General features: G+C 43.7%; 2 pseudogenes across 2 annotated transcripts; one reads left to right on the top strand and one right to left on the bottom strand.

Moving 5' to 3' along the window:
• The first annotated feature begins 5,633 nt into the window (after positions 1-5,633).
• On the top strand, positions 5,634-24,564 carry LOC310776383 (proton-coupled folate transporter-like; annotated as a pseudogene). Its single transcript has 8 exons — positions 5,634-5,729; positions 8,967-9,077; positions 10,209-10,423; positions 12,107-12,498; positions 13,877-14,065; positions 14,921-15,210; positions 21,168-21,251; positions 24,404-24,564. The product of its transcript is annotated as a proton-coupled folate transporter-like (transcript).
• Positions 24,565-28,314: 3,750 nt separating this feature from the next.
• On the bottom strand, positions 28,315-58,010 carry LOC310776382 (annotated as a pseudogene). Its single transcript has 17 exons — positions 57,996-58,010; positions 56,190-56,311; positions 55,036-55,661; positions 54,856-54,993; positions 54,163-54,254; positions 53,825-54,057; positions 49,924-50,200; positions 44,566-44,655; positions 42,689-42,773; positions 40,894-41,202; positions 38,971-39,102; positions 32,329-32,456; positions 31,890-31,964; positions 30,338-30,970; positions 30,158-30,295; positions 28,661-28,752; positions 28,315-28,555 (listed from the first exon to the last, which is right to left on the bottom strand). The product of its transcript is annotated as an uncharacterized misc_RNA (transcript).
• Between the last annotated feature and the right edge of the window lie 8,073 nt (positions 58,011-66,083).

Here is a 66,083-nt window from a genome sequence, read left to right as displayed (position 1 = left end):
ACGCCCGGAAAAGATGTGAATCCCCAAAGTTTAGAGTGTTCTCCCGTTGAGTTACTGTTTAGAGAGGCTGATTATAGGGGCCAGCGCTACCGCAGCTGACCACTGCGAGCCTGTGCGAGGTTATTTTGGCGCTGTCACGCTTCCAAAAATAAAAAATGGCGGAGGCTGCTGGGCGCTGATGTTGCAATGGGGCAATATGGAGCTGTCATTTCTTTCCATAAAAGTTCTTTGCTCCTACTTCGGGAGAGCGTCATATTTTTTTTCGGATGATGGTGAAGGCTGGAGGCACCCTCTCTGCCTGTGATTGGCCTAGCATCAAACGTTCATCCAATCACATTCGCTTGGCTATCCTGCGTCTCTTTCTACAGTCTGTGGTCAGACAGACAGCAGTTTCGCTTGCTAGCATGCGGACGCCACTGTCTGTTTATGTTTTTGATATAGTCTGGTGGTCTCTGGTTATTAATTCTGCCGCTACTCTTGGCAGTGCACGTAGGCTATGTAGCCTACAGACAAATAAAAAAGAAAAGATAAAATATTATTGAGAATTGTCAAGGGTTATATAAAAACAGTGTCAATGCCCATTTACTCATTCTAACACATTCTAAATATTAATCAGAGCAACAATGTGATTAAATTTGGAATGGCAAGAAAAAAATACACGTCTGTGCAATAGGCTAATTAAGTAGGCCTAAATAACTCAGATATAGGGTTTGCAATTGTAACGTTCCATATAATGAAGTAGCCTATCTCATGCTTGTTGATTTAATGATTGTTTTGCACCTGCTGCTCACGTTATGAACAAATGCTTATGACCATAGCCTCAGCAACAACTAACTGCAGTCATGAATGTTAGCTGTCCAGCAAACACTAATATCTATAGGAATCATGCTTGGAAGTAGCCTACTTTTCCCCCTGCTGCATCGTGACATTGAATGAAACGGAATGATGTTTAGGCTCGTTTGAGATACTTCTGGCTCGCCTGGAAAGAAGGTGGGAGCAGGCGAGTACAGTCAGCCAATCAGAGGCAGAGAGGGGCGGGTCATGCCTTCACCTAGCCTTCGCCATCATGGGAAAGAAAATATCGCGTAGCCTACCGTAACCAAATCACTCAAATTCTCAAAATACCTGGAAACTCATTTTCGACCTTCTCTGGCCGAATTTAATATATCCATTGATGCAAAACTCTTTAAAGATAGCTTGACATTTGTCATGATTCTAGATTGAAAAATTTACTACTTTTTTGATTATTATTTTGGGCACCATTTTATACTTTAGTAGCCTATGCAACCCACACGAAGCAATCACTGCTTTACTTGGCAGTGAGCCTTTATGCCCTTTCAGTCAAGAATTCCTCTCTAAACATTGACCTTTGTGAATAGAGATAGCTGAAATGTAGACAAACCTGCTCATCCTCCTGTTGTTTTCAAGTCACCATCAATTAACAAAGAGTAGCCTAGTAGTGTAGTAGTAGTACTAGTATAGTAGTAGTAGTAGTATAGTAATAGTATTAGTAGTATAGTATAGTAGTAGTATAGTAGTAGTAGTTGTTTATGATTTGCATGTGTGTGTTTCTGCGTACCAGATGCAGGTAAATTTAAAGCAGTCAGGGAATAACAAATATTTCCATATGACTGAGGAGGGTTCAGTTTGCATTGGTGAATATTTAGTTCAGGAACATCAGAGCAGTGAACCCTGCCATTTGAAATGTATTATATTATAAAACATGAATAAGCTGATATGAACAACAGGGGGTATGAGCAAATTTTCTGAATGAAAACTGTTTTTATTGCTATATTAATTTAATTTGAGGATAAAAAAATTTGTGTGTTCGTGCGTGCGTGCGTGTTACACTATTAACCAGTGAGAACAGTTTCCAGGGTGAGGGTGTTGGTCTTTTATTGCTTGAGGCGACCTTGAGTTTTCGGCAGAAAAACATAATTATCTTAATTTAAAAATATATTGGAGGCTCCACCATAGATAGTATAAGGCTCCACTTAATTTCTACTTCTGACATACAGAGACTCAAAATACTTTTCTTATTGAAAACACTCCCACTTCATGGCAGAATGCAGATGTGCAAGGGCATGCATAAAACAAGTATTACAGAATAAGCAGCAGTTAAAGTGAAATTTTAATGTCAAGTCTACTGTATCTTTCACAGGATATTCTGGGCACTTACTGTAAAGGGCGCTTCTGTGGTTTTATCAATAGCGTTTAAAACGACGCAAGATCCTTCCATGGAAGCAAAGGAAACACTGACATCTGCACATTTTGAGGAGGGAATGTGTTGATAAACAATTCCTTACAATTTACAAAGTTACAAAACTTTGGTTTGTCTAGATTCTCATAATAACATAGGCCTATATGCTACATAGACTTCACATAGAGCAAATGAAGAGGAAGAGTCATTGTTCATATGAGGCACATGAGATGAGATGAGATGAGATGATGAGATAAACTTTATTGTCCCAGAAGGGAAATTTGTCTGGGGCAAAAAGTGCGCATAGCCACATCCAGCGTTACAAAAACACAAGAACACACAAACAGGACAGACACAGCATTGCACTAAGACACAGTGGGGAGATGCCAACTGAGACATGAAATTGCACAAGCCCTATTGCACAATTTGTTTAAATCATACAAAGGTGAAAAATAATCTAAAATCAACAATAAAACCAGCAGCGAGATATTGGATAAAAGAATAAAAGAGTAAAAGAATAAAACATTAAAATAAGATTAAATGAAAAGTAAAAGAAATAAGATAAGAAGGTAAAACATGTGGCTAAGATTACCGTTCCTACTTAAAGTGCCTCCACCTACATACTATGGGTTGCTACAGCCTGGGGGAAGAGCAGGCTGTTTGTTCAAAAGTGCAATCGAGGTAGGGAGGAAGGAGAGCTTATAGCGGTTGCTCCTGTATCTGCTGGCTCTGAATCTTCTGCCAGAAGGTAACAACTCATATTCTGAAAATAAAATGTGAGAAGGGTCGGTCAGAGCTCTATGAGCCAGGCTGATGACCTTTTTCTGATAGGCACACGGTAGGGCTGAGCCAGCAGTTGTGTGCCTCATACAACTGTCCAAACAACTTAACATGGTGAGCAGAAATGGAAATGATCTACATGCATAAAGCCCTCCTGTAAAGGATCCAAAGCAAACCGATTGCCAAACGTTATATCACCAGGTGTTGATGTCAGTGGGAGGGCTTTCGTTTTCAGCAATACACTCATTTCTGACAAACTGACCTGAGCACAGAGATTAAAGCAACATAGACAGTGGAAAGAACAAGGTTGGCCTTCACTGAATTTCACAATAAATAACAATCACACCAGTTGGCCTAATGTGATGTTTACGTCTCCTTTTTGGCTCCACAGCAATAATGCAATCTGCAGTAAATACATACCAATTAAGATTAGCCTTAGACTGTTTGAACAGAAGTGGACAAAGTATGTATTACTGCCGTGGTTCTCACGTGGGGTAAAGTGATGAATTGTTAAGTTCACCATTATTTCATTTACAACAAGAACACAATTAGAGAATGTAGAATAATGGCTGTTTTGTTATTTCTCTGCCTACAACACAGATAAGTTATGGGATTCTGGACAAAATCATATCTAACAATAGAAATATTCTCAGATTTGGGTTTAGGAGACATCATCTCAACAAATAGGGGTCTATGAACTTAATGTGGACTAAATTAGGGCTCCCTGATATGAAAAGGGTTGAGAATCACTGTATAAACAAAGGTGCAGCTCACATCCTCGTCCAGATGGGGTCGCTGTATTCACGCTGCACAACTTTATGAAATGCTTACTTTACTGCTTACCAAAGAGTACAGAAGACAAAGGGATGGAGCTTTTACGCTTTTTTGACAACCGCCCTGCCGCCATTTTGGTCTGAAAACGCATCGTTGCGCCAATGGGACAACAGCACAGAACCATGGCAGCCAATCAGATGCTGCAATGCAGCTACCCAGAGCTGTGACGCGAGGTTACCCAGAGCCCCCATAGCTACTTCTGTTCTTATCATTGTACGTTCTTTGCTTTTGCTGAAGTTGCATTCTCTCTCTATCTTCACAAGTAACGTTTGGTAAATATTGGAGTAGAATAAAAACCTCAAATGAACAGCGGCATAGCATTGCAGAAAGGCGACCATCGAATATGGAGTGTTAATAGTTTGTTTGTTACACTGTCAACAAAAGTAGAAGTCTGCTCGAAGACATGCATGAGCCGGCGGACACCGCAGCGATCCTTCCCGACGATGGGCTCACATGTACACGATTTCAGACGGACAAGCCCGTCTTTATTGTCACACGGTTACACATCAACACATGCACGGAGGGCCACAAACACACACATGCTGACGGTGGCTGGTGAAATTTGTCCTCTGCATTTAACCCATCCTGGCTTTGTCCTTTCCTCCGGGGGGCAGGCCAGGAGCAGTGGTCGCTTTCTCGTACAGCGCCCGGGGACCGACTTCGGATGTTGTCGTCACTGGTCGGATGACGATGACGATCTGATCTTCTGCATGTTTTTTTAATGGGGGGGGGGGGGGGGGGGGGGGTTATATACGGAGGAACCCCCCTGGGGGAGCACGGGGAGAACATGCAAACTCCACACAGACAGAAAGGCCCTTACGACGAGATACCCCACCAGTGTGCTGGAGTGATAAAACTAAAGAGCAAACATTCTAAACCGCAGGGGAGCCGCAGTGTATCAGACGACCCCCAAAGCGCAAAACAATCCAATTCAGCTGAAGTACAGCTGAACTCCTGTCTACGACGGAGTGAGCATATCTGTCTGGTGTCTGCTACAGCCTACATATCAGAGAGCTTCTGTGTTCAGCCCCGGTGTGGGCTGCGATCCAGGAGGAAGACTGAAACCACCTCCTAATCACGTCTTGTTCACTTGTTCGCCATCGGTAAGGCGTCTTAACCTACGGGCAATCACCACGGAAAGCAAGTCACTAAAGCACTCAGCCTCTCATCACCCTCTGCTCACCCAAACGCACAAACTTGTTCTTCCTCAAACGAGCCCCCCCCCCCCCCCCCCCCTTTTCAGCACAGGCTGACACTGACTTAAACAGTGTTTTTACATTCAATAGGATTGTTTCGTTTTACCAATTTGATTTTGATAGTAGTGTGTACTTTTAACATTTTAGTGCTATATCTAAATAGTTCTAGTCAGGATTGCCCATTTTTACAATTTTATTTTAATTAATTTTAACTTCTTATTCTAAATATGGCTTCTGGTCAATCCTTAAAACCTCTGACAACTGAACAGAGAAAAGCAGTGTGGAGCAAAGCCTTTGACAGTACTAAACCCAAGACCAAAGCTGGTCCACCTCAACAAACAAAGCAACAATCCCATTCCCGCAGTAAACCTCTGCCTTCTGTCCCTCTCACCCAACCTCAACATGTTAATCAACGTATGGAAAACACCCCAGAAGTGGAACAGCCACCAAATACCCCCAGCCAAACGTCTTGCCCTCAGAGGCTGGATGACAATAACAAATCGGAGGAGATTCTGAAAACAATATTTGAACAAATCCAAACTTTGTTCAGAGACCTTAGTTCTCACATTCAAAAAACGCCGCTCGCTTCATTTGTGCCAGAACTCCAGAACACATTAACAAGAATGAACAATGTGATGCTGAATGGAAACCCTGGCCCAGCTACAGCCAGTCATCAGACATATGCTCACGCTGTGTCTAACAACATGGACTTCACTCTGGTAACCAACCCAAAGAAGCGAATCAGACCCGGTACAAGCCCTCCATCCAACCCACCACCTCAAACTACACAGGAACAAACCACCTTACCCCCACCTATAATCATTGACAACATTAACAGGACAGTCTTCAAAAATGAGAAAGACATTGCTAAGGAAATAATGCGTTGCAAGCCACTGATCCATGTCCAAAAGCTTGTCAACCTGCAGAGAGGAGGTCTGCTGGTCTTCCCAAAAGATCCACACTCGATGAATCAACTTTTGGACCCATGGCCAGAAGATGCATTCAAAAGTACCAATCTCAGTATCAAACTTGCAACCCGACAAGGAGGATCGGAGTCTCAAAAATCAAGCAAACATGTTGTCATTAAAGGACCATCACTCAACATCACTACTGACCAAATCAAAGAAGAACTAACTAATCAAGGCATCCCAATTCAAAAGGCCCATCGCATCATTAGTAGGAAAACGGAGCAGCCCACCACCTTCATCAGGGTCCACCTGACCAACCCTGATGACTCCACCAAACTCATACGGGAAGGATTTTTCATGGATTTTTTTCACTACCGTGTTGAAGAAGCCCACTCTGCACCATCTGTAAAACAATGTTTCAACTGCCAGGGTTTTAACCACATTGCTCAACAATGCAAAAACCAAACCAAGTGTGTAAGGTGTGGAGCAGGCCATTCACACAAGTCATGTGACAAGGCCAAACATGAACCAACATGTGCCAACTGTGGTGGAAGTCACTCTGCTGCTTCCAAGCAATGTCCAACCTACATGTCCATGGCAGGTCCCTCTTCACAGCCTCTCTTTCAGCCCCACTCTGTTCAGAGGGCCTACGGACCCCAACGCACTGACCTACACAATGCCCTAAAGAGCCTGTGCCATGACCAAAAACAACATGAAGCCATCTGGAAATGCTTTGAAAAACACGTCAAATAAATCACTTGTATATAAAAAAAAAAAAAAAAAAAAAAAAAAATTGATAATCTGAATATTTTACATGTCAACATAAGAGGAATAAGAGCAAATAAAGAAGAGCTCCTCCATATTCTACATGAAAAGGATGTTCATGTAGCCTCAGTAAATGAAACGTTTCTCTCGCCAGACATCGACTTCTCACTACAAGGCTATGACATCCTAAGAAAAGACAGGCCCCAGGGGAGAGGCGGAGGAGTTGCCCTCATAATAAAACAATCCATTACCTACAATGAAACCTTCATCTCAATAACCCCAGATCAAACCCAAATAAATGAATTCATCACTGCAAAAGTCAAGCTTTCACCCACATCCAATCTGCTGCTGGCATCAGTCTACTGCCCCCCTGGTGTCATTCCCTCCCTCCACCTGTTTCAAGAGATTCTCGCCCAAGAAAAGAAAGTGATCATTATGGGAGACTTCAACGCTAAACACTCTGTATTCAACAACAAAACTACAAACCAATCAGGCACTGTTCTTAATAACATCCTGGAACAGACTGACCTAATCCCTATAAATAGCGATGAGCCAACACACTACTCTGCCATTCACAACTCTGTAGATATCTTAGACCTCTGTTTATGTACTACTGAAGTCGCTGGAAAAATAATTAAGTTCACTGTATGTGGTGATATAGGCAGCGATCACCTTCCAATTCTCGCCTCATTCAGATTTGTAGCCCAGCCTGTTAAGAAACGAATACAATTTGATTACAAAACCGCAGACTGGCAAGCGTTCAAGCTCCATACAACCAACCACAGTGCTAACCTTCTCCCATGTGGTCCTGACCCCTCTGCCATCGACCAAAGAGCTAATCTGCTTGGACATATACTCCTCACAGCAAGAGAAAGCTCTATGAGTCTGAGAGGTGACACCAAAGGCCCAAAGAACCTGCCTAATCAATTAACCCAACTTATCCAACAGAAAAGGCGACTCAGAAGAGAATTTATGAAAACCAGATCACCTGCCACCAAACAAAAGGTTAACCAACTCCAAACTCAAATACGGACAGCACTTAAAAGAGAACGAGAGAAAACATGGAACAAGTTCTATAACGACTTAAATAATGACCCTAACCCGAAGACATTCTGGCAGAAAATCAATCAACTAAATGGCAAGAAAAGCAACTCAAAAATCACAGTGCTAAAGCATAATGGCCAAATAGTTGAAGAGGATAAAGAAAAAGCCAATGTTTTCAAAGAGCATCTTGAAAATGTCCATTCATGTCCTGAGGATCCCTTATTTGATGCAGAGTGGAAGGCGATCGTAGACCGGCAGGTCCACCTACCCACACATCTACCCCTGGAGACAACATACAACCATCCATTAATCAAACCTGTCACAATAACCGAACTCCAACAGCACATTAAAAAACTCAAAGTGAAAGCCCCTGGCGAAGACACAATAGATAATCGTCTTATAAAAGAAGCACCACCTGAGTTTCTGTCTCAATTAACAGACTTGTACACCCTCTGTCTACACGTAGGCTATTTCCCAAAGCCTTGGAAATCCGCCCTTGTCACTATGGTCCCCAAACCAAACAAAGACCCCCACCTACCTGTCAATTACAGACCCATCAGTCTGCTGAGCAATCTCGGGAAGCTGCTGGAAAGAGTCCTGGCTGACAGACTACAAACCCATCTTGATGATATAGGAGCTCTGGGTGTACATCAGGCTGGGTTCAGGAAAAATAGGTGTACCACTGACAATATTTTACGTTTAGCAGAGGATGTTCAGCGGAATTTCAACAAAAAAGAAGTCACGGTCGCTGTATTTTTTGATATTGAAAAGGCATTTGATAAAATGTGGCACAAGGGATTTGTGTACAGGCTGCTAGACAGCAATCTCCGCCTGCCAAAACAAATGGTCGTTCTTCTAAACAGTTTTTTAAACCAGAGGCAGATTGCTGTGAGGGTGGGAGCCTCAACCTCCAGTACATTTTTACCAGAAGCCGGGGTGCCCCAAGGTTCAGCCCTCAGTCCATTGTTGTTTTTATTGTACATTAGTGATATTTATTACCCACCTCAAAGAGAAGGACAAGTCTCCCAATTTGCTGACGACCTCTGCTATTGGGCCTCGTCAAAAAACTTCCAACTTGCCCAAAAAAAGCTGCAGAGAAGCATCACAGAGATCGAGAATTGGGCCAACATGTGGAGAGTTAAGTTGAATCCCCTAAAAACTCAGTGTGTGCTTTTCTCTAGAACCAACAATCGAAAAGACAAAACAATTATTCTTCAACTATATGGCCAAACTCTGCAGGCTAGTCCCACCGCAAAGTTCCTGGGAGTGACCTTCCAGGAGAACATGAAGTGGACTGCTCACATCGCCCTGGTAGAGAAAGAGGCCAGGAAGAGACTGAACCACCTTAAAGTGCTGTGCAGGAGACATGGTGGAGCTAAACCCGAAATTGCTATTCGTGTTTTCCAGGCATATATCAGACCGCTGTTTGAATATGCAATGCCAGCGTGGTGCAATATAGCAAAAGTAGAAATTAAAAAACTCCAGACTGTCCAAAATATTGCAATACGAATGTCATACAGGCTTCCTAGATATACTAACACAAACTATTGCCACCAGATATCTGGCCTGATGACATTAGAGGAAAGACTTGTCATTTTAGGAAAAAAGTACTTAAACAAAGCTGAGCTGAACCCCTCGCTCCAACCAGCAATACTCCAAGAAAGAACAGGCCCCCCAAGATATATCTGCAGCACCCCCTTGTCCTTCTTAACCCAACAAATTTAATCATTTTATGATTTTATGGTTTTATTCTATTATCATTTTAATCCTCATTGTGAGTTTTATAGCCGGTTAATTATAATGTTTATAAGGTTAATTTTATGATTTTATTCTATTATGTTAACCCTCATTAAGAGTTTTATAGTCGGGCAATCCTGAAATGTAGTATAACATGTTTATAAGGTTACAGGCTATATTGTTTGTTTTGTTTGTTTTGGTGTTCTAACTCTTAATTTCTCCCCTATAGAAAAAAAAAAAAAAAAAAAAAAAAAAATGCATGTGCACACACACACACACACACACACACACACACGCGCACACGCTGGTGAGTAAGGTGATGATGCTGAGTGTAACAGCCTGCCTCCCTGATCCCCTCCGCCCTTCCATCCACTCCGAGGAACAGAGGGACTGAAGAGGACTGTCAGTCCTGAGCTGTCCCTACAAGGTACCAAGATTACTACTACTACTACCCCACCTGGGCAGTAGGCACTGAAAATATGGGGGGAACACAACCACAGCACCCACAGTGTCCCAGGCGAGAATCGAACTCAGGACCTTCTGACTGTGAGGCGACAGCTCTACCACTGAGCCACCGTGCCCCCTACCGTACCGGGGAAGACGTGCCCCTGCTTGGCCGTAAAGAGGAGAGAGACGGGACCGTCCGCTCGGTGGCCTGTTCCAGGCGCGCCGTGTCGGTGGAGCCACTGAGCCACCGTGCCCCCTACCGTACCGGGGAAGACGTGCCCCTGCTTGGCCGTAAAGAGGAGAGAGACGGGACCGTCCGCTCGGTGGCCTGTTCCAGGCGCGCCGTGTCGGTGGAGCCGGTGTTGTTCCTCTCCATGTTCTCCATAGTCCTGCAATCGTCGCTGTCCACGCAGTACCTGTGGGACCGCATCAGCCAAGACCTGGACTACAACGGTGCCAAGGCGGGCGGGGGGTGCGGGAACAGCTCAGTCCCCCATGACCTTCTTCAGAAGGTAACCAGTGTTTACTACATGGACTAACTACTTTAAGTTACTTATTAGCACTGTAGCTTATCTATAGTCTCTTTCTAACCATTAGCCTATTTATGACATGCTACAGACTGCCTACTCTGCTGATTTGGGTCACAACTGGGGATTCATGCAGTGTCTTGGCAGGGTATCTCAGTAGTTCAGAGTCATACGTGTGACATTACACTAATAACGTGACACACATAGTCTATTGAATAGTCTATTACCGCTGTAATAACGGCACACATAGTCTATTCAATAGTGTAGCGATGTGGGTTTGTCAGTAAACATGGGTTTGTCTAGTTCCTTTGGGCTTGCTCCCCTGTTGTAATTTATTCCTGTTGCAGGAACCATCCACAACCCTGTTCCCTCCCCTTCCCCCATACACACAGGTGACAGCCAGTGATTCAATCGCCCATCGAATCACCCGGGTCTGAAGAACAGGGGCTTGGGTGATTCAATCGCCCATCAAATCTACCCGATTGGACTGTTGTCACCCATAGATTCAGTCAGTTTGTCATCAGCCCCATTCCTATCGCTGATAAACCTGCTAGTAGGTTTCAATGGCTGTTATCAAACAACTTTATATTTAGGCAAATTAAACAACTTATGGTTAGGTTTAGGGTTAGGTTAAGGGTTAGGGTGAGGGTTAGGCTTAGGGTTAGAATTAAGCAACAAAAAGTGTTCAAACGTAAACCTATGACTGATAACAAATCGCTGATAACGACCTTCTGCGCATACTAGCAGGTAAGTAGGGCCCTACTGGCCCATATGAATGGGGTGATAAAACGTAGCCTGGGTAAACCCAAAAAATGTAAATGCACGACAATTGCAGTCACAAGACTGATTTCCATTGTTAGTCCCCCTGCCAGATGATACAGGCTTAGAGTCCTGATATAGGGGTAAAAAGTAGCCTGGGTAAACCCATCCCCCACGTGACCTGCTCTCAGACCTGTTCTCAGTCACTAGGTCACCTACGACTGGGAACTGAGAGAGCAGGTCACGTGGGGGCTGGGTTTACCTAGGCTAGATAAAACGCTGATGGGGTGACAACAGTCAGATTGGGTGTGGAATCACCCGGGTCTGAACAGAGCCCTGGGTGATTCAATCAAAATGGACAGCTCTAAATAGGCCTACATTACACCTGGTATTAGAATGTGACTCCACATGCGTTTTGGAGTGACCACTTGTGACCCCACTCTACATGCAAATCAACACGAGGCTACATCATTTCTATGTGGTTTAAGGGGAGATTTAGGCTATAACGATTGTAAGATCGCCCGATGTTCTTATCACCTACAGATGGTTGGTTCTTTATTTAAATGGCCAGCCATTGACTGGTAGCATACATACACATACATACAGTACTGATGTTATTTAGATATTTATGTGATCTACCTACTCCCCCCCCCCCACCCCCCAGATTGTATTGTTTGTTTTGTATTTTCTGTATGTTGCAGGGACCCCAGGAAGAATAGTCTGAATAGTCAGACTAATGGGGATCCATAATAAACAATAAACAATATTGTGTCGGTCTCAAAAATCCCATATCGGTTGGGCCTCTAGTACTACATCTGTCTCATTTTGAGCCAGGGAAAAACCCTGGTCTTGGTGCAGAGGACTAGGATTGAACAGAATGAACACAGACTAAATCTTCTCTGTTTTCAGGAGGTGGAAACCTTGACGGCCCACTGGAGCATGTACATCAACCTGGGGGGCTTCTCTATGGGCCTGTTGGTGGTGCCCCTGCTGGGCTCCTGGAGCGACATGGCAGGCCGCCGCCCGGTGCTCATGCTGGCCAGCCTGGGCCTCTCCCTGCAGGCGGCGGTTTACCTCCTGGTGATGTATCTGGAGCTGCCTGTGGTCGGCTTCCTCCTGGGCAGGCTTCTCAGCGGCTTGACGGGCGACTTTAACCTCGTCTTGGCCGGCTGCTATGCCTACGTGGCCGATACCAGCGACAGGACGTCCCGCACCTTCAGGGTGGCGGTGCTGGAGGCGTGCCTGGGTGTGGCAGGCATGCTGGCCAGCATCATCGGAGGGGAGTGGCGGCGGGCACAAGGGTATGAAATGAAGCGGTTATTGTTCTACAGTTACAGCTCCTAGAAGAACTATTCATGTACAGTATGTGCGCTTTGCACAAAATGAAAAATGACTGCGTTTACATGGACTTGAGTATCCCGGTTATGAGGCTTATCCTGGTTTTGATCATATTCGGGATATGGCGTTTACATGGAACACAGGGACAGCAACTTATTCATATTCCTGTATACATGATAAATACCAGTATCTCGGTTACTGATTACTACAGGCTGTCTGCACGTCATTCATTCACCTATTTTGGACCAAGACTGCACTGCTTTAGTCGCAACTTATTTTTATTAAAAGTTGACTGTGGCTATTGAAAATGAGGCTACTTTGGGTAACAGCAGGCTTATGTAGCACTATACCTGAGTGCCAACATCGCCTTGCAGCTTTGGCTTATCCACATTAATATCGCCAACAATGGGAGAAGAAGACGACAGGAAATATTAAACATGTCCGCCACTTTGACAGCTGTCAGGCTCTCTCTGCCACCGCGTAGAACAAGGAGGCAGTGGATGAAGATACGCAGCCGTGACTGGTTGTAGATCTGTTACGTCACGTCACTTGGCTGAAGCCGCGCCTGCGCAGGTAGTCAGCCCCGGTCAGAAACCAGGATAAGATGTATACATGCAGCGGTATCCCGGTTTCCTTCGGAGTACTCCAGCTAGCACAACCGGGTTTCCCAAAACTGGGATAAGGGCTTATCCAGGTTTCTTGAAGAAAAACTCTGTACATCTTTCAGGACAGGTGCGTCGGGCAAAGAGTGCCGCACACCTTTTTCAAACAAAAACGGTCGGTGACCGAAACGTCACATTAAAACAAATTTGATTGCAATTTAACAGTGTGCGGGACTCTTTTTTCACTTATCCAGGTTTCTGAAATCGGGATATGATGTTTACATGCGCAAACACAAAAACAGGATACTCCAAAACCCCCGACAGTAACCGGGATACTCAAGTCCATGTAAACGCAGTCAGTACAAACATCCGTTAAGACCACGGTGAAGACCCCAAGAAACCAGCATCTTTACTTCCTGGATTTGATGTATTTCCTGTTGAAACAGGATGTTGGGCCAGGACATACTGTATCACAGTGAAGGGTCATTCAATAGTGTCAACCAATGGAATATCAGTCAGGGAGAGAGACAGTTTGATTTGATGGGAGTGGCAGAGAGACAGGACTGTACAGTACAAATATCTGTGATGATTTTATTGGTTGGGTTTTTTATTTACTGGTGTGGCATGAGATCACCATTGAAGATACACTGATTTCTGGGAGTAAAAGTAATGGGAGTTAATCTCATGGAGGCTTTCATGGTTTATTGCTGTTGGCCGACCAGTTTCCTCTTGTATTTAGCTACATCAACCCTTTCTGGCTGGTCCTGGCCACCAACCTGGCTGCGGCTCTGTACACTTACCTGTTTGTCCCGGAGTCCGTCGTACCAGACCCCAGTGCCAGGCTCTTCACCACCCGCCACCACCGTGCCATCTGGCACCTCTACTCTGAAGGAGGCAGTGCCAGCGAGGGCGATGGAAAGTTTCACAGGTAGGGATGGTGATCGTTAATTTTTGATTGATATAGAGAGGCAAAGTGACCGCCTACTTCCTGCTTCAGCACTGTACCAGAGATTTTTTTTCCCATGGACATTTCGTAAAATGCGTATAAAAATAGTTTTACTTCGCCAAACCAAACGGTTCAGCTATATTTAGAATCGGGAGAGACCATAGAACATTTCACTCTGACGAAAAACTTAAAAAAACAACACAGAAAAAATATTTTCTTTAAATCCGCGAGTTTTGGTCTGAGTGAAATGTTATGTGGTCTCTCCTGTTTCTAAATATATCTGAACCATTTCGTTTGACGAAGTAAAACTATTTTTATAAGCATTTTTACTAAATGTCTATGGGAAAATAAATGGCGGATGAAAATCTCTGGTACAGTGCTGAAGCAGGAAGTGACGTTCCACTTTGGCTCTCTATAGATGCCATTTTCGAGAGTGCTTAACGATCCGAGGCTTTATCGATACTTTTCTATTATTTGTTGGAAAAGACGAGATGACAATAAATTCTTAACAGAACTGGTATTCCTTTTATTGCTTAACTGTGAGTCTGTGACTCAATAAAATTGAACACAATAAAATTTGCCTAGCCTGGTACGTGAGACAATTCAATTCTTTGTTTAGTTAAAAGGTAACTCAATTCAAAAACTTTAATTGCAATTATACTGTACGTTTGTGCACCAGTGATAAATGGTAAATGACATGACTCGTCTCTCGAGACATAACGTCGCATTATAGGACTAGCCTCGATAAGCTCGGACCTTATTGATTTTCGTATTTTGAGAAACTATCGATCGATACTTATCGATATAGGGGGTCTCGATCCCAATCTCTGTTCACAGGTGCAAGCTGCGTCTTTACACGCTGTGCTGCTTCTTCATGCTGACCGTCCACCTCGGCTGCCGAGATCTGTTTGTGTTGTACGAGCTGAGCGCGCCGCTGTGCTGGGGCCCGGTGCTGATCGGCTATGGATCGGCGGTTTTCCACCTAGCGTTTCTTAGCAGTCTACTGGGGCTGCGGCTCCTCCAGTGCTGCCTGCAGGACTCCTGGGTGGCTGTGGTGGGCATAGCCTCCAGCATCGCCGGGTTCGTGGTCATCTCTGTGGCCGACACCACCACGCTCATGTTCACAGGTGAGTTAGTGGGTACCAGAAGTGCTTTGGCCGCACCTTGCACAGATTATTAATTGACTCGCATGGTTAAAGAAATAGGTTCCGCGCATGTAAAAAGTTTTCTTCGGGGTAACATTCAGACGCAAAAATAAAAACAGGTTAATGCAACTAAGATGACTCACAAGTCTCTGATTAACACACTACTTACTGTAGCATAGAAATATATATATATATATATATTTTAAGTAGGGTGAATGGAGGTATTATGGGACATAGCGTATTATGGGACACTTAAGCTGTAGAGGCTATATTTTCTTGCCTGATGAGTGAAAATAAAAACTTTTTTTTCTGAGCCCTACCTGTGAAACTACACAATCAAAATCACATGCTCTCATTGGTGTGACATCACATATGTGGGCGGGGCAAGCTTCAAACAGGAGGTTGACCCTGCAGGGCATGAGGTGAGGAAAATGACATAAGCTTTAGCTAGTTTTCATCATAAGGTCATAAAATTCTCATAGCTAATATATTGCACAAACTTTTGATGGAACATGAATATGATGCATGTTTGCAAACAAAAACAAAACAAAAACAAAACAAAACAAAGTTTTATTTTTGGAATTAGGTTGTTTTCATTTTGTCCCATAATAAGAAACACGCTTTCGTATTATGGGACAGTATGTTTTGGTATTATGGGACAGTGCTAAAAGGCTTTGCTAATGAACAAAATTATCAACCTTGCAATAGAGAACCATTGTTTATTCTCTAGAATAGATTAGTGCAGTGGTTCCCAACCTTTTTACACCAAGTACCACCTGAGAAAGTAGTTGGCTCTCCAAGTACCACCATATGACCGACGTTAAAATACAGTCTATTCAGCCAGGCCCGTAGCCAGGATTTGAGAATTACCGAGGTCATTTTAGCGCGGCGTGGGGGGACCAGGGGGGGCTGTGCACCCCCGGATAGAAAATTTTGTCCATTTTAAAGTAAAATGCTTCAATCTGGTGCACTTTGAGAGCAAAATGAAGAGGCTAGATCTATAAAGAACTACATACATCATGTTAGATTAATATCCTCTTTACTGTGCTGTTGCTTTAAAATGATACAAAAAATAAATGTCTCCCCATATGATATAATTTATATTCTGCATACAGGTCACATGGCAGAATACTGCTCAATTAAATACAATGGCCGATCTACACAAACATCACTTACAGGGGAGTTACTTACCCATTCACTTCAATAGAACTGTCCCCAAAGTCTAGCCCCAATCTAGCCTCAATGCAAAATCGGAATGTTGTGAGTTATCTCTCTTCTATAGCACACAGAGAGGAAGCAAATTGTTGCATTTCCGATCAACTGTCACATTAAAACATCAATGACAGATTAATAGATCTGGGCACCGAGGTCATGACCTCGGTGTCCTCAATGGTAGCTACGGGCCTGTATTCAGCTATGCACAGTTCACGCAGGAGGCAAATTTATTCCAACCTGCAGCCTATGTGCAACCTGCAGCAGCTGCACTTGTGCTGGGTTGACTGCTGTCTTCACCTCCTTGTGCTTCATCGTTGCTGCTCTCCTCTACTACAGCTCTTTTACGATTCCCTCCCGTTTTGATCCACTTCATAATTTAAACATTGGGATTCCAGGGATCAAGTACCACCAGCAGGGGGGGCCGCAAGTACCACCTACCTTGAGAAACACTGCCAATAATATTAATAATTATTATTATTATTTCACTTTCACATGTTTGAAAACTACTTCTAATGACCACCATGGATTTTGCACAAAAACTTAAAAAAAAAAAAAAAAAAAAAAAAAAAAAAAAATTTTTTTTTTTTTTTTCACAGAGCCTTCCAAGTACCACCAGCAGGGGTCGCAAGTACCACCTACGGTACGCGTACCGCAGGTTGGGAACCACTGGATTAGTGGTTACCAACAAATAGACAGGCAAACAAAACTGACCACTTCAATTGGTTAATATTAATAGACTCAATGGAATCATCCTAACCCTAACCCCAACCCTAAACATAATCATCCCAGCCTGACCTTCAACTTAATCATCCTAACCTTAACCCCAACCCTCAATTTAATCATCCTAACCCTAACCCCAACCCTCAACTTAATCATCCTAACCCCAACCCTCAACTTCATCATCCTAACCCCAACCCTCAACTTCATCATCCTAACCCCAAACCTCAACTTAATCACCCCAGCCCCAACCCTCAACTTAAGCATCCTAACCCTAACCCCAACCATCAACATACTCATCCTAACCCTAACCCTCAACTTAATCATCCTAACCATAACCCCACCCCTCAACTTAATCATCCTAAACGTAACCCCAACTCTCAACTTAATCATCCTAACCCTAACCCCAACCGTCAACATACTCATCCTAACCCCAACCCTCAACTTAATCATCCTAAGCCAAACCCCACCCCTCAACTTAATCATTCTAACCCTAACCCCAACCCTCAACTTAACCATCCCAACCCAACCCCTCAACTTAATCATTCTAACCCTAACCCTCAACTTAACCATCCCAACCCAACCCCTCAACTTAATCATCCTAACCCTAACCCCACCCCTCAACTTAATCATCCTATATCTAACCCCAACCCTCAACTTAATCATCCTAACCCTAACCCTCAACTTAATCATCCTAAACCTAACCTACTGTTAACTCAACAACTAAGGGGGTTGTTGTGACAGTGAGGGCAGGCCGATTGTTGTTTGAATAGTTTACAGAGTTTTAAACATTAAATAAAACAGTTTAAATGAACATGGAGTCTTCATTTATAAAGATGAATAGGAAAAGTAAGATGTGCATGTCAGATTATATCAAAGTATGAATTAAATAGTGCAGTAAATGCTTACACTAGCCTAAATCCATCATAAGGCATCTGTCCCATAATACGAAACATTGTGTCCCATAATACGAAACATTACAGAAAAAAGGGATTTTGGGTCAGTTCACACAAAAGAGGATGCCACGCCTCCTTGGAATATAATGTAACCTTCATTCCACCTCAGAAGGTTAGGTAACATCTAGACTATTACAGAAATGTATCATGTGTTGGGCCATTTTTTTTAGGGAAAAAGAAAGCTTCCACAAGGCGAAAAGTCAAAAAGTGTCCCATAATACCTCCATTCACCCTATGTTTATTCATTTTTTAGTTATCAGAGGGGCAAACAGTCAGTGAAGAATGCGATAACAAATAATATGCCCTCCGTCCCCAGTCACCCACAACACAACACAACACAACACAACACAACACAACACAACACAACACACACAATCTCCACAAAAATAATAACATCAAAACATAAAACCAAACACACAAACAAAAACAAACGCACAGAGCATCTACAGTAGGCAGAAGGTTAACACTGTAAAAAAAGAAAGTACAGCAGGGGTATGCAGACACAATAAATAGATAAAGGCCCACCACATGTCATATGTCAGACCATGCCAGTCCGCAGAGACCACTCCGAAGGACCCGGGCCCTATCCTCTCCAATATAGTCCAGAAAGGGGATCCAGATTTGAAAAAAATTGAATGGCCTATCCTTGAGCCAAAAGCTGATAGCTTCCAGAGGGAGAAGTTCCATAACACTCCGAATCCACTGCGAAACTGTTACGGCTGAGTCTGAGATCCACTGAAGAAGAACACATCTCCTTGCACTATAGAGAAGCACTTTGAGCAGCTTCAATGAAGAGGAGACTAGGTTTAATGCTGCTGTATGTAGTCCCAGAATGCAGGAGATAGGGTCAAGTGTAATTTTTTCCCCGAATATGGTATCAACTTCTTTACACACTTTGACCCAGAAGTCATGAATAGCAGGGCAAACAAAAATACAGTGGAAATATGAACCTTCAGCGACCTTAGAAATCATTTTGTTAATTAATTAGACATTAATTAGGCTTGTGCTGACAAGCTCCTTTAAGTCAAGTCCTTTACTTCAATTGCATTTTTTTAATTACTTGCATGCATGAGGCAAGACAATAGGCAGCACTTACTAGAGATAGACCGATTAATCGATTAATCGGTGCCGATTATTGGCATTTTTAATTAATCGGCATCGGCCGCTGCCTGCGCTCACAAGGCCGATTATTACAGCAGGGTAAAAACAAGTAGCGTGACAATTTATACTCAAGACAAATTGTATCCCAAACACTGTGTTTGCGAGACTATTCGTCTCCCAAACTCTCTGTTAATAGAATAATACAGTTGAATGAGGTCTCTGACATACGTGCTCTCCCTTAAATAGCCTACGAGTCACTTCTGAAATCTACTGCATAACCCAATGTATTTTTCTATTTCATTAATAAAATAAAATAAATCTAAAGCATGTTACTGGCTAAGATAACAGATAATAGATGTATTTGTTATATTAGATTCTCAATGTTCATGAATGGATAAGGGAATTATAGCCTCCTTGTTTTTTTATCCAAATACTCTCATTCATTATTATATTTAAATCATTGTATTTTATCGAATGCAAAAAATAAAATAAAAATAATAATCGGCATTAGAAATCGGCCATCTGAAAAACCCATATCGGTCGACCTCTAAAAAATCTCACAGCATGAATAGGTGAATCAGGGGGGAAAAAACCTCAGCTGTTCTCTCCCCTCTGTATTTTCTCTATGCTCACAGCCTCAGGTAATAATTAACATTGACCACAAATTGTACTCTGCCATGTAATAAAGTTCTCAGGGATTGTAAAACATTTGCATTTACTAATGCAGTGGCAATCTGTTATTATACAAACACCCGTTTCAAAACAGGTGGTTCCTATGTTGCACAATAACATTATTGTGGTTAATCATGTTAATTATTACAAGAGGCTCCGAGCTTAGAGTGTAGAGTTTCATTCCGACATGTGAATGTGTAACGTCTACAATTACAGGATGATTAACAGCAAAACTTCAATCCAATTGTGCTACTTGTTAAATAATGTTTAGTTATAAAAGGCAAAATAACGCACACCAAAGGTTGTGGTGAGGTGCTGACAGCTGAAGATAAACTTTAAATGAAAGAAAGTGTCGCACTGACTCGCACACTCTGGCTCCATATGCATACTTTAATGATGACGTTTCGGCCCTCCGGCCTTCTTCAAAATCATATATGTATATATATATATATATATATATATATATATTGGTTTAGCTAACTTTGTAATTGTATGGTGTTTGCTGTATACTGTATATGATTGACTAGTCAGTCACTGATTGTTTGCCTCACCCCAATGATCATGTAATCACCACCAGATGTGTGAATAAGGTGTGGCCTAGCCTTTAAAACATTTCCAGTACCTGTTGTTCCAAACTGCTGTTGATTTTGAAGAAGGCCGGACGGCCGAAACGTCATCATTAAAGTATGCATATGGAGCCAGAGTGTGCGACACTTTCTTTCATTTAAAAAATAATGTTTAGTTGACAAAATGACAACACTTTTATGTATATTTTAGAGATCGAAGTACTGACTTTTCAAAAATTAGATATATATCAAACACAATTGGCCGTGTCTGTGGGTGGGAAGCCGGGTAAGGGTATGTGTCCCGGTCGCTGCACTAGTGCCTCCTCTGGTCGGTCGGGGCGCTTGTTCAGGGAGAGGGGGAACTGGGGGGAATAGCTTGATTCTCCCACACGCTACGTCCTGCCGGTGAAACGCCTCGCCCTCGCTGTCAGGTGAAAAGAAGCCGTTGGCCACTGCACATGTATCGGAGGAAGCGTGTTCCAGTCTACAACTCTCCCCAGATCGGCAGAGGGAAATTGGCCAAGCACAACTGGGAAGACAATGGGAGCAAAACCTGAAAAAACGATATAAAACCCCCCCCCAATAGAATCGAAGGGCTTCGACTCCTCTGAGCTCCACGCAGTTTGTCCAAATTAAAGTGTGTGTGTGTGTGTGTGTGTGTGTGTGTGTGTGTGTGTGTGTGTGTGTGTGTGTGTGTTTGGTCTCTCTCCAGGATACGGTGCGTTTTTCCTCTTCGTAGCTACACCTCCTGTGCTCAGGTCGAAGCTGTCCAAGTTGGTGGATCCATCAGAGCAAGGTCAGTCACACTCTGTATGACAGCCTCACTGTTCATATCATCACAAGCACATGGGTCCGCATGAATTTTACTTAATGATTTAGACAATTTAAAATAATTAAATACTGTCGCTATTTCATAAAAGATGGGAAATCTTTGATTTTGGAAAGAGCCTACAGAAACAACCCATTACAGATTTACAACAATCAAGTCTATACGGTAGCAAGTTTGACTTGACCAGGTCTGTCTTTACGCAACAGAGCGCATCTGGAAATGAGTTTGCTCTCAATGCGTTACCCTGTGTACTGGCTCAGTGCGTTACCCTGTGTACTGGCTCAGTGTGTTACCCTGTGTACTGGCTCAGTGTGTTACCACTGTGTACTGTACTGGCTGCAAGGACAGCTGAATAAAAATTGGATAATCTGGGACTAGGGTTGCACCAATCCACATTTTTTCAGTTCCGATCCGATTCCGATACCTGAATTTGGATATCTGCTGATACCGATATTATTCCGATACCAGAGCTATTTTTTCTTGAATATACAGTACAGAGAAAAATTTGGCCAATTGAATTAAAAAAGGGAAAGAAAAATACAACTTGCAAAAAGCAGACAAAATGAAGAAAATATACAAGGCCACTTGTTTGATTCTGCACTATTTAGACATTGCTCCTTTAGATAAGGGTCCTCTGCATGTACCTGGCTCCTATCAATTATCTCACTTTTCTATATAAAATATGACAGCCACAATGCCCAAAGCATTAGAGTAGCAAAGAGGGAAAGGGGACCTACTAATTAAATTATAAAATAGTAGCCTAACAACAAACATTACACAAGAATGTCCATCTGAATTTACTGAAAGGAATTATTGGAATGTGCGTTTACATACAACCGATTTTAAAGTGGCCCTTGGCTTGTCTCTCAAAATACTGTATGTGGCCCTCCACAGAGTATTCCCAGCAAGCAAAATTACGTCATGATAACGTTGTGATGACGTGTTCCAGTGACGTTCAGGACTAGGCCAGATCACATGGTGATTTGGGGATGATTTAGACGTCTACGCGGGAACGTCAAGCTGACGTCGAAATATGACCGTTACCATGAATGGGCATGTTCAGTTATTCTCCTATGTACAGTGTATATTTAGCAACTTTATACATAAAGATATAATTATGTCCAGATTAACAATTTTATGCTACATTTTCAAAAAATATAATACCACCCCGTGTGGGATTTGAACTTGGGATCTACAACTTACAGGCCGGCTACCGCTACGCTAACTGTTCGCTGAAATGTTCTGCTGTAGGTTGGAGTAATATAGCCTACTGTTTCAAAACATGGACCCCTTGTTATTTTTATACCAGTATAACATCCATGGAGTCGGGACAGTTTTATTAAAAACGATAGCTAATTTAATTCAAAACTGAATCTGGAAGAATCATTGAGGGTCCCCTCAAAATTTACAAGTGTCACCAGCCTATAACATAGAGACCAATGTTATTTGTCCGGCTCGGAGGATCGTTCATTTAGGTGAAAATGAGGTTGTAGCTCGTTGTCTACCTTACTAAGATGGGGAGGCGTCGTGTGTGCAGTACACGCTTCGTTTATGAGCTATTGATCCGGGAAGTGCGAATCTGTCAATATATTTGCAACTTTACCGAACTTTTGTGGATCGCACATCACAGCATGTAACAGTTTACAATCTGTGTAAGCAAAACCCCGAAACATGCAACTCCCAACTCAAATATTTACACCTCACAGTGTATTTTCTCTCTTTCAAAACAATCTGGCAACACGATATGCAAGTGAGACAATTGCAGGATTCCCCCGCAATTCATCTCCTCGTAGTCCCACCTCCACGAATAAACAGTTTGTTAATCAGCAGATGTCCACAACTGCTGATCACTCGGATTTTGGATAAAAAATAGCCCAGGCTGAGAAATACGTGATTGATTGCAACCTTTTACTTATCCTCATGGATATTTCAGTGGTGAGTGAAATTAGTTGGATAGTGATACTTGGGCCAGATCTGACTCGTCATGATATGACTTGAGCTGGCCCCGATTGGGCTCTCTCGATTCGTCCGGGTCCGTCCGTGCTTGCTGGGTTGGTTAATCAAGCAAGTTCACTTAGATTTTTCCCCCCATTCACCTAATGATGACGGCACTATTATACAGTTTGTAGACAAGCACCAAGTAGGCACAGCACAGGCAGAACTCATGTGAGTACAATTGTACCGTATGGGATTTTTTTTAGGCAATTTCGAAATGCAGGATGGCAGGGGCAGAGGGCTGAAATTTGGCATGGAGGTCGAGTGTGTGTGTGTGTGTGTGTGTGTGTGTGTGAGTGTGTGTGTGTGTGTGTGTGTGTGTGTGTGTGTGTGTGTGTGTGTGTGTGTGTGTGTGTGTGTGTGTGAAGGTGTGTGTGTGAAGGTGTGTGTAGTGACTATCTGTTCAATTAAAATTGTTCCAGTCACATGCATAGGTTAGAAAGAAGCGGTCTTGACACGTATCCAATGTCCATAAAAAACAGGTTATTGATTGATTGTCCAAACAGTTGAATATCTTTGGGTGAAGGTTCCCATTTATTGCAGGTTTTGATGGTTTACAGAAAAAGAGAGATGTTGGGTTAGTTTACCTTGGTGAAAATACAAAAGTGATTTTCTTTTGCTTATGTGTACGGTAAGAACCGTATAGCTCCCGCCACCTATGCTCCAAACAAACATTATGAATGAATCACCTGTGCTCATTAAAAACACCACCTGACTGACATCATGTGACCACCAGTGTTGCGTCATATATTACCATAAATATGCTACCATCTAGTGGCCAAATAATATGATAACATCTATAAAAATATAAACGGAATTAGATGGAAAATACTGTAATATAATTGAACCATAAATACAAAATATAACAATACAACTAAACATGCTAAATGGCTCCTACAGTGTGTGTGTACAGTATGTGTGAAGGTGTGTGTTTGTGTTCATGCCAATTGACTAAAAGGGGTGTTGGTGCACACATTTCAAAATGCAGGGTGGCAGAGGTAGAGTAGGGTGGGCTGCTCAGGACCCCTGCCATCCTGCATTTTGGAAATGTGCATAATGTGGTCGCAGCGATTGCGGATTCGCACTTGTTTACATACTCGTGTGTGTGTGTGGTTTTGTTCCAGGTGTCCTGTTTGCCGCTGTGGCCTGTCTGGAGGGCCTGTGCAGTCTGGTGGGCAGTAGCCTCTTCAACTCCCTCTACCCAGCCACTCTGAGCTTCATGAAGGGCTTCCCCTTCCTCTTGGGTGCCATCCTCCTCTTCCTCCCTGCTGGAATCATCGGGTGAGTCCGCCGCCCGTGGCCTTCGGCACCGCTCCGTGGCCTCGGCACCGCTCCGTGACCTCGGCACCGCTCCGTGGCCTCGGCACCGCTCCGTGGCCTCGGCACCGCTCCGTGGCCTTCGGCACCGCTCCGTGGCCTCGGCCTGTCGTGTTGTTTGATGCAACAGTGTGTTTCCAGACAGAAAAGCCACACGTGTTCAAGAGCTCAGACAGTAGTTCCCTTCAAGTCTACAAATGAGTAAGACAGGAATTTACAATGGAAATTGTGAAGACCCCAAAACATAATAAAAGTAGAAGTGCACTTGGACAGTGCAGACCTCCGCCAAAGGCAGATACTCCAGTCTGCTACGATATCAAATTTTGTGAATGGGATCAGAACCCTGACCCTGTTGAACCTGTGTCATCATAATAGCATTTTGGCCCATGATGTAACTTCTCACTTTACTGACCATTTTACATGATCATCATAGATGATCTCCAAGTGCCTCAATGCACGTTACAAGAAGTCTTCCTTTAACAGCACCAGAGAGTGTCACTGAAAACAGCAAAGTATCACAAGCTATACTGGGAATTATGGAGCCGACCCCAAAGCACCAACAATTCTACACCAAAAAGAACAACATAGTTCAAATACAACACAATTAAAATACATTTTAATTGATGTTATTTAATATGTTAATACTGGCCGATGTTACTATATTATTTAGCAAAAATATTGTTATCACGCCTGTAAGATAATGCAGTAGCAATAACGTAAGAAGTTATTGTGTTATGGGTTGACGATTTTATTACCGTACTTACGTTATTGGATTTATTACATTTGATTTGATTACATCATGGTCAATTATTACATTTTCGGCCTTTACAGAGATTGCTTACCATGAGACTTTTTCAGTCATAGCTGAAAGGCCACATAAAAGCTGTTTACATACTGTGAGTGGATGGCCAGCTCTCTCCTGCTGCCACTCTGCCTGTTTACTCCTCAATTCTATGGCTCGTCGCTCAGCCATCTTTACAGCTGTGACAAACACTTTTTCCTCAGCCGGTCAGGACAAGTGAAGGACATTCTCAGTAATGTTGTTAAACAACAAGTACTAAACTGGAAAATGCCCTTGGCACCAGAACGCCAGGGTCCATAATACTCTTCTATGAACACACAACAATGTTTTGACATGTTTGTCTGTCTAGGTTCCTGGAATGTGAAGACCAGAAGAGAGCGAAAAGACTCAACAGCGCCCTGATCTGAGCCGAGGAAGAGAGCCGCATCTTATCAGAGGGTCAAGGTTCACCCTGCAGTCAGACTATGAGGTTAGCGCCTCTCAAAGACAGACAGCCATTCTGTCTCTGTCTGTGATGACAAACTTGTCATCTAAATGCAGTCATGGGGCAGCTGACTGCTGTCAGCCAGCACAGGGACTCTTCCACCACTCCCATCAGGGATCAAGACCAAAGGACCAAGTATCAAACCCATGACTGACATTACTGAACAGCTTCCTCTGTCGCACGAGGAGGCTTTGCTGGTATTAAAAAAAAACATAACTTAAGCCATAGCTATATTACAGATATTTCATTGTGACATTTCTACACAAATGTAGCTGATTTCATGAAGATAATGTGCATCGTCGGAAGCTCTCTATGCTATCAATTATTACCAATTTTATTACTTAAAGGTATATAAACATTACTCAAACATGGCATGGGCCATCTGAGTAAATTGAAATGAATGTGTTCAAACCATTAGGACTTTGAACCCTCAAAGTCCTGATGCTGCTGTGTTTTTGTTGACGAGCAAGCAGAAAAATAAGCTTACTCAGCGAATAATATGCAAGTCAGCACCTAAGAATTATAATATGACACTGTAAGCAGATAGATCAGCCTTTCACACACGTGTCCAGACCCAACCATCAGTAATCGCCCTGCAGACAGAGCGAAAGCCAAGAATTTGAAGCCGCAGCCCGGGATTACAGTTACACCTCTACCACCCCCTACTCAATATAGCAGAAAGATTAGTAACACCAGCTCAGTGGCCTTGTGGTTTGAGTGTCCGCCCTGAGACTGGGAGGTTGTGAGTTGGATCCCCGGCCGAGTCATACCAAAGACTATAAAAATGGGACCTGTTTGCCTCCCTGCTTGGCACTCAGCATCAAAGGGTTGGAATTGGGGGGTTAGACCACCATATGATTCCAGAGCGCGTCACTGCTGCCGCTCACCGCTCCCCCAGGGGATGGGTCAAATTCGGAGAACAAATTTCGCACACTCAGGTGTGTGACAATCAGTGGGACTTTACCTTTACCTTAGTTACACCTCTACCACCCCCTACTCAATATAACAGACAGTGAAGTCCACACTCCCTGAAGAATCCCTCCTGCACGAATGAACAACACTGGATAGTCCTGGATAGTCCCGGAGCTCGAGGCCACGGCCAGCAGACATGCAGAGGTCAGGTCAGTCGTTCAGTGAGGGAACAAGAGCTGCCATGAAGGCACAAGGGAAGATCACAGGTTAAGTGAAGTATTAAACTCAGCTACTGCAAATGTATCCGCGTTAGGAGTATTTCTGACCCGTCGTTTGACACTGGGTCGAATCATAAGTTTAAAGCCATTCTTCAGCTGTGCAATCTTGTAATTTATGTAATATTTTGTCATGATAAATAGCATAATTGTTGTATTTATAAGTTGGAGTCAATTCATTTCCTGGAGAAAAAAACTGCAGGGTCGGTTTGTATTCTTTGTTTTGGGGACTGTAAAATTCAGTCTTATTGACACGATAAGCTTAATTCAAATGAAGTTTAAATGAAAGTTTTCACTTTCTAATTTTTGTACAACACTCTTATTGTTTTCTTGTTTTTTTAAGGGACTGAAATATTTATGTCTGACTGAGAAAATGTTTCATAAAATCACAAATGAAATCCTAAGTACTTGAATAAAAAGAAATGTAGCCTAACCAAGACGCACATTTAAATACGGTCCTTTTCTAAGAGGGGAGCAACACAGGCCAACAGTGTGTGCCTTATAGATATAATGCTGCAGAACAAAGGTGTCATTCAAGCTGTAATGTCATTTTATTGAACAATAAATATTCATATGAATCTTTCGATCTCGACGACTTCCAGTGTCAGTTTGCAACACCTGACAATTGTGCGATCATCACATATTGATCTCAGCAATGAAGCAGGATGTTGTTTTTCTTTTTCTGCCGGCTTTTCACAGTTGTGGAATACACACATAAGCAGCCGAAGAATTATTCAACACAAGTCACAAGTCACCAGTGTTAAAGATAACTGTCAGTTTCAAATAATATATTACCGCATGTTGCAACGACAAGGCATTCTGAGAAACAGATGAAATCCTTTTCAAGGAGCTTAAAATACAGATTTAAATGGATACTATAAGAGAAATTGCATCTTTTTGGAACCGAAAATATATCATTTCCTTTATCCACTTTAACATCAGAAACCTTTGATACTGCACAGGTATTGTTGACTGCCTGAAGCACACTGAGGTCTGGTTAGATTTGGGAGAAGGGTTATGTTCAGCTCACAGCTCACAATGTCCTGTACATCATGTCCTGTACATCATAATGTCCTGTACAATAGGTCATCCCTTGACCTTGGATTCATTAAACCCACTGCTGTTGCACTCATCAGGAACAAATCACTGCATCCACTGAACATAAATCCATTTCTATCACAACCAAAACATAACAAAAAAAAAACATTGAAAAACATTCCATTTAAACATAAGAAAGACAGACTGCTAATAACAGTTTAGGATCAGGATCTTGGCCCGGTGGACCCCGTTCTCAACGCGGCAGTCGCACTGGAGCTGCTGGTCGGTCAGGCTCTGGACATTATTGCGATCCACTCCTGACTGGACTAGGCCGTAGGCGTACTGGCGGAAACGAGGGTCCACCTCGGCGAGCCAGTCAGCCATATTGGTGGGGTCGCACGTGGAGTGGTTGGCGTAGGTCTTCAGCACACGCAGGTCTCTTAGGAACCTGGAGGACCAGGCAAAGTGGAGCCAAAGCGGAGGGAATGTTTAACACAATGAATTAACTGGGTTTTACTTTGAACCGTCGTCTTGACAGATCTTTATAACTTACCTCTTGCGGGTGAGGCCTGTAGTCATGCCCAGGTCAGTGCTCAGATCCTGGTCTGTGATGTTCAGCAGCAGGTCTCCATCCACCTGGAGCTCCTACATTATAAGACGATTCGAATCATCACTGATGATGTGTCCAAGCCACACCATCTAGATCAGACCTGGGCAAAAGGCGGCCCGCGGGCCACATGCGGCCCGCGAGCGCCCCCTGTGTGGCCCGCGCTGGAATTGAAAAAAAAAAAAAAAAATTTTTTTTACAGTGCACCTGAATGCAACATGCAAGGTACCCGCTGAATAAGTGTCCAAATGTTCATGTCATTCTGGCCAATACTCCACTTCTGTTATAACATTTCAGTCTGGTATGGAATATCTTTCAATAATCTTTATGACTAAAAGGCTAAAAGTAAGTAAAAATGGAAATAATTAACTTGTTGGTTTTGGATTTATTTAGCTTCAAGAGGGCATTTTTGTTCGTGTGACCCTCAACACAGGCTTTGAGAATCCCGGGCCACTTACTGATACTTATGCTTAAATTAACACACTCATATTCTGGTTTATTTAAAGAAAAACATTTTGGCTAGTGGAAATTCTAATTGGCTGGTAACTTTAAAATATAGCAGCCATATTGGCAGGTGGTCAAAAAAGTTAATGACATAGGAGTGAGTGAGAAATGATCAAATATTGGTGTTTAAGACTGAATAATGACATCACAACTGTTAATTTAAAATGAGGTATTCCTCTCAAATTCAAATTCAAATGCCCCCAAAAAATTTGCGCCGGCGCCGTTCGGCCCCCAACGCTCAGCAAAATCTGGCGCTCTGGTAGCGAGGACATTTTTTTGTGGTCCTCTCTATCATCAAAGTTCCTGGGTTACGGCAGGACAATATTTGTTCGGCCCCCAGCAACAATCTGGGTTTCTCATGTGGCCCCCCATGAAAAATAATTGCCCACCCCTGATCTAGATGCAGACGGTGTTTCTACTAACGAATATATATGGTAATATATATCAGGGGGTTCTCATCAAGGACTCCTAAATATAACAGATGCAGACCCCCATTTGATAGGATTTTCTAAGACCCATCTCAGATTTTTGTTTGATTAGATTTTTAGTACAGAATTATGAAACATATGGGTGCAACCTGCGTTGTGTTGACAGTCTGCACAGTGATCCAAGTTAAGGGTTTGCCAGCTTGCAAAGTGCACACACTAACCGCAATGCCAACTGGCTAATTCCTTTGGCGGAGCGGGTTAACGGGGCTTTATACTGGGGAGTGAGTTTAACCAACAACTTGTTACTACCACTCAAGACACAACTCTGATTCACTTGGTTACATGGGCATCATCCTTATTCATTCAATTGATCTATACCTATACAGTATTTGCAACCAGCATAATTTATGAGTGAAATAATTGTGAAACAATTTAAACAATTCCTCATTTTGCTGGGGACCCCATTTGAACTGCTGGTGGGTTACTGTGTAAGATCTTTGATGTTGCACACCTGGAAACGGTCACAATAGGCACTAAAGCCAATCTGCTGGAGCCAAGTCCGGACCTCACAGTTCTTCCAGTTGGGCACACAAGACAGGATCCGTCTAGGCACCTCCCCCTCACCCATCATGCCCAGCGCCCGCTTGGGCTTAGTTCATTTCTAACCCAGGAGACCTTCAGGCTAAGTCACAATAAAACCAGCAGTTATTTGACCTGAAAACATGAGTGATATGTCAAGTGGACAGTGGCAGTACCTTGGTGTTGCGCTGGGGGGGACTTGATGCTGGTCTCAACACAGAGGTAGAAGGCAGCGATGCACTTCCCTTCCACTCTTGTTCCATCCAGCAGTGGCAGCAGGTGCTGGAGGTCAGCTGCTGTCCTGCCCTGCATGCAGTCCGCACTGTCCAATAAGCTCCGGGCAAAGTCATCCGGGTCCAGAGATGCTATGAACGGCTCCACCAAATCCAACGTGCCAGATTTCACCACCTCCTTTTCGATTTCGCGGTTTGCCGCTAAGACGGCGACAGCCGGTCATGCGTAGAAGCGGATGAGTTCGTCCTCTTTGGAGAAGGCCAGCGGGAAGAGCCATTTTGCTGCCTGTTTCTCTATCATGAAGCGCTGGCAGCGGTGGCCTCCATACATGGCACAGTTGGCCAGGGCCACAGCGCAGTGGCGCAGCACAGTCTGTCCCTCGGCACCAGAAGAGCAGGGCATCCAGGGCGCCGTGGGAGATGAGCTGGACTGACGTCTCCTCGGTGTGTTTGAACATGTGCTCCAGGATCCCAGACTGGATCCCAGCGTGCCAGCTGGGCGTCTTCCTGCTCTGGGATCAGGTTGAGGACAGGCCCGCGGGAAGTAGGGGTGCAGCACCCCCTAGATTTTTTCCAAAAAAACAAACAAAAAAAAAAACATTTTTTTTTTTTTTTTTACAAATGTAATTTTGCAGTGCACTATGTTCCTTTCTTGTTTAAGAATGTTTCTGGAAATGAAAATGTAGCCTATTTAAATAGAATTATCAACAATAACAATCAAGGAAGTTACATGCTTGTAGGCTAGAGAAGAAGAAGAAGCGCGCATGTACGCACATGTTGTGTTGAACCAACCAACAACCAATACGAATTGTTTAAAGAAATGTGAACTTGACATGCTATTGTAACGTGGGGGTTCGTTAGATGGTCGGATAAATCACTCTTGGTTAATAGTAAACAACCAGACGGAGACGGATAATTCAGGTCGGCAGCTTTACTTAACTTCACACTTCACATGTTACAACACACCGTCACTTCCGTGTTTCCACCAAAACATCTCTGCCCGGAACCAATCAGAATCAAGTAGACCTTCTAGTCACGTAAATGTGAGTTAATCCCAAAGAGGTAGATTCAGCAATGCACATAAACATACATAGGGAAATATAACTAAACATAAATATCTCTTTTACTAAATGAACTCAAACATTGTAATTAGCTTATTGTCTTATTAATTAACGTATGATTTATTTATTTATGCATTAAATTATTTAGCTTATGAATCTTACATTTCCTCCCTCTCTCACAAAAGAAACGTCCTCGTTTCACATAACATAAGGAGAAAACAAGCAACTGCCAACAACAACAACAAAGCAACATGCAACATTCTCACTCCCGAACATAGTCCATCAGGTATAGGGGTTCCCTAACTTGACGTCTACCGGGGCGCAGCAAAGAATCAGAGCCCACAGCAGGAGCGGCAGAGGGGACAGTCACAAAGGGGACAGTGTCAGAGGGGGCAGCGTCAGACTGGCGTACCACCACTCGGCCAGAGGGGGGGGCAGGTACACACTGAGGAGCAGGCGACGGGGGAGAGGGGGATCGGGGCAAGGGCTGAGGAGGGGGCAAGGGCTGAGGCGGGGGCAAGGGCGGCCTAAAGGGCAAAGCACCTGACAATGCAGTCAAGCGAGGGAGTTGAGGCTGCATCGCTGAGTCACTTGCAGGTGTCACATGTCCACGATCCGGCACAGGAGCATTGTAAGGCCTGAGACGGTTGTAATGGACAATCTGGGACTTTCCAGACTGATCCAGGAGGTAACGAATCCTATACGTCACTCCAGGAGAATCCACATCAGATCCTAGGCACTCCAATATTTCAAAGGGGCCTTTCCAGTGAGGGGCGAGTTTTTGTTTTGATGTAGTGGGGTCATTTAACCACACGAGGTCTCCAGAAACATAGGGAGTGTGCTTGACACGTTTATCATACTGTTGTTTCTGCTGGTTGTGAGCACAGTCTCTGTTCCATGCAGCAGAACCGAAAGCTGACTGGAGTTTCTGGGTCAACTGTGTAACATAGTCAGCGGGAGAACCTGGAGTAGCTGAAGATGGCGTGTTGTTAGGTAACAGCACATTGGCAGGCATCCTAGCTTCGTGACCGTGTGTGAGAAAGAATGGAGTGAAGCCTGTCGTCGAGTGAGGGCTGGTGTTGTAAGCCAGAGCAACTTGGTTGAGGCAGTCATCCCATTCACCAGGCTGCTGGAGAAGTGACTTGGCTAACTGATCAATAAGTGTTCTGTTGAATCTTTCAATCATGCCATCACACTGAGGATGATATGGGCTGGTTCGTGTCTTTTGGATGCCCAGCAGTTGACACAGGTGTTTGACTAGATCAGACTCAAATTGACGTCCCTGATCTGTGTGCAACATTTCTGGAATGCCATGTTCACAGATGAAGTTTTCAAACAGACATTTTGCAACTGTTGTGGAGCGCTGGTCAGAAATGGCATACAGATTGACATACTTGGAGAAATAATCCTGAACAACAAGCACATATCTGTTGCCACGGCTTGTGATGGGGAGCTCAAGAATGTCCGCCGCAACCTTTTGGAAGGGCTCAGTAGCAACAATTGTTTTCATTGGAGCTCTCTGATGAGGTATGGGACTCCGTCTCGCATCACAAGGAACACATTGCTTGCACCACATCTTGATGTCACGTGCCATGAATGGCCAGTAACACAGTTGCTGAGCACGTTTCAGGACCTTATCTGCTGACATATGACCAGTTACTGGATTCCCATGCAGCAGCTGTAGGACAGTGTCTTTCAAGGCATGGGGGACAACAACTTGATGCAGCACTGACTTAGTGGAGGGGTTGAAAACTTTACGACAGAGTAAACCATTATGAAAGGTGAGTCTGTGGTACTCTTGCCAAAGTGCTTTCTCAGCAGTTGTGCGCTTTTTCATGTGCCAGTATGGCGGTTTCTGACCTTTAGCTTTCCAGCTAACGACCTCTGACAGCATAGAATCTTGTTGTTGTTCCCTTTTAAGATCTTGTTCAGGGAGTTGAAGCATGAATGTGGATGATACAGACTGCGTAGCACACTGTAACTCTGGACCAAGAGGCTGTGGTGTATCTCTATCACACAAAACTGCGTTTGGATCAGTACTGCAGGAGCTGTGACGTACAGAACTGACAAGACAAGATGGACTTACAGGATTTGAGTGTCTCTCATCAGGATGTGGACTGGCAGGAGCAGTGCAGGAGGTGCTCTGCTCTGCTGGTCTGTCTGCAGGGCGACGCGACATTGCATCTGCATTAAGGTGACGGTGGCCATCTTTGTAAACTACTGTCCACTCAAAAGGATCAAGTTCAAGAGCCCAGCGTGCACGACGGCCAGTTCTGTCATTGTCAATAGGTATTTTCCTGAGACCCAAGAGAGGTTTGTGATCTGTTACAATAACAAAGGGCTGTTTGTAGAGATAGTGGTGGAAATGTCGTACTGCCCAGACTATAGCATAGAGTTCTCTATCGTAAGTTGACCATTGCCTTTCTGGTTTCGTGAGAACATGGCTAGCATAGGCGACGACTTTCTCATGATGTCCCTGTCTCTGAGCTAGCACAGCACCGACAGCAGAGCCTGAAGCATCTGTGTAGAGGGAGAATGGCAATGTGAAATCAGGGAATGCAACCACAGGAGGATTTGCGAGTGCATGTTTCAAGTACGTGAATGCATCCTGACATTGAGAAGTCCATTTGAAGGGTGCATTTTTCTCATAGAGGGCATGTAGGGGGACACTGTGATGTGCAAAACTCCTAATGAACTTGCGATAATATGAACAAAGCCCTACAAATGCTCTCACTTCTGTTGTTGAGCATGGAGTAGGCCAGTCTTGTACACTTTTCACATTTCGTGGGTCTGGCTGGATGCCGTTTTTAGATACAACATGTCCCAGAAATTGTACCTGATCTCTGGCAAAACAGCATTTTGATGGATTCAGCTTGAGGCCACTCGACTGAAATCTGGAGAGGATTTCTTCCAGGTGCTGGAGATGTTCATTGAAAGAGCGGCTGTAAATGAGTACATCATCCAAATACACCAGGCACGTTTTCCATGGGAGGCCACGGAGAACCATCTCCATCAAGCGTTGGCATGTGGCTGGAGCATTTGTGAGTCCCATTGGCATAACTTTAAAATGATAAAGTCCACTGCCTGTCGTGAATGCTGTTTTTTCACGGTCTTCCTCTTCCAGCTCAACTTGCCAGTAGCCATGTTGAAGATCCACTGTGGAGAACCAGGCAGAGCCTGCCAGAGCATCTAGTGCGTCGTCGACTCTGGGTAGAGGATGAGAATCTTTGATTGTCACCACATTGAGTTTTCTATAGTCCAGGCAGAAGCGCCATGTGCCATTTTTCTTGCGCACTAACACAACAGGTGCGGCCCAGGGACTATAGCTCTCCTCAATAACATCCGCTTTTAACAGGTTTTCAACTTGAGTCTGTATTTCAGCTCTCTGTTCTGGTGTCACTCTGTAGGCTCTCTGTTTGACGGGCGTGGCATCACCAGTGCGAATGTGATGCTTGATTATGCCTGTGCGACCTCTATCTTCTGAATGTGCACTGAATACTGCTGAGTATTTTTGAAGCAGTGATTTCAAAGACTGAATTTGGGGAGGTGACAGGTCTGTTTCATTTATCTGCACAGGTGGAGCTAAATCACATACAGGTGAGGTTGCACAACATACCTCTTCAGCTGCTATGCTGCCAACAGATGCAGGTGAGGTTGCATAGCATCTCTCTTCTTCAGCTGGCATGATTTCAACAGATGAAGCAGAATGAAACTCACCGAGGTGTTGACCAGAATGTAGCTCAATGTCATCATTTGAGGGATTTAACACTCGAACCACAGTTGTGCCATTTTGAACTTCACTTAGCGAGTGTGCCACGATGATGTCACAGGCTGGGTTGGGCATGACAACACCATAGTAGTCCGTTGGCATAGGTGAAGCAGGTGTAGCTGCTGAGACACAGGCTGTGATTAGGGTTTCACTCATAGCTGGAATCCTAGTGGATGCTAGCACAGACACATTACAGCAGGCTGCCATCTCATATCGTTTGGGCAGTAGAGGAATTTTCATGTCCCAAAGTTGCAATACTTTGTTTCTGATATCGAGGAGGGCATGGTGTTTCTCCAGAAAGTCCCAACCTAGTATGACTGGTTGGTACGCACCTCTGAGAACTTCAAATTCCTGCTGCCATAGCTGTTTTCCAAGTCTGATCCCAATGGTCAACTTGCCTAGAATGTCAAGGCGCTGTCCATTGACTGAGCGAGCTGGCACAGAGGAAGCTGTCATGGGGCGTCTTTTCAAAGCTGGATGAGAGTTTCGAAAATCTTCACTCACAATCGAGACAAAAGAGCCAGAGTCAATTAAAGCGCACACTTCAATTCCTTCAACAATAGCAAGGATGTTAGAAGAAACTGAGCCATCAGGCTGTGAGTCATTGTTATCAGGTATTAACTGTGTTGTATCGCTCTGGGGCCGTGATACCGTAGCTGATGTTTGCCCCTCAACAGCAGCTAATGAAAGTTTCCCTGTCGGTTGTAGCTAGAGCGTGCAGGCCTCTCAGGAGACTGGAAACGAACACTGCCCCTAGTGTGTGGACTTGCATCCCTATCCCTCCGTGGAGCTGGACTAGGACTGCGTCCATGTCTGTTAGTGTCAGTGTCATTGTCATGGCGACCATACCTGGAGTACTGGTATGTTGGGCGCGACGGAGAGTGGTGCCGGTCACGTCTGTCATTGTTATCCCACTCATGGAATCTCTGCTGAGCTGGGGGAGGAGGACAACGTTCGTAGCGGTTCTCTGGCTCACGACCATAATACCGCTCAGGTGAGTAATAGTCTCTGGGGTGTTGTCTGTCTTGGTAACGCGAAGGAGATGCACGGCGTGCACCGTATCGAGCGTCGTAGGAGGAGGATCTGTCAGGCCTGGAATCCAAACGTTGAGCCAGGTAACTGTTTTTCTCCCGTAACTCCTGTACTTCAGATTTCAAGCCGGATACAGTCAGAGTTAGCTGTTCCACTGCCTCACGGAGTTTCTCATCACTATGCGTAGGACGAATCATAGCCACCTGTTCTAAAGGTGGTGTGTATGGGGATCCTGTTGAAGTCAGTTGCAGCGCTGCGCGTGCTCTCTCGCAGCGGCTGGCAACGAGCACGGCGTCTGCAAGGTTCTCTGCGCCCATTTCATGAATTTTTGACTGCAAAGTCGGGTCCAAGCCAGCAACAAAACGGCGGAATTTCTCACCTTCTATTGCATTGCGGTCATAGTCAGGAAAAGCTTCCAGCACTAGACGAGTGATGTCTGCACTGTACACATCCAAACTTTCACCTGGTTTACGAGGGCGGGCATTCACATGTGTCTGGAAGAATGGCAGGAAGTATTTTGGGCCGAAAACTTCTCTGAGCTTTTCTTTCACTGAATTATATTCCTTCTTGGTTAATGTTGGCAGGCTGTCCCAGTACAGAAACGCAGCATCAGCCAGGCGAGTAGGAAGGATGGAGGCCATTACTGTAGTCGAATCTGCGTCAGGTGAGACCATAGCCTGCACTGCCACTTCAAAGCGTCGAGACCAACTTGTGAAAGATTCAGTCCCATCTCCTTTAAAAGCAGGTGGAAGATCAATCTTTAAGGCATGTGGCGCCACCGACCTCTGTTGTGGTGACGTGGAAGACTCAGGTGGCCCGTCGTTCCCATTCTCATTATGCATGGTGGGAAAATGTCCAGTGGGGAAAATCACCAAAAAGCACGAAAATGTGGAGAAAACACTGCAAAAATCCTTGATATCTCCAAAAACTGATAGCTTTAACTATTAGAGTTCATCAGCTGTTACTAAAGAGTGAGAGAAAAAATATCCGGGTAGCACAAAAAAAATGTGAAAATATCCACAATTAGGCGGAATAAAACTCACCAAAATGCGCAAAACCACCGAAAATAACACCACGCTGCCACCAAATGTAACGTGGGGGTTCGTTAGATGGTCGGATAAATCACTCTTGGTTAATAGTAAACAACCAGACGGAGACGGATAATTCAGGTCGGCAGCTTTACTTAACTTCACACTTCACATGTTACAACACACCGTCACTTCCGTGTTTCCACCAAAACATCTCTGCCCGGAACCAATCAGAATCAAGTAGACCTTCTAGTCACGTAAATGTGAGTTAATCCCAAAGAGGTAGATTCAGCAATGCACATAAACATACATAGGGAAATATAACTAAACATAAATATCTCTTTTACTAAATGAACTCAAACATTGTAATTAGCTTATTGTCTTATTAATTAACGTATGATTTATTTATTTATGCATTAAATTATTTAGCTTATGAATCTTACACTATTTTTATAGCCTACTCAAAAATGCACCTCCCACTATACAGCAAAGAGAGGAGTCAATGTTTCTTGATATATGCCATTCAGATCAGAATAATTAGTCTAGTCATTAAGTTTGCTGATAATATTTCTATCATGTTAAGTCTGTGTCATGTTAACTGGTGTATTCAGAGCAAATAGGGAGATATAGAGCATTATCATCATGCTATATATCTCCCTCTTTGCTCTGAATGAGTGAGAAAAGGAGAAAATACTGAATAATTATATCACAACAGTATCCTAATGTTAATTTAAAATGAGATATTCCTCTAAATATGGCAAAAAAATGTAAAAACGTGGGGTAAAGTGATGAATTGTTAAGTTCACCATTATTTCATTTACAACAAGAACACAATTAGAGAATGTAGAATAATGGCTGTTTTGTTATTTCTCTGCCTACAACACAGATAAGTTATGGGATTCTGGACAAAATCATATCTAACAATAGAAATATTCTCAGATTTGGGTTTAGGAGACATCATCTCAACAAATAGGGGTCTATGAACTTAATGTGGACTAAATTAGGGCTCCCTGATATGAAAAGGGTTGAGAATCACTGTATAAACAGCAGCTCACATCCTCGTCCAGATGGGGTCGCTGTATTCACGCTGCACAACTTTATGAAATGCTTACTTTACTGCTTACCAAAGAGTACAGAAGACAAAGGGATGGAGCTTTTACGCTTTTTTGACAACCGCCCTGCCGCCATTTTGGTCTGAAAACGCATCGTTGCGCCAATGGGACAACAGCACAGAACCATGGCAGCCAATCAGATGCTGCAATGCAGCTACCCAGAGCTGTGACGCGAGGTTACCCAGAGCCCCCATAGCTACTTCTGTTCTTATCATTGTACGTTCTTTGCTTTTGCTGAAGTTGCATTCTCTCTCTATCTTCACAAGTAACGTTTGGTAAATATTGGAGTAGAATAAAAACCTCAAATGAACAGCGGCATAGCATTGCAGAAAGGCGACCATCGAATATGGAGTGTTAATAGTTTGTTTGTTACACTGTCAACAAAAGTAGAAGTTTGCTCGAAGACATGCATGAGCCGGCGGACACCGCAGCGATCCTTCCCGACGATGGGCTCACATGTACCGGGGAAGACGTGCCCCTGCTTGGCCGTAAAGAGGAGAGAGACGGGACCGTCCGCTCGGTGGCCTGTTCCAGGCGCGCCGTGTCGGTGGAGCCGGTGTTGTTCCTCTCCATGTTCTCCATAGTCCTGCAATCGTCGCTGTCCACGCAGTACCTGTGGGACCGCATCAGCCAAGACCTGGACTACAACGGTGCCAAGGCGGGCGGGGGGTGCGGGAACAGCTCAGTCCCCCATGACCCTCTTCAGAAGGTAACCAGTGTTTACTACATGGACTAACTACTTTAAGTTACTTATTAGTACTGTAGCTTATCTATAGTCTCTTTCTAACCATTAGCCTATTTATGACATGCTACAGACTGCCTACTCTGCTGATTTGGGTCACAACTGGGGATTCATGCAGTGTCTTGGCAGGGTATCTCAGTAGTTCAGAGTCATACGTGTGACATTACACTAATAACGTGACACACATAGTCTATTGAATAGTCTATTACCGCTGTAATAACGGCACACATAGTCTATTCAATAGTGTAGCGATGTGGGTTTGTCAGTAAACATGGGTTTGTCTAGTTCCTTTGGGCTTGCTCCCCTGTTGTAATTTATTCCTGTTGCAGGAACCATCCACAACCCTGTTCCCTCCCCTTCCCCCATACACACAGGTGACAGCCAGTGATTCAATCGCCCATCGAATCACCCGGGTCTGAAGAACAGGGGCTTGGGTGATTCAATCACCCATCAAATCTACCCGATTGGACTGTTGTCACCCATAGATTCAGTCAGTTTGTCATCAGCCCCATTCCTATCGCTGATAAACCTGCTAGTAGGTTTCAATGGCTGTTATCAAACAACTTTATATTTAGGCAAATGAAACAACTTATGGTTAGGTTTAGGGTTAGGTTAAGGGTTAGGGTGAGGGTTAGGCTTAGGGTTAGAATTAAGCAACAAAAAGTGTTCAAATGTAAACCTATGACTGATAACAAATCGCTGATAACGACCTTCTGCGCATACTAGCAGGTAAGTAGGGCCCTACTGGCCCATATGAATGGGGTGATAAAACGTAGCCTGGGTAAACCCAAAAAATGTAAATGCACGACAATTGCAGTCACAAGACTGATTTCCATTGTTAGTCCCCCTGCCAGATGATACAGGCTTAGAGTCCTGATATAGGGGTAAAAAGTAGCCTGGGTAAACCCATCCCCCACGTGACCTGCTCTCAGACCTGTTCTCAGTCACTAGCAGGTCACCTAGTGACTGGGAACTGAGAGAGCAGGTCACGTGGGGGCTGGGTTTACCTAGGCTAGATAAAACGCTGATGGGGTGACAACAGTCAGATTGGGTGTGGAATCACCCGGGTCTGAACAGAGCCCTGGGTGATTCAATCAAAATGGACAGCTCTCAATAGGCCTACATTACACCTGGTATTAGAATGTGACGTTTTGGAGTGACCACTTGTGACCCCACTCTACATGCAAATCAACACGAGGCTACATCATTTCTATGTGGTTTAAGGGGAGATTTAGGCTATAACGATTGTAAGATCGCCCGATGTTCTTATCACCTACAGATGGTTGGTTCTTTATTTAAATGGCCAGCCATTGACTGGTAGCATACATACACATACATACAGTACTGATGTTATTTAGATATTTATGTGATCTACCTACTCCCCCCCCACCCCCCAGATTGTATAGTTTGTTTTGTATTTTCTGTATGTTGCAGGGACCCCAGGAAGAATAGTCTGAATAGTCAGACTAATGGGGATCCATAATAAACAATAAACAATATTGTGTCGGTCTCAAAAATCCCATATCGGTTGGGCCTCTGCCCTCTAGTACTACATCTGTCTCATTTTGAGCCAGGGAAAAACCCTGGTCTTGGTGCAGAGGACTAGGATTGAACAGAATGAACACAGACTAAATCTTCTCTGTTTTCAGGAGGTGGAAACCTTGACGGCCCACTGGAGCATGTACATCAACCTGGGGGGCTTCTCCATGGGCCTGTTGGTGGTGCCCCTGCTGGGCTCCTGGAGCGACATGGCAGGCCGCCGCCCGGTGCTCATGCTGGCCAGCCTGGGCCTCTCCCTGCAGGCGGCGGTTTACCTCCTGGTGATGTATCTGGAGCTGCCTGTGGTCGGCTTCCTCCTGGGCAGGCTTCTCAGCGGCTTGACGGGCGACTTTAACCTCGTCTTGGCCGGCTGCTTTGCCTACGTGGCCGATACCAGCGACAGGACGTCCCGCACCTTCAGGGTGGCGGTGCTGGAGGCGTGCCTGGGCGTGGCAGGCATGCTGGCCAGCATCATCGGAGGGGAGTGGCGGCGGGCACAAGGGTATGAAATGAAGCGGTTATTGTTCTACAGTTACAGCTCCTAGAATAACTATTCATGTACAGTATGTGCGCTTTGCACAAAATGAAAAATGACTGCGTTTCCATGGACTTGAGTATCCCGGTTATGAGGCTTATCCTGGTTTTGATCATATTCGGGATATGGCGTTTACATGGAACACAGAGAAAGCATCTTATTCATATTCCTGTATACATGATAAATACCAGTATCTCGGTTACTGATTACTACAGGCTATCTGCACGTCATTCATTCACCTATTTTGGACCAAGATTGCATTGCGCTGCTTTACTCACAACTTCTTTGTGTTAAAAGTTGACTGTGGCTGTTGAAAATGAGGCTACTTTGGGTAACAGCGGGCTTATGTAGCACTATACCTGAGTGCCAACATCGCCTTGCAGCTTTGGCTTATCCACCTTAATATCGGCAACAATGGGAGAAGAAGACGACAGGAAATATTAAACATGTCCGCCACTTTGACAGCTGTCAGACTCTCTCTGCCACCACGTAGGACAAGGAGGCAGTGGATGAAGATACGCAGCCGTGACTGGTTGTAGATCTGTTACGTCACGTCACTTGGCTGAAGCCGCGCCTGTGCAGGTAGTCAGCCCCCGTCAGAAACCAGGATAAGATGTATACATGCAGCGGTATCCCGGTTTCTTTCGGAGTACTCCAGCTAGCACAACCGGGTTTCCCAAAACCGGGATAAGGGCTTATCCATGTTTCTTGAAGAAAAACGGCGCACATCTTTCAGGACAGGTGCGTCGGGGCAAAGAGTCCCGCACACCTTTTTCAAACAAAAACGGTCGGTGACCGAAACGTCACATTAAAACAAATTTGATTGCAATTTAACAGTGTGCGGGACTCTTTTTTCACTTATCCAGGTTTCTGAAATCGGGATATGATGTTTACATGCGCAAACACAAAAACAGGATACTCCAAAACCCCCGACAGTAACCGGGATACTCAAGTCCATGTAAACGCAGTCAGTACAAACATCCGTTAAGACCACGGTGAAGACCCCAAGAAACCAGCATCTTTACTTCCTGGATTTGATGTATTTCCTGTTGAAACAGGATGTTGGGCCAGGACATACTGTATCACAGTGAAGGCTCGTTCAAAAGTGTAAACCAATGGAATATCAGTCAGGGAGAGAGACAGTTTGATTTGATGGGAGTGGCAGAGAGACAGGACTGTACAGTACAAATATCTGTGATGATTTTATTGGTTGGGTTTTTTATTTACTGGTGTGGCATGAGATCACCATTGAAGATACACTGATTTCCGGGAGTAAAAGTAATGGGAGTTAATCTCATGGAGGCTTTCATGGTTTATTGCTGTTGGCCGACCAGTTTCCTCTTGTATTTAGCTACATCAACCCTTTCTGGCTGGTCCTGGCCACCAACCTGGCTGCGGCTCTGTACACTTACCTGTTTGTCCCGGAGTCCGTCGTACCAGACCCCAGTGCCAGGCTCTTCACCACCCGCCACCACCGTGCCATCTGGCACCTCTACTCTGAAGGAGGCAGTGCCAGCGAGGGCGATGGAAAGTTTCACAGGTAGGGATGGTGATCGTTAATTTTTGATTGATATAGAGACAGGCAAAGTGACCGCCTACTTCCTGCTTCAGCACTGTACCAGAGATTTTCATCCGCTATTTATTTTCCCATGGACATTTCGTAAAAATGTGTATAAAAATACGTTTTACTTCGCCAAACCAAACGGTTCAGCTATATTTAGAATCGGGAGAGACCATAGAACATTTCACTCTGACGAAAAACTTAAAAAAACAACACAGAAAAAATATTTTCTTTAAATCCGCGAGTTTTGGTCCGAGTGAAATGTTATGTGGTCTCTCCTGTTTCTAAATATATCTGAACCATTTCGTTTGACGAAGTAAAACTATTTTTATAAGCATTTTTACTAAATGTCTATGGGAAAATAAATGGCGGATGAAAATCTCTGGTACAGTGCTGAAGCAGGAAGTGACGTTCCACTTTGGCTCTCTATAGATGCCATTTTCGAGAGTGCTTAACGATCCGAGGCTTTATCGATACTTTTCTATTATTTGTTGGAAAAGACGAGATGACAATAAATTCTTAACAGAACTGGTATTGCTTTTATTGCTTAACTGTGAGTCTGTGACTCAATAAAATTTGCCTAGCCTGGTGAGACAATTCAATTCTTTGTTTAGTTAAAGGAACACTCCGCCAATTTTCAACCAGCTTTGTATCATTAGAACATCAGTAGTATATCAGAAAACTGTAAACGGTTTTTAAGTCTGTCATTTAATTTGACAGTTATTTAACAAATTTAACACGAGAGGAAGGGGGTTGTGGGCACATTTACCACTGGTACAGGGTTGTGGCACGAGGCGAAGCCGAGTGCTATAAACCCTGTACCAGTGGTAAATGTGCCCACAACCCCCGACCTCGAGTGTTAAATTTGTTTTCTACAACAGCTACCAAATAATATAAAAAATACACAATTGTAACATCCAATTCATTTATTTATAATCATTACTGGTTTCAGAATACATTTATCCTTCCGCCACAGAATATAGTTCCATACACAAGATCAATGATTGCACTAAACATTTAGTTGCCTTTGAGCCAAAAAACAACTAACCTATTCCTTAACGGGATTCACAGTTATTGATACATTGCCTGTAAAAGTACAGTTATTTAAACAGTTATCTAAAGCAGCCCGTTTTGGTGGTGGTGTGTTGATATCTGGTGACGGCAGAGGGCGTTTGTTTGTTTGACAGTCCCAGATTGATGTCACTGGTCCACACTTTAACACTCAATAACTGTCAAATTAAATGACTGACTTCAAAACCGTTTACAGTTTTCTGATATACTACTGATGTTCTAATGATACAAAGCTGGTTGAAAATGGGCAGAGTGTTCCTTTAAAAGGTAACTCAATTCAAAAACTTTAATCGCAATTATACTGTACGTTTGTGCACCAGTGATAAATGGTAAATGACATGACTCGTCTCTCGAGACATAACGTCGCATTATAGGACTAGCCTCGATAACAGCATCGATAAGCTCGGACCTTATTGATTTTCGTATTTTGAGAAACTATCGATCGATACTTATCGCTATACCGGGTCTCGATCCCAATCTCTGTTCACAGGTGCAAGCTGCGTCTTTACACGCTGTGCTTCTTCTTGATGCTGACCGTCCACGTCGGCTGCCGAGATCTGTTTGTGTTGTACGAGCTGAGCGCGCCGCTGTGCTGGGGCCCGGCGCTGATCGGCTATGGATCGGCGGTTTTCCACCTAGCGTTTCTTAGCAGTCTACTGGGGCTGCGGCTCCTCCAGTGCTGCCTGCAGGACTCCTGGGTGGCTGTGGTGGGCATAGCCTCCAGCATCGCTGGGCTGGTGGTCATCTCTGTGGCCGACACCACCACGCTCATGTTCACAGGTGAGTTAGTGGGTACCAGAAGTGCTTTGGCCGCACCTTGCACAGATTATTAATTGACTCGCATGGTTAAAGAAATAGGTTCCGCGCATGTAAAAAGTTTTCTTCGGGGTAACATTCAGACGCAAAAATAAAAACAGGTTAATGCAACTAAGATGACTCACAAGTCTCTGATTACCACACTACTTACTGTAGCATAGAAATATATATATATATATATTTTTTAAGTATGTTTATTCATTTTTTAGTTATCAGAGGGGCAAACAGTCAGTGAAGAATGCGATAACAAATAATATGCCCTCCGTCCCCAGTCACCCACAACACAACACAACACAACACACACAATCTCCACAAAAATAATAACATCAAAACATAAAACCAAACACACAAACAAAAACAAACGCACAGAGCATCTACAGTAGGCAGAAGGTTAACACTGTAAAAAAAGAAAGTACAGCAGGGGTATGCAGACACAATAAATAGATAAAGGCCCACCACATGTCATATGTCAGACCATGCCAGTCCGCAGAGACCACTCCGAAGGACCCGGGCCCTATCCTCTCCAATATAGTCCAGAAAGGGGATCCAGATTTGAAAAAATTTGAATGGCCTATCCTTGAGCCAAAAGCTGATAGCTTCCAGAGGGAGAAGTTCCATAACACTCCGAATCCACTGCAAAACTGTTGGGGCTGAGTCTGAGATCCACTGAAGAAGAACACATCTCCTTGCACTATAGACCAAATCAGCGGGATGTTTACATTTACTTCCGGGTAGCCCTGAGGTCCACACATTATAATGGCGGTGGACGGCACAAACTGACGTGTTGAAGACAAAAACAGACAAAGAAGACAAAAATGGTTCGTCCGTGTTGTGTTGTTGTTTAATATCATTCATAACAACACTTTCACTAACGTTAGTGGAGACCAGACTAGCTAATTTACCTGTTGGACCAGACCAGAGTAGACTTGACGCTAAATTAAATTAACGTGGCGTCAGTAGCTCTGTTTGTAACGTTAACGTAACCTCGCGTCACCAGGCTCTTCTACGTTAACGAGTCTGCAAAACAGCGAGTTTGACAGACAAATAAACGTTATTAGCTAGCTAACACTACATAAAACAAACACAGAAGAAAGGCTAGATACGTCGGACAAGCATGTTTACCAACCGTTTAACCATTTAAATTGAAAGTAGTCGGCCGAAAACAACGAGAGGGTTTGACAGCATTTATTTGACAACACGCACATTTAAACCTGCCGCCTTCCCCAAGCGGTACCCGGAAGTAAATTTGTTTACATGGTGACGTCACGGTGATTTGGTCTATAGAGAAGCACTTTGAGCAGCTTCAATGAAGAGGAGACTAGGTTTAATGCTGCTGTATGTAGTCCCAGAATGCAGGAGATAGGGTCAAGTGTAATTTTTTTCCCGAATATGGTATCAACTTCTTTACACACTTTGACCCAGAAGTCATGAATAGCAGGGCAAACAAAAATACAGTGGAAATATGAACCTTCAGCGACCTTAGAAATAATTTTGTTAATTAATTAGACATTAATTAGGCTTGTGCTGACAAGCTCCTTTAAGTCAAGTCCTTTACTTCAATTGCATTTTTTTAAATTACTTGCATGCATGAGGCAAGACAATAGGCAGCACTTACTAGAGATAGACCGATTAATCGATTAATCGGTGCCGATTATTGGCATTTTAATTAATCGGCATCGGCCGCTGCCTGCGCTCACAAGGCCGATTATTACAGCAGGGTAAAAACAAGTAGCGTGACAATTTATACTCGAGACAAATTGTCTCCCAAACACTGTGTTTGCGAGACTATTCGTCTCCCAAACTCTCTGTTAATAGAATAATACAGTTGAATGAGGTCTCTGACATACGTGCTCTCCCTTAAATAGCCTACGAGTCACTTCTGAAATCTACTGCATAACCCAATGTATTTTTCTATTTCATTAATAAAATAAAATAAATCTAAAGCATGTTACTGGCTAAGATAACAGATAATAGATGTATTTGTTATATTAGATTCTCAATGTTCATGAATGGATAATGGAATTATAGCCTCCTTGTTTTTTTATCCAAATACTCTCATTCATTATTATATTTAAATCATTGTATTTTATCGAATGCAAAACATAAAATAAAAATAATAATCGGCATTAGAAATCGGCCATCTGAAAAACCCATATCGGTCGACCTCTAAAAAATCTCACAGCATGAATAGGTGAATCAGGGGGGAAAAAACCTCAGCTGTTCTCTCCCCTCTGTATTTTCTCTATGCTCACAGCCTCAGGTAATAATTAACATTGACCACAAATTGTACTCTGCCATGTAGTAGTAAAGTTCTCAGGGATTGTAAAACATTTGCATTTACTAATGCAGTTGCAATCTGTTATTATACAAACACCCGTTTCAAAACAGGTGGTTCCTATGTTGCACAATAACATTATTGTGGTTAATCATGTTAATTATTACAAGAGGCTCCGAGCTTAGAGTGTAGAGTTTCATTCCGACATGTGCATGTGTGACGTCTACAATTACAGGATGATTAACAGCAAAACTTCAATCAAATTGTGCTACTTGTTAAATAATGTTTAGTTGACAAAATGACAACACTTTTATGTATATTTTAGAGATTGAAGTACTGACTTTTCAAAAATGAGATATATATCAAACACAATTGGCCGTGTCTGTGGGTGGGAAGCCGGGTAAGGGTACGTGTCCCGGTCGCTGCACTAGTGCCTCCTCTGGTCGGTCGGGGCGCTTGTTCAGGGAGAGGGGGAACTGGGGGGAATAGCTTGATTCTCGCTACGTCCTGCCGGTGAAAAGCCTCGCCCTCGCTGTCAGGTGAAAAGAAGCCGTTGGCCACTGCACATGTATCAGAGGAAGCGTGTTCCAGTCTACAACTCTCCCCAGATCGGCAGAGGGAAATTGGCCAAGCACAATTGGGAAGACAATGGGAACAAAAAAAACCTGAAAAAACAGTGTGTGTGTGTGTGTGTGTGTGTGTGTGTGTGTGTGTGTGTGTGTGTGTGTGTGTGTGTGTGTGTGTGTGTGTGTGTGTGTTTGGTCTCTCTCCAGGATACGGTGCGTTTTTCCTCTTCGTAGCTACAACTCCTGTGCTCAGGTCGAAGCTGTCCAAGTTGGTGGATCCATCAGAGCAAGGTCAGTCACACTCTGTATGACAGCCTCACTGTTCATATCATCACAAGCACATGGGTCCGCATGAATTTTACTTAATGATTTAGACAATTTAAAATAATTAAATACTGTCGCTATTTCATAAAAGATGGGAAATCTTTGATTTTGGAAAGAGCCTACAGAAACAACCCATTACAGATTTACAACAATCAAGTCTATACGGTAGCAAGTTTGACTTGACCAGGTCTGTCTTTACGCAACAGAGCGCATCTGGAAATGAGTTTGCTCTCAATGCGTTACCCTGTGTACTGGCTCAGTGTGTTACCCTGTGTACTGGCTCAGTGTGTTACCCTGTGTACTGGCTCAGTGTGTTACCACTGTGTACTGTACTGGCTGCAAGGACAGCTGAATAAAAATTGGATAATCTGGGACTAGGGTTGCACCAATCCACATTTTTTCAGTTCCGATCCGATTCCGATACCTGAATTTGGATATCTGCCGATACCAATATTATTCCGATACCAGAGCTATTTTTTCTTGAATATACAGTACAGAGAAAAATTTGGCCAATTGAATTAAAAAAGGGAAAGAAAAATACAACTTGCAAAAAGCAGACAAAATGAAGAAAATATACAAGGCAAAGAAGGATAGTCCACTTGTTTGATTCTGCACTATTTAGACATTGCTGCTTTAGATAAGGGTCCTCTGCATGTACCTGGCTCCTATCAATTATCTCCCTTTTCTATATAAAATATGACAGGCACAATGCCCAAAGCATTAGAGTAGCAAAGAGGGAAAGGGGACCTACTAATTAAATTATAAAATAGTAGCCTAACAACAAACATTACACAAGAATGTTCATCTGAATTTACTGAAAGGAATTATTGGAATGTGCGTTTACATACAACCGATTTTAAAGTGGCCCTTGGCTTGTCTCTCAAAATACTGTATGTGGCCCTCCACAGAGTATTGGTTAATCAAGCAAGTTCACTTAGATTTTTCCCCCCATTCACCTAACGATGACGGCACTATTATACAGTTTGTAGACAAGCACCAAGTAGGCACAGCACAGGCAGAACTCATGTGAGTACAATTGTACCGTATGGGATTTTTTTTAGGCAATTTCGAAATGCAGGATGGCAGGGGCAGAGGGCTGAAATTTGGCATGGAGGTCAAGTGTGTGTGTGTGTGTGTGTGTGTGTGTGTGTGTGTGTGTGTGTGTGTGTGTGTGTGTGTGTGTGTGTGTAGGTGTGTGTGTGTGTGTGTGAAGGTGTGTGTAGTGACTATCTGTTCAATTAAAATTGTTCCAGTCACATGCATAGGTTAGAAAGAAGCGGTCTTGACGCGTATCCAATGTCCATAAAAAACAGGTTATTGATTGATTGTCCAAACAGTTGAATATCTTTGGGTGAAGGTTCCCATTTATTGCAGGTTTTGATGGTTTACAGAAAAAAGAGATGTTGGGGTAGTTTACCTTGGTGAAAATACAAAAGTGATTTTCTTTTGCTTATGTGTACGGTAAGAACCGTATAGCTCCCGCCACCTATATATGCTCCAAACAAACATTATGAATGAATCACCTGTGCTCATTAAAAACACCACCTGACTGACATCATGTGACCACCAGTGTTGCGTCATATATTACCATAAATATGCTACCATCTAGTGGCCAAATAATATGATAACATCTATAAAAATATAAACGGAATTAGATGGAAAATACTGTAATATAATTGAACCATAAATACAAAATATAACAATACAACTAAACATGCTAAATGGCTCCTACAGTGTGTGTGTACAGTATGTGTGAAGGTGTGTGTTTGTGTTCATGCCAATTGACTAAAAGGGGGCGTTGGTGCACACATTTCAAAATGCAGGGTGGCAGAGGCAGAGTAGGGTGGGCTGCTCAGGGCCCCTGCCATCCTGCATTTTGGAAATGTGCATAATGTGGTCGCAGCGATTGCGGATTCGCACTCGTTTACATACTCGTGTGTGTGTGGTTTTGTTCCAGGTGTCCTGTTTGCCGCTGTGGCCTGTGTGGAGGGCCTGTGCAGTCTGGTGGGCAGTAGCCTCTTCAACTCCCTCTACCCAGCCACTCTGAGCTTCATGAAGGGCTTCCCCTTCCTCTTGGGTGCCATCCTCCTCTTCCTCCCTGCTGGAATCATCGGGTGAGTCCGCCGCCCGTGGCCTTGGCACCGCTCCGTGGCCTCGGCACCGCTCCGTGGCCTCGGCACCGCTCCGTGACCTCGGCACCGCTCCGTGGCCTCGGCACCGCTCCGTGACCTCGGCACCGCTCCGTGGCCTCGGCACCGCTCCGTGGCCTCGGCACCGCTCCGTGGCCTCGGCACCGCTCCGTGGCATCGGCCTGTCGTGTTGTTTGATGCAACAGTGTGTTTCCAGACAGAAAAGCCACACGTGTTCAAGAGCTCAGACAGTAGTTCCCTTCAAGTCTACAAATGAGTAAGACAGGAATTTACAATGGAAATTGTGAAGACCCCAAAACATAATAAAAGTAGAAGTGCACTTGGACAGTGCAGACCTCCGCCAAAGGCCGATACTCCAGTCTGCTACGATATCAAATTTTGTGAATGGGATCAGAACCCTGACCCTGTTGAACCTGTGTCATCATAATAGCATTTTGGCCCATGATGTAACTTCTCACTTTACTGACCATTTTACATGATCATCATAGATGATCTCCAAGTGCCTCAATGCACGTTACAAGAAGTCTTCCTTTAATAGCACCACAGAGTGTCAATGAAAACAGCAAAGTATCACAAGCTATACTGGGAATTATGGAGCTGACCCCAAAGCACCAACAATTCTACACCAAAAAGAACAACATAGTTCAAATACAACACAATTAAAATACATTTTAATTTATGTTATTTAATATGTTAATACTGGCTGATGTTACTATATTATTTAGCAAAAATATTGTTATCACGCCTGTAAGATAATGCAGTAGCAATAACGTAAGAAGTTATTGTGTTATGGGTTGACGATTTTATTACCGTACTTACGTTATTGGATTTATTACATTTTATTTGATTACATCATGGTCAATTTTTACATTTTCGGCCTTTACAGAGATTGCTTACCATGAGAATTTTTCAGTCATAGCTGAAAGGCCACATAAAAGCTGTTTACATACTGTGAGTGGATGGCCAGCTCTCTCCTGCTGCCACTCTGCCTGTTTACTCCTCAATTCTATGGCTCGTCGCTCAGCCATCTTTACAGCTGTGACAAACACTTTTTCCTCAGCCGGTCAGGACAAGTGAAGGACATTCTCAGTAATGTTGTTAAACAACAAGTACTAAACTGGAAAATGCCCTTGGCACCAGAACGCCAGGCTCCATAATACTCTTCTATGAACACACAACAATGTTTTGACATGTTTGTCTGTCTAGGTTCCTGGAATGTGAAGACCAGAAGAGAGCGAAAAGACTCAACAGCGCCCTGATCTGAGCCGAGGAAGAGAGCCGCATCTTATCAGAGGGTCAAGGTTCACCCTGCAGTCAGACTATGAGGTTAGCGCCTCTCAAAGACAGACAGCCATTCTGTCTCTGTCTGTGATGACAAACTTGTCATCTAAATGCAGTCATGGGGCAGCTGACTGCTGTCAGCCAGCACAGGGACTCTTCCACCACTCCCATTAGGGATCAAGACCAAAGGACCAAGTATCAAACCCATGACTGACATTACTGAACAGCTTCCTCTGTCGCACGAGGAGGCTTTGCTGGTATTAAAAAAAAACATAACTTAAGCCATAGCTATATTACAGATATTTCATTGTGACATTTCTACACAAATGTAGCTGATTTCATGAAGATAATGTGCATCGTCGGAAGCTCTCTATGCTATCAATTATTACCAATTTTATTACTTAAAGGTATATAAACATTACTCAAACATGGCATGGGCCATCTGAGTAAATTGAAATGAATGTGTTCAAACCATTAGGACTTTGAACCCTCAAAGTCCTGATGCTGCTGTGTTTTTGTTGACGAGCAAGCAGAAAAATAAGCTTACTCAGCGAATAATATGCAAGTCAGCACCTAAGAATCACAGTATGACACTGTAAGCAGATAGATCAGCCTTTCACACGTGTCCAGACCCAACCATCAGTAATCGCCCAGCAGACAGAGCGAAAGCCAAGAATTTGAAGCCGCAGCCCGGGATTACAGTTACACCTCTACCACCCCTACTCAATATAGCAGAAAGATTAGTAACACCAGCTCAGTGGCCTTGTGGTTTGAGTGTCCGCCCTGAGATTGGGAGGTTGTGAGTTCGATCCCCGGCCGAGTCATACCAAAGACTATAAAAATGGGACCCGTTTGCCTCCCTGCTTGGCACTCAGCATCAAAGGGTTGGAATTGGGGGGTTAGATCACCATATGAGTCCCGAGCGCGGCGCTGCTGCCGCTCACCGCTCCCCCAGGGGATGGGTCAAATTCAGAGAACAAATTTCGCACACTCAGGTGTGTGACTATCAGTGGGACTTTACCTTTACCTTAGTTACACCTCTACCACCCCCTACTCAATATAACAGACAGTGAAGTCCACACTCCCTGAAGAATCCCTCCTCCACGAACGAACAACACTGGATAGTCCTGGATAGTCCCGGAGCTCGAGGCCGCGGCCAGCAGACATGCAGAGGTCAGGTCAGTCGTTCAGTGAGGGAACAAGAGCTGCCATGAAGGCACAAGGGAAGATCACAGGTTAAGTGAAGTATTAAACTCAGCTACTGCAAATGTATCCACGTTAGGAGTATTTCTGGCCCATCGTTTGACACTGGGCTCCAGATGAGTCGAATCATAAGTTTAAAGCCATTCTTCAGCTATGCAATCTTGTAATTTATGTAATATTTTGTCATGATAAATAGCATAATTGTTGTATTTATAAGTCGGAGTCAATTCATTTCCTGGAGAAAAAAACTGCAGGGTCGGTTTGTATTCTTTGTTTTGGGGACTGTAAAATTCAGTCTTATTGACACGATAAGCTTAATTCAAGTGAAGTTTAAATGAAAGTTTTCACTTTCTAATTTTTGTACAACACTCTTATTGTTTTTTTAAGGGACTGAAATATTTATGTCTGACTGAGAAAATGTTTCATAAAATCACAAATGAAATCCTAAGTACTTGAATAAAAAGAAATGTAGCCTAACCAAGACGCACATTTAAATACGGTCCTTTTCTAAGAGGGGAGCAACACAGGCCAACTGTGTGTGTGCCTTATAGATATAATGCTGCAGAACAAGCGTGTCATTCAAGCTGTAATGTCATTTTATTGAACAATAAATATTCATATGAATCTTTCGATCTCGACGACTTCCAGTGTCAGTTTGCAACACCTGACAATTGTGCGATCATCACATATTGATCTCAGCAATGAAGCAGGATGTTGTTTTTCTTTTTTCTGCCGGCTTTTCACAGTTGTGGAATACACACATAAGCAGCCGAAGAATTATTCAACACAAGTCACAAGTCACCAGTGTTAAAGATAACTGTCAGTTTCAAATAATATATTACCGCATGTTGCAACGACAAGGCATTCTGAGAAACAGATGAAATCATTTTCAAGGAGCTTAAAATACAGATTTAAATGGATACTATAAGTGAAATTGCATCTTTTTGGAACCGAAAATATATAATTTCCTTTATCCACTTTAACATCAGAAACCTTTGATACTGCACAGGTATTGTTGACTGCCTGAAGCATACTGAGGTCTGGTTAGATTTGGGAGAAGGGTTATGTTCAGCTCACAGCTCACAATGTCCTGTACATCATGTCCTGTACATCATAATGTCCTGTACAATAGGTCATCCCTTGACCTTGGATTCATTAAACCCACTGCTGTTGCACTCATCAGGAACAAATCACTGCATCCACTGAACATAAATCCATTTCTATCACAACCAAAACATAACAAAAAAAAAAACATTGAAAAACATTCCATTTAAACATAAGAAAGACAGACTGCTAATAACAGTTTAGGATCAGGATCTTGGCCCGGTGGACCCCGTTCTCAACGCGGCAGTCGCACTGGAGCTGCTGGTCGGTCAGGCTCTGGACATTATTGCGATCCACTCCTGACTGGACTAGGCCGTAGGCGTACTGGCGGAAACGAGGGTCCACCTCGGCGAGCCAGTCAGCCATATTGGTGGGGTCGCACGTGGAGTGGTTGGCGTAGGTCTTCAGCACACGCAGGTCTCTTAGGAACCTGGAGGACCAGGCAAAGTCGAGGCAAAGCGGAGGCGATGTTTAACACAATGAATTAACTGGGTTTTACTTTGAACCGTCGTCTTGACAGATCTTTATAACTTACCTCTTGTGGGTGAGGCCTGTAGTCATGCCCAGGTCAGTGCTCAGATCCTGGTCTGTGATGTTCAGCAGCAGGTCTCCATCCACCTGGAGCTCCTACATTATAAGACGATTCGAATCATCACTGATGATGTGTCCAAGCCACACCATCTAGATGCAGACGGTGTTTCTACTAACGAATATATATGGTAATATATATCAGGGGGTTCTCATCAAGGACTCCTAAATATAACAGATGCAGACCCCCATTTGATAGGATTTTCTAAGACCCATCTCAGATTTTTGTTTGATTAGATTTTTAGTACAGAATTATGAAACCTATGGGTGCAACCTGCGTTGTGTTGACAGTCTGCACAGTGACCCAAGTTAAGGGTTTGCCAGCTTGCAAAGTGCACACACTAACCGCAATGCCAACTGGCTAACTCCTTTGGCGGAGCGGGTTAACGGGGCTTTATACTGGGGAGTGAGTTTAACCAACAACTTGTTACTACCACTCAAGACACAACTCTGATTCACTTGGTTACATGGGCATCATCCTTATTCATTCAATTGATCTATACCTATACAGTATTTGCAACCAGCATAATTTATGAGTGAAATAATTGTGAAACAATTTAAACAATTCCTCATTTTGCTGGGGACCCCATTTGAACTGCTGGTGGGTTACTGTGTAAGTCAGATCTTTGATGTTGCACACCTGGAAACGGTCACAATAGGCACTAAAGCCAATCTGCTGGAGCCAAGTCCGGACCTCACAGTTCTTCCAGTTGGGCACACAAGACAGGATCCGTCTAGGCACCTCCCCCTCACCCATCATGCCCAGCGCCCGCTTGGGCTTAGTTCATTTCTAACCCAGGAGACCTTCAGGCTAAGTCACAATAAAACCAGCAGTTATTTGACCTGAAAACATGAGTGATATGTCAAGTGGACAGTGGCAGTACCTTGGTGTTGCGCTGGGGGGACTTGATGCTGGTCTCAACACAGAGGTAGAAGGCAGCGATGCACTTCCCTTCCACTCTTGTTCCATCCAGCAGTGGCAGCAGGTGCTGGAGGTCAGCTGCTGTCCTGCCCTGCATGCAGTCCGCACTGTCCAATAAGCTCCGGGCAAAGTCATCCGGGTCCAGAGATGCTATGAACGGCTCCACCAAATCCAACGTGCCAGATTTCACCACCTCCTTTTCGATTTCGCGGTTTGCCGCTAAGGAAGAGCCATTTTGCTGCCTGTTTCTCTATCATGAAGCGCTGGCAGCGGTGGCCTCCATACATGGCACAGTTGGCCAGGGCCACAGCGCAGTGGCGCAGCACAGTGGGAGTCTGTCCCTCGGCACCAGAAGAGCAGGGCATCCAGGGCGCCGTGGGAGATGAGCTGGACTGACGTCTCCTCGGTGTGTTTGAACATGTGCTCCAGGATCCCAGACTGGATCCCAGCGTGCCAGCTGGGCGTCTTCCTGCTCTGGGATCAGGTTGAGGATGACCCCCAGCCCCATGCGTGCCACATAATCTCTGTCAATAGAAGTACAAGTACATGTTATGGTCTCTCCTGAGTCTAAATGGAGTGGCTATCAATTTGTCATTTGCTTTTATCCAAAGCGACGTACATAATGAGATTTGTATATTAGATATGAGAAGTGTGTAGAAAATGGAGTTCATTTGCAAAAACAGACTAATACCATTCATAAAATTTATAAACAACACCTGTTTGATACTCCCTGGAGAAAATATTTGGTGATTTAGCCTCACTTCCGGGACAAAAATTTCAACAGAGAACATTGCCCACTTGCTCCCTTTTATAAAGAATATGCTAAAATATTATACAGGTAGCCTAATATAAATACATAAATATATAGTAGAAAATGATAAAATACTTATGGAGATATCTGTTTTTGCAAATGAACTCTTCGGTAAAACTAAAGCCTAATCTATTGGCTAGCTAGACAGTGACAGAGGTTATTATCAATCATGGGGGCATAAATAATATAGCCTATGTGTCTTGATAACACCAAAGTTGTAAATGGGTGTAGGCCTACATACCTGTTCTCAGACACCATCTGCTCCAGTAGCTTTGCAGTCATATAGGTGATCTCCACAGCAGGTATCTCCAGCAGCTGCAGCAGCATCTCCAGGCCCAACAAACCCAGTCGGGTTTGTTGAAGCTATGCCATAGAGACAGTCCGCATGTCGCCCACAAAATGTTAAACGGCAGGCGCGCGAGTGGGGTAAAACCGCCGATATATCTCATGGGCTGACTCACCAAAAGACGGTGCTGCGGCTCTAAACTACAGGTTTGGGGGTTCTAGAGCAGAACACAAGACGTCTGCTCAGATGTGCGTTTACTGCGGTGGTTAAATCCCCGATCGTTTCTGCATGGGCTGGGCTATCAGCTAATTCTAACTTTGCTGAATGGATAGAACGGGGGTTTTTACCCCACCCTGACCACGCCCCCAGCCAGGCTGAGCCGGCTAACCAGCGTCTATTGTGGGCGTTCCTAGAGCCTGTATGGGCGTTCCCAGAAATGCGGACTGTCTCTATTGAGATATAATATGGTTGTAGCCGGCAGTGAATGTCCCTCCTGGGCTACCGTACAGTAGGGCTAGACCATGGGGGCTAGACCTATGGGCTAGACGCACCGTCTATTTCCTGGTTGAATTTGGTGGGATTGGGACTGGAATGAAGCGTGGGAAAGTAACGAGTAACGTTAGCAGTAGCGTATTATTTCCTGCTTATATCCTTTCATAAGTTTAATTTACAAACAGAAGACTCGTATGTGTGGATGATATTATCACGAATATGTATAACCGGGGCTCCGTTAACTCAGAGGAAGAAGAAGCTCCTCTTATGGACTCGAATGGTTTAGCTGTGAAGCTAACGTTAGCTGTGAAGCTATTGGAGCTTTGAAGGATAAAGTTGGTCAGTAAAGTCACTGTGTGAAAATGAAAATGTCTAAAGTGAAGTCCAGAAGCTGAGGGCGGTGGTGAAGCAGCGCCTAACTGCGGCTGTTGAAGAGATATTTGGGCTGTTTGATAGAACGAAAGCAGAGTACGAGGAGGGAGCTACTCGTTCACAAGAGGAGATCGACAGACAGGGAAAACTGCTGCACAGAGAAGCCTTGCCTCCAGACTCCAGCAGCTGTTGGTCATTAAAGAAGAAGTTGTTCCCGCTGAGCAGCAGGAGTGGAGCCCCTCTGCACCAGGAGGACCTCGAACCCCCAGACATGAAAGAGGAACAGGAGGAACTCTGTGCCAGTCAGGAGGGAGAGCAGCTTCAGGAGGACCTAGAGCTCCCACACATTAAAGAGGAACAGGAGGAACTCTGGACCAGTCAGGAGGGAGAGCAGCTTCAGGAGGACCCAGAGCTCCCACACATTGAAGAGGAACAGGAGGAACTCCGGACCAGTAGGGAGGGAGAGCAGCTGCAAGGGTTGGATGAGGCTGATATTATTGGGAAGAAACACTTCAGCTGCTCAGTTTGTGGTAAAAGATTTGGTAATGAAAAACACTTGAAGACACACATGATAGTCCACACAGGAGATAAACAATTTCATTGCTCAGTCTGTGGTAAAGCTTTTGGTCACAAATCATCCTTGAAGAAACACATGATAGTCCACACAGGAGATAAACAATTTAATTGCTCAGTCTGTGGTAAAGGTTTTGGTCGAAAAGATACCTTGAAGATACACATGATAGTCCACACAGGAGATAAACAATTTAATTGCTCAGTCTGTGGTAAAGGTTTTGGTCGTAAAGGAGAATTGAAGAGACATAATATAGTCCACACAGGAGAGAGTGAGACACAATTTAACTGCTCAGTCTGTGGTAAAGCTTTTGGTCAAAAAGCTACCTTGAAGACACACATGATAGTCCACACAGGAGATAAACAACGTAATTGCTCAGTCTGTGGTAAAGCTTTTGGTCAAAATGGAGACTTGAAGAGACACCTGATAGTCCACACAGGAGATAAACAATTTATTTGCTCAGTCTGTGGTAAAGGTTTTGGTCAAAAAGGAGCCTTGAAGAGACACATGATAGTCCACACGGGAGATAAACAATTTAATTGCTCAGTCTGTGGTAAAGGTTTTGGTCGTAAAGGAGAATTGAAGAGACATAATATAGTCCACACAGGAGATAAACAATTTAATTGCTCAGTCTGTGGTAAAGGTTTTGGTCAAAAAGGATACTTGAAGACACACATGATAGTCCACACAGGAGCTAAACAATTTAATTGCTCAGTCTGTGGTAAAGGTTTTGGTCAAAAAGGAGCCTTGAAGAGACACATGATAGTCCACACAGGAGATAAACAATTTAATTGCTCAGTCTGTGGTAAAGGTTTTGGTCAAAAAGGATCCTTGAAGACACACATGATAGTCCACACAGGAGCTAAACAATTTAATTGCTCAGTCTGTGGTAAAGGTTTTGGTCATAAAGGAAACTTGAAGACACACATGATACTCCACACAGGAGAGTAAACATTAATTCATGGTTCCCAGTTCCCACTGCTATGGATAACCTGGAAAAGTCATGGAATTAGTAAAATCCTTGGAAGTTTAGGAAAAGTCATGAAATTGTGTTAATAATACAATACAAATAATACAATAATACAAATAAGTAATCTTCATGTGGATAACCTTCCACGTAATGTAACATAACAGCAAATTTATTATCTGTAGCTGTTGACATAATGTAGCTCTAATATGTGTTGATTTTAGTGCTTCTTGTGTTTTATATATTTATTTTTTTTGAAAATTCCTGTTTTAGTTCAATAGCTAAGCTTCTATGATGCAGTGACACTAAAGCACTAAAAAACCCATATAAAGAGCAGCTGTGTCCTATTTGTCCTAGGTCATCATTTCTAGTATTGATTCAGAGTCACCGCCTCACATTACATGGAAATTCTATTATTGATCCATGTTGAAAAGTCATGGAAAAGTTTTGAAATTGTATCCATGAACATGGTTCAAGGTTCTCTTTTTTATACCCGAGGGGCAATTTGTGGTACATCCAGCAGTAACAACCAGGGCTCAACAGTGCGATCATTTTGATCGCATTTGCTACTAAAAATAGAACAGTGCGAATTGTAAAACGCAATAAGGGGCACGTGTGCGAATACAGAAATCAACCGTTCAATTCATATTTAATGCCACGCTCAGTTTCAATGTTGTTGCAGTGTGTAGTGTGTGTAGTGAAGGCAGCACTGCGCAGAACCAATGGTGTCAGTTGAAAAAGCATGTGATCTCGCATGTGACTCGTCACCCGGAAGGGCCCTGGCTCGGCTCAGTGATGTGTTCCGATCGGCTAGTAGTTCCCTGCGAAGTGGACTGCACAGGGTATTCATCCATATTACTTCACATGGCTGAATACCCTGTGTAGTCCACTTCGAAGGGGAACTACTAGCAGATTGGAACACAGTCCTATTACAGAGTCGTCTGCAAACTTGATAAAATGGCGCTTGGCATAATGGCCTCCACAGAAATGAGTGTATAAAATCAATAAAAGAACAGAGAGGATGCACCCCTGTGTGATGTGAACCATATTTAAAAGTGTGCCCATGTGTGGGAATTCTGTGGTCCTCACTGCCAACGGCCACGGCCCATTTGTGTTATTCAGCACTGTTTTAATGTTGTAAATCATATTGCAGAGTATAGTTTCATGGATATTTTTACAGTTCGTAACAGATTAGAATAATCGTGTTGTTTTTCATGTGTTCTACTACCTTGAAGAGAGCCAATAAATATTGTAATCTTGGGGGAATCCTTGTCTCTGCATCATTTATGGTCACATGTGTCATGAGGCTCTGTGCACTTTTATCTGGTTTTGAGTGTTAAAGGGACAGTTTACCGTAAACAGTTTAAGGTGAATTCTGGCCTTGCCACGGCCTGGCCACACTTAGATTAAATCCTCCCTACTAGCTCTTACCAAACCTTTGAGATGTGTAGTGTAGTCAATCCAGACTGTCACTATTCTGCAGCATAAAATAACTGTCACTTGATAAAAAAAATAATAATAATGAAACAGGCATACAAATGTTGTTACATTTGTCTATTTAGTTACATAGTCTATTTCTATTATTTATTACATAAATAATAGATTTATTACATAGTCTATTTTGTTAGTATATTCAATCAAAAGTACTTGAATGCACCAACAAACAGGTTGTTTCACACATAACTTTTGACCTCGGACGAGTTAACAGGAGGCCATGAAGGCAGCATGTCTTTTGACGGCTGTGGCTGAGCCAGTAGATGGCCAGTGAGGCTGGGAAATATGAATGGTTGAATCTGGCCACATAACAGCAAGCTCGCTTTTCCACAACTGTGTCAAGCCAGTCAGAGAAAACCAAAGCAACACCGGAAGTTTGATGCTTTTGTCTTCAAAATAAAAACTCTTGAAAATGTATCCAGCTGTGCTGTAGTTTTGGGCCTTAATTTTTCCACGGACAGTTGAATGGATTAGCTTTTGTATAGGCCGGGAGCGGCTTTGCAGGAAATCAATTGAGTTTTTTTTATCCCCCAGTAGGCCTAGTGCTAATTTGAATGTATTTATCCTGGTTGCTGCTCCACCCTCTGTCGATCTGGGGAGAGCCGAAACTGGCTCCATGCTTCCTCCGACTCAAGACATGGCCAGTAGCCAGCCGCTTCTTTTCACGTGACAGGGGAAGCTTCACCGGTAGGACATAGCACGTGGGAGGATCGCGCTATTCCAAAGAGTTCCCCTCCCTCCGAACAGGCACCCCGAACGACCAGAGGAGGCACCACTTCAGCGACCAGGATATTGCATGTTTTGGTGAGGCGTTCCTATATGAAGGAAAGCCCCAGGGGGCACAGGGAGAACATGCAAACTCCACACAGAAAGGCCCTTTTGACGACCCCACCCGGGCGATGGGCACTCGAGACATGCGGACGAGCACTTACCTGGCTGGCTAACTAAGAGCACATTGGTAGGCTACATGCTGCATTGTGCTGCTGGTAACTGAGCCACATTCTCAGCCTGTTTGGCTCACAGCTCTGACTGCAGCTGAATGGAGTAAACCATGTTAGCTGACAGTAGGGTGACACTGATTAGTGGCAGAGGGCTGCAGGACTGCAGGGACACTGTCTGCCACTGAAGGTGCTGTTCACCTACACACCCCTTAACTCATTCTGCTATTACTATGGCTTTAATACTAGTCTTTTCTGGAAACCCACATTGTCAAAATCATTTTTCTTGTCATTGTTAAGCTACACTATAGGCAACTTTGGGGACATTGAAGGCAGCATGGGACACTCTTTCTATTGCAGCCTGCTGTGCTTTAGGTATATTAATACTGACCTTGTATATAATAGCATAGCTTACTTTACACTGCATTTAGACTCTGAGCATGCTAACCTAACCCACAGAACTCCTATCCTATCCCACCCTACACTGCAGGACCTTGGGATGGCTTTACCAGCCTGATGCAGCCACTGGATTCCAGAACCAGAAGAATTCCCAATTTTCATGAAACACATATGTCCCAATCCAACTTGGATTAACAATTCACACTTTCATGATTAGGCGCATTCCTCTCTCTATCCTCCTCCTTATCAACAACCCTCACTTGTATGAGTGCTGGTTCATACATTTGTGACGTAAAAGAAACTGCATAAACAAATGCATAAACACTATCCTGGAGGTCAAAAGAATATGTCTACTTCTTTCTTTCTTTCTTGCCTACTCGGTGCTTAAACCCAAATACCACTGGCACTACACTAACATCCCCCCACCCCCACACTGCCAGCACAAAAATAGTTTCCAAAATAAATATTTTGGGCTGATGTTATTCTAATTCCATAGACTCCATAACTTCTAGATTGCAAAATGAGAGGAAAGTGTTCTTGTCTTCCAGCCTGGTATCCAGCCCATATGAATCACAGTCGTTGGGGCTGGAGTAGTCTCGCTAGCCAGCCTCTCTTCCCTTCTGACGGAAGGGAAGAGAGGCTGGCTAGCGAGACTAGGGCTGGAGTGGTTATACCAGGGTAGGCCTACTTGTCTTCCCCATCTTCACCAAAATGTGACTGTTGACTTCACTTCCTCATTTACATTATTTTCCTCTTCATTCAATTCTGACTCAACAGCACACTCAACTGCCTCCTTTATGTTATTATACGAGGGATCCACCGAGCAGCATTTTGGTAAACAAACCGCGTTTCCGGGGGGAAACGGCAATGGGACCGTATGGACTCCATACTATGGAGTCAGCTTTGAGTGCTCACTCTAGCCCCAGCTGTGCGGTGTACGATTTAAAAACTGCGACAGTTCACACAACTTTCAAGGTCAAGTTCAAGGTCAGTTTTATTGTCAATTCCACTGTATATACATGACATACAAGGATTGAAATTGCATTGCTCGTCATATCCACGGTGCAAGAAAAGATAGCCTACATTAAAATAGCCTACATAAAATACATAAAACCCCCCTATAGCCTACACAAAATTAAAAAGCAATGACATAATCATCATCTCTAATATAAGTATAAAATGTGGACAATAAAAAAAGTGCAAAACTGCCGCAGTGCAAATTTAGTTGATTTCTTATGACCTATTTAAAAAGTAAATTTAAAAGTCATACTGAAAGTGCATGAGTGATGGTCATTGTCCAGAGGCTGTGGGTGTATGAGGCACAGAAAGGGAGGGGAGGGCTGGAAGGGAATTCAGCTTCCTGGATGAGGCTGTTCCCCAGCCTGCTAGTCCTGTCTGCCCGAAGGCTTCTCATTCTCCTCCCCAGGGATTTAACTTTAACACCACACACATTATACATCAAACTCTTGCGCTACTTCTGCTCTCACTCAGAATGTCAAAATATAAGCAATGTCATGTAGCTATCGTTTTTAAGATATCAACGTTAGTTTGGCGCACAACCATACACCGCAGAGTCCCCCGGAAGTCGGGTTTGTTGTAGCCGGCAGTGAATGTCCCTCCTGTGCTACCGTACATTAGGCATAGACGCACCGCCTACTCCCTGGTTGAATTTGGTGGGATTGGAATGAAGAGCGGGGAAAGTAACGAGAGTAACGTTAGCAATAGTGTATTATTTCCTGCTTATATCCTTTCATAAGTTTAATTTACAAACAGAAGACTCGTATGTATGGATGATATTATCACGGATATGTGGAACCAGGGATCCGTTAACTCAGAGGAAGAAGAAGCTCCTCTTATGGACTCGAATGGTTTAGCTGTGAAGCTAACGTTAGCTGTGAAGCTATTGGAGCTTTGAAGGATAAAGTTGGTCAGTAAAGTCACTGTGTGAAAATGAAAATGTCTAAAGTGAAGTCCAGAAGCTGAGGGCGGTGGTGAAGCAGCGCCTAACTGCGGCTGTTGAAGAGATATTTGGGCTGTTTGATAGAACGGAAGCAGAGTACGAGGAGGAAGCTACTCGTTCACAAGAGGAGATCGACAGACAGAGATAACTGCTGCACGCTGTGTGCGGTTACACAGAGAAGCCTTGCCTCCAGACTCCAGCAGCTGTTGGTCATTAAAGAAGAAGAGGTTCCCGCTGAGCAGCAGGAGTGGAGCCCCAGTCTGCACCAGGAGGAGCCAGAGCCCCCAGACATGAAAGAGGAACAGGAGGAACTCTGTACCAGTAGGGAGGGAGAGCAGCTTCAGGAGGACACAGAGCTCCCACACATTAAAGAGGAACAGGAGGAACTCTGTACCAGTCAGGAGGGAGAGCAGCTTCAGGAGGACACAGAGCTCCCACACATTAAAGAGGAACAGGAGGAACTCTGTACCAGTCAGGAGGGAGAGCAACTTCAGGAGGACCCAGAGCTCCCACACATTAAAGAGGAACAGGAGGAACTCTGTACCAGTCAGGAGGGAGAGCAGCTTCAGGAGGTCCCAGAGCTCCCACACATTAAAGAGGAACAGGAGGAACTCTGTACCGGTCAGGAGGGAGAGCAACTTCAGGAGGACCCAGAGCTCCCACACATTAAAGAGGAACAGGAGGAACTCTGTACCAGTCAGGAGAGAGAGCAGCTTCAGGAGGACACAGAGCTCCCACACATTAAAGATGAACAGGAGGAACTCTGGATCAGTCAGGAGGGAGAGCAACTTCAGGAGCACCCAGAGCTCCCACACATTAAAGAGGAACAGGAGGAACTACGGACCAGTAGGGAGGGAGAGCAGCTGCAAGGGTTGGAGGAGGCTGATATCACAAAGTTCCCATTCACTGCTGTTACTGTGAAGAGTGAAGATGATGAAGGGAAACCTCAGTCCTCACAGCTTCATCAAAGCCAAACTGAGGAGAGCAGAGAGGAGCATTTAGCCAGCAGCTCAACTGAACAGATGAAAACAGAAGCTGATGGAGAGGACTGTGGAGTATCAGAACCAGCCAGGAACTTATGTCTTATATATTCATATCCAGTCAAGACTTCAGACTCTTCTGAGACTGAAGACAGTGATGAATGGATCGAAACTAGTGAACCTCAGTCAGGTTTATGCTCACAGAAAAACAGTGGAGTTATTGGGAAGAAACACTTCAACTGCTCAGTTTGTGGTAAAAGATTTGGTAATGAAGAACACTTGAAGACACACATGATAGTCCACACAGGTGAGAAGCCATTTAATTGCTCAGTCTGTGGTAAAGGTTTTGGTCATAAAGGAGACTTGAAGAGACATAATACAGTCCACACAGGAGATAAACAATTGAATTGCTCAGTCTGTGGTAAAGGTTTTGGTCACAAATCATCCTTGAAGACACACATGATAGTCCACACAGGTGACAAACAATTTAATTGCTCAGTCTGTGGTAAAGGTTTTGGTCAAAAAGTTGACTTGAAGAGACACCTGATAGTCCACACAGGAGATAAACAATTTAATTGCTCAGTCTGTGGTAAAGGTTTTGGTCAAAAAGTTGACTTGAAGAGACACCTGATAGTCCACACAGGTGATAAACAATTTAATTGCTCAGTCTGTGGTAAAGGTTTTGGTCACAAATCATCCTTGAAGACACACATGATAGTCCACACAGGTGACAAACAATTTAATTGCTCAGTCTGTGGTAAAGGTTTTGGTCAAAAAGTTGACTTGAAGAGACACCTGATAGTCCACACAGGAGATAAACAATTTAATTGCTCAGTCTGTGGTAAAGGTTTTGGTCAAAAAGTATACTTGAAGACACACATGATAGTCCACACAGGAGATAAACAATTTAATTGCTCAGTCTGTGGTAAAGGTTTTGGTCAAAAAGGAGACTTGAAGAGACACATGATAGTCCACACAGGAGATAAACAATTTAATTGCTCAGTCTGTGGTAAAGGTTTTGGTCAAAAAGGATACTTGAAGAGACACATGATAGTCCACACAGGAGATAAACAATTTAATTGCTCAGTCTGTGGTAAAGGTTTTGGTCAAAAAGGAGACTTGAAGAGACACGTGATAGTCCACACAGGAGATAAACAATTGAATTGCTCAGTCTGTGGTAAAGGTTTTGGTCATAGAGCCGGATACTTGAAGAGACACATGATAGTCCACACAGGAGATAAACATGTTAATTGCTCAGTCTGTGGTAAAGGTTTTGGTCATAAAGGAAACTTAAAGAGACACATGGAAATCCACACAGGAGATAAACATTAATTCAGGGTTCTGACGGCCATGGACAACCTGGAAAAGTAATGGAATTAGTAAAATCCTTGGAAGTTTAGGAAAAGTAATGAAATTGTGTTGTCTGTAATGAAATTGTTACAGTAATCTTCCCGTGGATAACCTTCCACGTAATGTAACATAACAGCAAATTTATTCCCTGTAGATGTTGACATAATGTAGCTCTAATATGTGTTGATTTTAGTGCTTCTTCTATTTTATATCAATATTTTTATTGAAAATTCCTGTTTTAGTTCAATAGCTAACTAAGCTTCTATGATGCAGTGACACTAAAGCACTAAAAACCCATATAAAGAGCAGCTGTGTGTCCTATTTGT

The sequence above is a fragment of the Poromitra crassiceps genome (assembly GCF_964638095.1).
Source record: "Poromitra crassiceps genome assembly, chromosome: 5".
NCBI classification, from domain to species: Eukaryota; Metazoa; Chordata; class Actinopteri; order Beryciformes; family Melamphaidae; genus Poromitra; species Poromitra crassiceps.
This window is presented reverse-complemented; position numbering and strand designations above follow the sequence as displayed.